This window comes from Erpetoichthys calabaricus, chromosome 2 (assembly GCF_900747795.2).
Source record: "Erpetoichthys calabaricus chromosome 2, fErpCal1.3, whole genome shotgun sequence".
Taxonomy (NCBI): domain Eukaryota; kingdom Metazoa; phylum Chordata; class Cladistia; order Polypteriformes; family Polypteridae; genus Erpetoichthys; species Erpetoichthys calabaricus.
The window spans coordinates 340509813-340581901 of NC_041395.2; the positions used below are offsets into that span (position 1 = coordinate 340509813).

General features: G+C 40.3%; 1 protein-coding gene across 1 annotated transcript; it reads right to left on the reverse strand.

Moving 5' to 3' along the window:
• Nucleotides 1–8396: 8396 nt before the first annotated feature.
• LOC114645649 (ZP domain-containing protein-like) lies at nucleotides 8397–44723 on the reverse strand. The gene is made up of 9 exons (XM_051923455.1): nucleotides 44509–44723; nucleotides 39335–39476; nucleotides 33047–33205; nucleotides 32893–32954; nucleotides 23709–23887; nucleotides 20883–21283; nucleotides 13998–14094; nucleotides 13716–13899; nucleotides 8397–8704 (listed from the first exon to the last, which is right to left on the reverse strand). The coding sequence occupies exons 1-9, from the start codon at nucleotides 44666–44668 to the stop codon at nucleotides 8565–8567; spliced, it is 1524 nt and encodes a 507-aa protein (XP_051779415.1). The 5' UTR covers nucleotides 44669–44723; the 3' UTR covers nucleotides 8397–8564.
• Nucleotides 44724–72089: the final 27366 nt, after the last annotated feature.

Here is a 72089-nt window from a genome sequence, read left to right on the forward strand (position 1 = left end):
AGTCAGACAATCAACCACAGGTACTGAAAGGTATATTAGAAAATAAACTGAATTCAAATGAACTGAAATTGAAATAATACATTTTTATGACTGGAGAGGGCCTCTTTGTATCACTTCATACCTGACGTAAGCTCAGGGCAAATCTCTGTGTTATCAAAATAGCACGTTCATAGAGTGTAGTTGCATTTCGCTCCATTTTAATCGTGAAACGTACTCATGTGGGACCTTCACAGTGTGAATGATGTGGCTAGTTTCTTATAAATTGCCATTTATAGCAAGGTCCCACATGATCTGCTCTTTTCTCGCAAAGTTTGGGTTTTAATTCACATTTTAAGATCTGATTTACACTTACTGTATCAAGCCACCGAGCACATCGCACCCTAATGCGTATGGGTGATAGGCAACCGAAACCTATTCAACTTGTTATGGCCCGTTTGATCGGCGTTTTGATATTCTCCTAGTCAATAAGTGTGTAGCGGTGATTTATTTATTTTTATAGAGGATCCCAGGGACGCTCCCAGCCTTGGCTCGACCCACACACACTCACAGAGACAAAATAAAGCACACTGGGAACTAACAAAGAATATAATGAAATTAAATAATACCACCCCAGTACCCCTCTGCGATATTACATTAATTACATTGCGCCTTCAACACCATCCAACCTCTGCTCCTTAGGGACAAGCTGACAAAGATGGGAGTATATTCATACCTGGTGGCATGGATCGTGGACTATCTTAAAGACAGACCTCAGTATGTGCGTCTTGGGAACTGCACGTCTGACATTGTGGTGAGCAACACAGGAGTGCCACAGGGGACTGTACTTTCTCCGGTCCTGTTCAGCCTGTATACATCGGACTTCCAATACAACTCGGAGTCCTGCCACGTGCAAAAGTTCACTGACGACACTGCTGTCATGGACTGCATCAGGAGTGGGCAGGAGGAGGAGTATAGGGACCTAATCAATGACTATGTTAAATGGTGTGACTCAAACCACCTACACCTGCACACCAGCAAAACCAAGGAGCTGGTGGTGGATTTTAGGAGGCCCAGACCCTTCATGGACCCCGTGATCATCAGAGGTGACTGTGTGCAGATGGTGCAGACCTATAAATACCTGAGAGTGCAGCTGGATGATAAATTGGACTGGACTGCCAATACTGATGCTCTGTGTAAGAAAGGACAGAGCTGGTTATACTTCCTTAGAAGGCTGGCGTCCTTCAACATCTGCAATAAGATGCTGCAGATGTTCTATCAGACGGTTGTGGCGAGCGCCCTCTTCTACGCGGTGGTGTGCTGGGGAGGCAGCATAAAGAAGAGGGACACCTCACACCTGGACAAAATGGTGAGGAAGGCAGGCTCTATTGTTGGCATGGAGCTGGACAGTTCAACGTCTGTGGCAGAGCGACGGGCGCTGAGCAGACTCCTGTCAATCATGGAGAATCCACTGCATCCACTAAACAGTGTCATCTCCAGACAGAGGAGCAGCTTCAGCAACAGACTACTGTCACCGTCCTGCTCCAAGACTGAGAAGATCGTTCCTCCCCCCAAACTATGCGACTCTTCAATTCCACCCGGGGGGGTAAATGTTAACATTATAAAAAGTTATTCTCTGTCTTTACCTGCATTATTATCAATCTTTAATTTAATATTGTTTTTTTTTTTATTGTATCAGTATGCTGCTGCTTGAGAATGTGAATTTCCCTTTGGGATTAATAAAGTATCTATCTATCTATCTAAACACAACTCCACACAGCAAAGTCCATGGAATACCACACCGGATGTAATGAGTGATGACGTGAGTAAGTCCAGAGATCTGTATGTTGTAAGGGAATGAAAAAACAGTCCTACCGGTAGACACTGTAAGGGCGAAAATGGATAGATGGTTCAGGAGCGCTCCTTTACTTGTGGGAAAACCGTGAATCCACAATCAGTCCTCAGCACACAGGTAGATAGATGATCTAGACCCCAACAACGAATACAATCCAGGACACAGCGACTACATATGGCTTAAATGACAGAAGGCAGTCCAACAGGTAAACGAAACACAAAATTCAACAACAAAAAAAAAACAAAAAAAAACACACTTTTTCTCCTTTTGGACACCTGCCCTCCTTTTAAACCCTCTGACCACCTTTGACCCCAATATCCCCTGCAGGGACTGCTGGGAGATGCAGTTTTAACTACTAGTAGCACTGCTACAAGTGAAAGTGTTGCAGAACAATATCACAGGAAATGTATGCGAGACTCTGCTTATGAAAGAAGTTGTGCCTGCTATTACTGGCTTTAAGAGGAAGAGAAGGAGAAGGTGAATCGCTAGTCATATTGACCAAAAGCAATGAATGAAGGTGTGAGTATAATATCCTCATTGTATGGGGACCTATGTGATGAGCTGATGCATTTCAGATATTTTTTCATGTCTTCCTTGTGTTATGATGACCTGTGGCCTCATATTCAGCCCTTCGTTCATCATTCAGCTCCCACGTGATCAGCCTCTCTCTGAAATTCACCATTTTAGAAACACAGTCGGCACATCGCGCTGCACTGCGTTGTGCTGCGTACCTAGAAAAATTTCCACACACGGCGCACAACGTAAAAAGTGCATGGCAGGCCACACGCGGAGGCGTGTCTTCCGATCTGATGTCAGTCCTCGCGCCCAGTGCGAACGCGGCAAGTGTAAACCAAACTTAGGCGCTCTAGAATGGAGGTGCGGCAATGGGGAGACTGATAATGGCAGCTGTTGGTGGGAAGGTTGCCTGCATGCATGCGTGATTATTGAAGAAAAGAATAGATGAAAGAATGAGGGTGCATGGAGAGAGGGAGCTCAGTCAAATGGATGATGTGAGGATTGCTTGGGAAGAGAACGATGATAGTAAATGTAGCAATTTTGAAGTTTTTTATGTTTTTGCTGAAGTGAGGCAATAGATTTGACATGGCCTCATTTATACAGTACAATTACAACAATGTGAACAATTTTCAGTTAAAAATCAAGTATAGATTATAATAATTACTAAATACAGAATTTGTAGACATAAAAATACAGATTAAAATACAAAGAAGAAGGTAGAAACTGACTAAACATAAACAGATGTATACAGTGGAGTCTGTGCTGGCCATCCAATCTGACGAGAGAATCCTCCATCTTATGAATCCAATGCTTCTTTATCCAAGATGACTTTTCCATATGCAGGAGATTAGCCTGGGAGTAGAGCAGTGGCTCAAAGTGGCACATCCAGGTACCGAGACATTCCACTCATTTATAGAATGAGTCCTGTGATTTGTGTTGCCCTAGTGGGAGGAGTTAGGATTCTGGTCATTCTTAGTTTTAACGGTATATTATGCATCCCACTATACTTTTTTTTCTGACTATATTTAATTATATATCATTAATTTATCACTGCACTTTGTGAACTTTAATGTTTGAAATAAAACATAACACTTTTTGCACCAAAAACCCTTATCTCCTTACTTGCCCTAGTGGATCTGTTACCGGACTCAGGCCTAGGGGAACCTGGGCCAGGTAGAAGCCACTGTTGCTACATGGTGTAGCCACAGCGATATGGTGAAAAAGCATAAAAGTAGCAGGTGACAGTCACGAGTCGCAGACGATACTTTCTGTTCTACTTTATTCTCATTTAACCACAAATATATAAATGCTTCAATGTCTGCATGGATCAACATGACGATCAGTTAAACAATGGCGCAAGCCAATTTCCTTAGCGGAACAATAGTGTAAACACATTTACTTTGGTTCAACAATAGTATTGTTGTCAGCTATCAAGAAATACCTGATTAGAAACCAAAGTCCCCAGAACTCGTTAATTTTCAAAGGAAACGGGCAGATCATTATATGGTAGGTGGATGAAATACTAATAAAAGTAGTCTGATTACTAAAAGCAGGTGACTCTTTTGTAAGACAGGTAAACATTTATGTCCTGTAGAGAGCCATGAATAACCTATTGCAGAATTTTCCAGGAAATCTTTAAAACACTGAATTCTAGCCCATTACATATCCTCAGTTCACTAACTGTGATGAAGCCCTAACAGAAGAGGGCTTCTTTGTATCACTTCAAATCTGATGTATCAAAATAGCTTGTTCAAAGAGAATATAAAAAGTGAAAATAGCGAAACGTGAATAATGAAAAGTACTAATGTGGGACCTTTCAAAACCTCACAGTGAAAATTTCAACTGTTGTTTTGCACAGTTTAATAACGTTGGTGAGTTTTGCCTAAGGAGAACTCCAGAAGGGTACTTGTGCATGTAAACTGAGGTTTTTAAGAAACCAGGATTCTGCATTAACCAGGTTACTTACCTTATCCTGGTTCTGTGTGTACATGTAAACTCACCAAGTGTGTTTCAGCATCTTGTCTTCTTATTCCTTCTCATTCCTCATCATTTAATTGCTACTGGCGATGTGCCTCATGCTCAGCAAATGCTGATAGATAGATAAGAAAGGCACTATATAATAAGTGGATAGATATGAAAGGCACTATATAATAATAGATAGATAGAACTTTATTTGTTCCTAGGGGAAATATGGCTTAATTTGATTTTATAGAAGCTCTTTATATAAATGAATACATAAATAAGTAGATAAATAAAAAATGAACACGCACATTCTGGTCTGAACACACACCAGAATGACTATAAATGACTCTGAGGATAGGGATCTGCACTGGCAATCGGAAGGTTGCCGGTTCGAATCCCGTAAATGCCAATAAGGACTCTGCTCTGTTGGGCCCTTAAGCAAGGCCCTTAACCTGCAATTGCTGAGCGCTTTGAGTAGTGAGAAAAGCGCTATATAAATGCAAAAAATTATTATTAAAATTATAAAGGAAGAAAATGAAAAGGGAAGAAAAGTTCTCACTTGGTAATCCCAGTCCCAGTGAGGTGCTATACAGCATATTGCTGTTGGTATAAAAGACCCCAAGTTGTGTTTCATGACACCTTTCTGCTGAAGAATTCATTGGCTGAAAGTCCTCAGTGTTGGTGTGTCACAGAGAGGATGCCGAGCATTGTTCATAATGGCACACAGTTTTGTTTTAATTCTCTCCCTTGCTACTCCCTCCAGGAGGTCCAGAGTGTGTCCCGTAGCTGAGTCTGCCCTTTTAATTAGCTTGTTCATTCGGTGGTCCTCTCTTAAAGTGATGTTACCAGCCCAGCACACTGGCCATCATAGAGTTATAGAAGATGTGAAGTATGTCACTTCCCACATTGAAGGAACTCAGTCACCTAAGGAAGAAAAGTCTGCTCTGCCCTTTTTTTCTAGTTTCCTTTGTGTTATGAAACCACTCCAAACTGTCAATAATGTGGACCCCCAAATACCTGAAGAATGGACCACCAATATATCCACTACCTGAATAGTGTCAGGACATAGAGGCGTGAAAGTCACTAACCAGTTCCTTGCTTTTGCTGATGTTAAGTTGCAGACGAATCTCAAAGTTCTTCCCCTGATTCCTCTCCTCTGTCTCATCCCCCTTTAACAATACATCACGTAAGTGCAGAATGAGCTGAGAATTTCTACAAGGGACCTGACCTGCTGTTCTATTTCTAGTCAAATGTGTACAGACAGAAGCAGGCAGGCCTGTTCCTTGTGGTGCTCCAGTTTGGCTTACAGTCCTTGAGTCTCACAGATGGTGGTCTGCCTGACAGAGAGTCTATCATCTAGGACACCACAGGCTCATCTACCTGCATATCTCTGAGCTGACCCCTTAATTTATTATCTAATTGATAACTCTGAATACCTCTGTGTGAGATGCTTTGAGTTGTGGTGAATATGTGTGCTCATCCACTGAATATAACAAAATCATACCAGTACAATAGGTAGGCACACATTGGCAAAGCAGTGGTGACATGGATGCCTTCTGAAAATGACCAAAGCTAGTCTGGCCCCATTTGTTTTATTGCTGAGACTCAAGAAGGGTAAGACATAAAAGGGTAAAAAAAAATAAAATGTAAAGGCACCAAAAAAGATGAGTTCAAATGGCCCTGGTCTCATTTCACCCATTGGTCTTTCAGGTACCCATCTGAGCTGAGACGCATAATTGTGATAGTAGGAAGGCACAAGCTCTTTCCATTGAGTAAGTGTAACTATATATCAAAAAAGTGTGATATTTGTAGTCAGAGGTGTGCACAGGGAAGAGAATAGCAGAAAGGCCTGTTCCTTATGGTGCGCCAGTGTTGCTCAGAGTCCTCAAGTCCCATAAACTGCCGTCTGCCTGTCACTGCTGTTCTTTTTCTTTCTGCCAATATTGTGGTTATCACTTGGTTTCTCAATCATTTTGCCGCTACCTAAAAATTTTCGAATTTCCAGGACATATCACGTCATAACCATTCGATCAAGGTTCTAGCCCCAGTAGTTCAAGAGTAATTGCATGACAGACACACAGTTTTTAGCATCTTATATTTTTTTTACATAAGTTAGGTGCTAGTTAATTACAAAATGCAATTTTTTAAAACACTAGCAACCGACACAATTAAAATTAGGCAAAAGTGTATTCCAGCAGCAGTAATTGGTTAACAGTTGAAAGTGTCTGAAACGAAAACCCGCAGTCTGATTTTTGGTCCCCCAGATCTCTTTTACAGAGCAGTACGGGTGGGAGAGTTGTGGAGAGGCATTTGTTTTAATTCTCTTGTTTGCTATACCTGATTTATATTGATTGTTATGAATGAGGACTTTTTAAAAAAATGTGATAAAAAATCTGATCACAGAGACAAGAAGGAAAATGAACAAACAATAAAATGTTGAACATGGATTGCGCTTTACCAAGTATGAGCCAGTGAGGATTTTTATTTTTTATTTTTTTTTTGCTTCTTTAATTGCTTCAAATGGGTTGTGAATATTTTTATGAGACCCCAAATAGAAGATAAGAGTCTTTGGGATTATTTCCTGTTAGTCTCTTCACATTCTGGGCCCCCTTTATTGTATTGCTGTTTCTCATATAATTGAGAGTAATGCAAAAAAGCAGAAGTGTTTAAATAGATGAAGTAGAACATGGAACACGCATCTCTACAACAACAGACATTTTTAAAACATATATTTAATCACATTTTAATTCAGAGCAGTAAACATTTTCTTAAGCTACATATTTTTTCAGAAAATGCAGATAGCCGAGATGCAGGATTAAGGTTGGACTGTCACAGTCAAAGCAACTGAAAAGTAAAAGTTCTCAAAGGGTCAGTTGGCTCCACATCTGTTAGCATTCTTTGCTCTTCTTCTGTCCCGACCACAACCTGCTCTTATTTTCTTTTAATGCCTTGAGACAATTTAAACACCAAACATTATAATGGGAGGAAAGAATCTTGACACTAGTGAGTTTACCGCTTCTTAAGTTACCAGTGTATTGATTATACATATTAAGTTTTGGAAGTGTCTAGAGAAGAGCGACGAGGCTGATTCCAGGGCTACAGGGGTTGAATTATGAGGAAAGATTAAAAGAGCTGAGCCTTTACAGTTTAAGACAAAAGAAGATTAAGAGGTGACATTGAAGTGTTTAAAACGATGAAGGGAATTAGTACAGTGGATTGAGACTGTTATTTTAAAACTAGACAAAGAGCCTGTTTCGACAATGTAAGATGACACGGGCAAGAGTTTGTATCAGCAGTGTATGAAGAAGAAATGATAAGTAATGAAGAAGTTGTTTTGTAATGATTGTAGTCCGCTGTACTCATTACTGTACAGGCTTGTACTGTTAGTTGATGAATTTTCCAGGCCTATAGTATAATATTGAATGATGAATGTTCCAGTACAATATGAAATAGTAATAAGTATAAGCACCACAAACCTGATATAGGTGTATTGAATGAATGCGTAATTGAATCAGAATGCGTAATTAGGCCTCAAGCTGTAGTGAAAATCGCCTTTCAGGCCTCTACAGCTTTAATTGAAGTCACCTTTCTCTTTGAATTTTTGCGGCCATAAATGCTTCGCCTGCCGCGATGTTGGGGTTGGATGTCGGTCTCGTAAGGTTTTTCGGGCAGCTGCGCAGAAGGCGACTGCACATTCGGCTTCGGACAGACGTGAGTGAGTGAGTGAGTGAGGTGGCAGGCGAATTATGTATTAAGATGAGTTCATCAAGAACATGGGGACACAGTTGGAAACTTAAGGGTAAATTTCACACAAACATTAGGAAGTTTTTCTTTACACAAAGAACGATAGACACTTTGAATAAGTGACCAAGTAGTGTGGTAGACAGTAAGACGCTGGGGACTTTCAAAACTCGACTTGATGTTTTTTTGGAAGAAATAAGTGGATAGGACTGGCGAGCTTTGTTGGGCTGAATGGCCTGTTCTCGTCTCGAGTGTTCAAATGTTCTAATGTTCTAAGTGATGCACTTGCTATCAATATTTTACTCTCTGTGAATGGGCACCTATAGTATTTAAAGCAAAAAAATAATCAAAAGTAATGTAACCATGGCTTTTCAAAGCCACCTCAATTTGAGTCTGATTCTCACCACCATATATCAGGTCAACATTTATTTTTTGGAAACGCGGTTATGGCCTCCCAGTAATTTCTCCTCTTTTCACCCAAATCCACCGAGGTGACAACTCATTCTAAAGATGCTCAGCACTCTGAAGGAGGAAGACGTTCGTATCGGACCACCTTTGACATTTTTATCTTATAAATCACAACACCGGCCATGGCGGCCACAGCTACAATGAAGCCCACCACAATGACAAGGCTGTTTGGATTCAGACTGAGCTCTGTAAAGACATAAAAGGAAAGAAAGAGAAGAATTAATTGCTGAAATGAAATAACTGTTACGGACATATTTAAATAAATAAAGGTGCAGTAGGCTACGGCAATGACAAGTGGTCATGGTGTTCAGATTCCATCTGTATATCAAAACTGTAGAGAAAGATAAAGGAAGAGAAAAGTAATGAAGACATATTTAAATAGATAAATGATATACGTCATTTTTAGGTCAAGTGGGGATGGTTTGGTTAAATACGCAGTTATATTTAAGGTGCCATATATTTGTTATGAAAAGAGATCTGTGATAGAGCCCAGTGTGTATGTACATGTAGGACTAATGTGTTTAAAATTGCTTTCTGAAAGTGTTCAGTATGAAATAGAAAAGGTAAACTGGCTGTTTTCTGAAGTACTAGTGTTCACACGCACAAATGACAGTGTATATTCTTAAACTTGCTTCATTGAGTTCAGAGTCATAATAATAATAATAATAACTTCATTTATACAGCACTTTTCAAGCCACGTGGCACAAAACACTTCCATGGAACATGGAAAACACAAAATAAAACAAGTAAAAACTCCAGCAAAGGAAATAAGTAGAAATAAAAACAAATGACAAAAGCTGGTAAAATGATTAAAAATAATAAAATCTAATCACAAATGGGTGGCACTGTGGCACAGTGGTAGAACTGCTTCCTCACAGTAGGAGGACGAAGGTTTACATTGCAGGTCATCCTGTGTGGAGTTTGCATGTTCTCCCCGTGTCTCCACAGTTTTCCTCTGAATGCTCTGGTATCACCCCACTGCCCAGAGACATGCAGATTAGGTGCGAGCAGATTACTAGGACAGCATTTTTTCACTTAAGAAATATAGTAAAAGTTAGACCTCTTATAACATTGCAAGATACTGAAAAGTTAGTTCATGCTTTTGTTTTCAGTTGACTAGATTACTGTAATGCACTCCTATCAGGATCACCCAAAAAAAGACATCAATCGATTGCCACGAGTGCAGAATGCAGCAGCTAGAATCTTAACTCCGAAAAGAAAATCCGAGCACATCCGCCCAGTTTTGACGTCACTACACTGGTTACCTGTGCCGTTTAGAATTGACTTTAAAATCCTGCTTATGGTTTACAAAGCCTTAAATAATCTCACTCCATCTTATATTTCGGAATGTCTTACACCTTACTTTCAAAATCATAACCTTAGATCTTCAAATGAGTGTCTGCTTAGAATTCCAAGAGCTAAACTTAAAAGAAGTGGTGAGGTGGCCTTCTGCTGTTATGCACTTAAAATCTGGAATAGCTGACCGATAGAAATTCGCCAGGCTAATACGGTGGAGCACTTTAAAAAACTGCTGAATACACATTACTTTAACATGGCTTTCTCATAGCTTCATCTTAGTTTAATCCTGATGCTCTGTGTATTCAATTAATTATCATTTTTATTTATGGTGACTCCACAATCCATACTAAACCCTGCTTTCTCTTCTGTTCTTGTTCCAGTTTTCTGTGGTGGTGATCTGCGCCACCACCACCTGATCAAAACACCATGATGGCCATACATTGATGGATTAAAGGCCAGAAGTCCTCATGACCATCATCATCAAGTTCTTCCATGAGAACCCTAAATACAATGAGGACTGATTGTGAGGTAATTTATGTCAGGTAGAATGCCTAAAGGGGGCTCAGTGGTCTCGTGGCCTGGAACCCCTGCAGATTTTTTTTTTTCTCCCGCCGTCTGGAGTTTTTTTTTTGTTTGTTTTTTTATCCTCCCTGGCCATTGGACCTTACTTTTATTCTATCCTAATTAGTGTTTCCTTATTTTAATTCTTATTATTTTGTCTTTTTTCTCTTCCTTCATCATATAAAGCACTTTGAGCTACATTGTTTGTATGAAAATGTGCTATATAAATAAATGTTGTTGTTGTTGCGGATATGTGTATGTTCACCTTGCGATGGAGTGGCACCCTGTCCAGGGTTTGCTCCTGCCTTGAGCCCTATGCTAGCTGGGAAAGGATCAACTGACAGTAAGCAGTTCCAAAGTCTAAGGGCCATCACAGAAAAAGCTTTGTCACCTTTAGTCTGCAGTTTAGATTTTGGAACAGTAAGTAGGCCTTAGTCTGACAACCGTAACATAATTGGGAGCAAAACGATGCAAAGCCTAAAAAGTAATCCATAAAATCCTCTTTAATAAAATCCCTGTGTGCGTCCATGTGTCCGTGTGTGTGTGTCTTCTGGTGAAGTGCGCCTGCGCGGGGCACTGTTTAATAAAACACATCATTGCTGGGGAGAGTGCTGACTGGGTACTCGCGGCCGTGCGAAATCCGTTGCTGGGAAGACGCCACACATACAATAATCAGCTGCACGCCAGCACAGATTAAAATACTTGCTGGGGAACTCCACAGTACTTGCTGGAGAGACGCCACAGCCACGATTATCAACTGCACGCCAGACATTACATCAGTTGCTTGGGAGAATCTGCCGATTGCTCACTGTTGTGACAGAAAGTTAAACGCATATTACGGACAAGGCGGAAGTACAGGGAAGGGCGGAATGAGTGGCAGAGTCACCAGCCTCTAGCAGATGCTTCAAAGGCCGCCTGACGCGTCACACAAGACAGAGAGGGCGGGACCTATATAATATCGTGCGGCCGATCCAATCGGATTTCGGTAAATGAGGTTACACCTAAAACATAAGGCACAAAAAATCCAATCGGATACTGAGACTCGGAGACCAGCTTCCTCAAAGAGGTGGGATTAGTGTTTGTTGTTGTGCGGGTGTTCACTCTGAGGATGTCAGATTTGCGATTAAGAAGCTTGGCCCGGTAAAGTGTAAAGTGTCAGTCGTTGAAGGGGTTTTCCTAAATATACGAATTTTCATGATATTACAATAGGATGACTTTTAAAAGTAGATTTATTTTTGCGCACATAAAATCCATTGCTGGGGAGACGCCACACATACAATAATCAGCTGCATGCCAGCACAGATTAAAATACTTGCTGGGGAACTGCACAGTACTTGCTGGAGAGATGCCACAGCAAGCTAAAATAAAGAGAGACAGGATAGGAGATCTTCAAACAGACACAACACATCAATCAGCAGCCACAGAGGAGAGGATAAATGTAATATTAATTATACTTACTGTATTGTCATATACATTTCTATTTTATTTTTATTTTACTTTAGGCTTCTTGCAAAAATATTTTTGACAAAAAAACATTAAGACAAGAAACAGAATGAGGTCACGGTCCCTTGCCATTTAATACAGATGTGCCTACTAATGTTTATGCACTACTGTTCAAGCGCCCGTTATTGTAACGGGCTTAATGTCTAGTTTTAAGATAATTCAGTATTTAATTGTAAGCCAGTGAAGTGATGCTAAAATTGGAGAAATATGAAGATGAGATTGGCACCTAGTGAGAAGTCCAGCTACAGCATACTGCACTGCTTTTGGAGTCGAGCAAGAGAAGAACAGCTCAACGTAGAAAACACAACATTACAATAATCAAGATGAGATGTGGTAAAAGCATGAATAATCCTTTCAGTGTTTTCAAATTATAATGAAACCCTGACCTTGGCAATATTTTTTAACTTGTAAAAACAGTACTGTACCATGTAAGGTTCAAAATTAAAATTAGAGACAAAGGGCACCACTACGCTCCTGGACATTGATTTAACTTTAGCTTCTAAACACCCAAAGGACTATTTCACATGAACTGCTTTATACAGTGGGCCAATTATTAAGATTGTCAGAGTCCAGTTGTAGAAAATTAGCACAAAGAAACCCTGAAGAGGACAGCAGAACATTGCAGAGCCAATGCATACTCTCAAAGAAGGTCAATCTACAATCAACCATTGTGATGACATGTGTCATGGCATTAGTGCTAAGGCACAGACATCAAGTACTGGAACAGATGACCAGTGGATTGGTAATAAGAGAGAGAGACTTAAGAAGATCACATGTAATTAGCAGATTTATTTGTGCAAAAAGACAACATAAATAAATGAATAAATCTTAAAAGAGGCATAAAACACTGGTGAGGCCTTATCTGGAGTCCTGGGTGCCGTTTTGGTCTCCAGGCTACAAAAAAGACATAGCAGCCCTAGAAAAAGTTCAGAGAAGGCGACTAGGCTGATTCAGGGCTACAGGGGATGAGTTATGAGGAAAGATTAAAAGAGCTGAGCCTTTACAGTTTAAGCAAAAGAAGATGAAGAGGAAACCTGACTGAAGTGTTTAAAAGTATGACGGGAATTAGTCCAGTGGATCACAACGGTGACTTTAAAATGAGTTCATTAAGAACACGGGGACACAGTTAGAAGCTTGTTAAGGGTAAATTTCGCCCAAACATTAGGAAGTTTGTCTTTACATAGAGAACCACAGACACATGGAATAAGTGACCAAATAGTGTGGTAGACAGAAGGACTTTAGGGTCCGTCAAAACTCAACCTGATATTATTTTGGAGGAGTTAAATGGATAGGACTGGTAAGCTTTGTTGGGCTGAATGGCCTGTTCTCGTCTCAATTGTTCTAATGTTTTAATGTTTCTGTTCAAAGAAAGAGCTGCAAGGTCTAACAGGGCCATGACAAGGTTTAAGAAACACCTCCAAAAAATTAAACATCAGTCTTCAATGTCTCTCTCCTCTAACCTTTCATAGAGATTTTCTTTCTGTCACCAACACCACTGTAGACGCCCCTTTGTTTTCACCTCAGCAGCCTAAGTCTCCTACTGCAGATACCTCTTATTTCTAAATGCTCTTCTCCTGTCCACGTGCTTCCATTTTAATTCCTCCAGGTGGCACCAAAACCCATGTCACTTGTGACTTTAGTGCTCAGGTTTGTTTTTTTGTTGTGTTTTGTGTGTGTTAACCGAGTTGCATGGCTTTAATTTGCACTTTGTGTTGATGTGATATGTTTTTCATTTTTAGCTAGTAATTAATTGATCATTTGCACGTGTTATCATAATTGCTTGCACTGTTTGGGTGGGAATTGGACTAGCAAGGATCAGGAAATTCAGACTCACCATTGTTGTACTGATTTTTTCTTCCAAGGTAGAGTGGTCCCTGAGAGATGAAGTGCTCCTGACTTTCTGAAGCTAATGATCTCCTGTACCTGGACGCAGTAGATGTGCTGTTAACACAGCCCTGAGAGCATCGGGATCCAGGACTTCCAGCAGTACACAGAATGACTGTACAGGTCATGTACACCTTAAAATGGAAGAACAATCCTATATATAATCAATTTGCAATGAGTATAAGTGGTCACGTTTCAACTGGATACTCAGTTGTGTCTGCTCATCACTAACCTGGCTGTAATCCCCGATAAAAGTGAAGGCCGCCATTCCAAATCTGAACTCTGTCTGGTTGCTGGGGAAGATGATTGTTGTGTCATCCTGAACACACCTGGAAGGTCAGAATTCAACATGAGAATCAGTTGCCCCATATTTGAAAAAGAAGCGAAAAAGTTTAGTATTTCAGATCTAACAGTATAGGACATAACCATAAATGAAGAAGAATACTCTTGTAACAATGTTGCTGGGATAATTACACCTATTAATGAATGAAATGGAGAGGAACTTGCTCAATTTTTTTTTTTTAATATTCAACTGTGAAAAATATTGAAATCTGATGCATCACATATTTGTTGTATATGAACTGAGTGATTTTCTGTTTACAAAAGCCAGTTGATTCTACAATGGCATCTTTATCGCAACATGAATCCAGTCAGTTTTGTCAACTAAATTATGAAAATCAATAATGACTACAAATTGCCTTTTGATCTCAGGCCTGCTCACCATGACCATAAGGAAACAATGTGTATTAGAGACGCATCATATTGATACAATCCTAAACAGATGGCATGACATGGCTCAGAGTTGACTGCAAAATTCCTGACCGGTTAACCAATTCATTCTAAAAAATACACCAAGTACCCTCCGATTATTTAAAACATGTAACCCAACCAGGGATCTTGTGATTTCTGCAAGATGGTCTCTGAAATGTAGACTCCAATCCAGCACACGGCTCCAAGAGGATGGTTCCAGGAAGTCTACATTGGCTTTTAAGCTAGTAACTAAAATGAGCCAAAAAAAAAATCATTGTGAGCCCTGAAAATTCGCTCCTTGTGTAGCCCGCGAATGGTGATACCCTCCAAAAGGGCTAACGCTTCCATTGTCTGTGTGATAGACGGCCAAGGACTTTGCCCGGCCAGGACGACCTTTTGAGGAGAAGACTGGGGGGGTGGACATATCACCAGCAGTGCCTCCCCCGGGACACGAGAGGGCAGCCCCGCTAGTTTACATTGGGGCCACGGGACTGGAGCTTAACAGCTCAACCCTGCCTGGACCCATGGCCACCACCAGGGGGCACATGGACAGTTCCGGAGCTGAGGTCTACAGTACTTCCGCCACATCCAGATGTGCTGCCAGAAGAGGAACCAGATTCCAATGCAGTACTTCCGCCACACCTGGAAGTGCTGCTGGAACTTGATTGAGGAGCACCTGGAGCACTTCCGGGTGTGATATAAAAGAGGCTGCCTCACTCCAGCAAGCGAGCTGGAGTCGGGAGGAAGGAGACAGAGTTTGTAAGGAGGGGAGTAGAAGAGAAACTGAAGGGAGAGAAATGAAAAGACTGAGTTGGGCTGACACAACATAGAGCATTGTGTCGTGTAAAGGGAAGAGAAGGCAATAAACGTGTGTGCGTTGGACATTTGGTGTCATGTCTGCTGTGTACGGGGGGCCGCATTTCCACACCTGTTATGTCATACAGTGCACAGCACACACTCTTTATACACAAAATAGATGGGGTACACCCTAAGGCCATTAAGATTAAGCACATGCATTAGGCGTAGTACCAGCATTGAAAACAGTCCTGTTGAGAGGACATGTCAATTTCCTTTGATATAATTAGTTCAATCATTAGTTCAAGAAAATTGGAATGTGAGTAACGCGTCATTAAAATGCACAATGAAACAAGATTTTCTGTTCACTACATTATCCTGCCGCCTGTAGTCACTAAAATGGCTACACTTATGGATGGTCAAAATTTGCCTTAACATTGAGCCAGTTTTTATGCCAAGTTCTTGTTTTATAAATCCATATTTTTCTTTAAGAAATGTCTTACGAACATTTACACGTGTAAGCAAATTTTACACATGAGGCCCTAGAAGTGGTAGAGGGGTTTAAAGGAACAGGAAAACTCAAATAATGTTCCTTGAATTTTCCAATACTTTAAACACCATTCTGCTTCACCAACTGGAGAAAATAGCTCAAGGCTTTGAATATTGATGCCTCCACAATCTCCACGATCATGGACTACCTGACCAATAGACAGCAAATTGTGAGGTTGAGAGAGTGTGTGTCCAAAATGGTGGTGTGTAATGGTGGACCACCACAGTGGAACTGTCCTGTCCCCTTTCCTGCTCACCCCTCAACACAACAGACTTCCAGTACAATACCAGCACTTGCCATCTACAGAAACTTTCAGAAGACTCCTCTACCATAGGCTGCATTAATAATGGAGATGAATCAGAGGACAGGACGTTTGTGGAGGTCTTTGTCTTGTGGTGCAGGGAGAACAACTTACAACTCAACATCAACAAGGTGGACTTTAGGTGTGCCAAGGAGCCTCTGAGACCGGTCACCATTCAGTGGGAGGACATGGAACTGGTGTAGAACTACAAGTACCTGGGGCTTCACATAAACAACAAACTGGACCGGTCAGACAACACAGTGGTGCTGGACAAGAACGGCCAGAGCAGAATGGACTTGCTAAGAGGACTGAGGTCTTTTGATGCTGGAAATGTTTTGCCTGTCCACAGTAGCCAGTGTGGTGTTCCACACTATGTGATCTCCTGAGGAATCAACCCGAGCACAAAAGAAACACAATGCCTGAACAAGCGTATCAGGAAAGCCTGCTCCATTACAGGGCAAACTCTCAACACACTGGAAGATGTTGTGGAAAAAGAGGATGGAAGCAAAATTGGATTCCATTATGAAAAATCTTGGAGCACTTTTAGCCACAGGCTCATTTTACCCCAGTGTGCTAAGAAGATGCCTCTGGGGATCTTTTCTGTTCACTGCTATCAGGCAATTAATTTCTTCCTCCTGATTTGCTTGCTAAGTTCATTGTGAAATATCTGTAAATTATAATTTTTTTATTGATTGATTGGCTGTATTATCTATTCTGTCAGTCTATATCTTTGTTTTTTTAAGCTTCTGTTGCTGTATACATCTGAATTTCCCCAATGGATTAATAAAGTTTACATAATCTAATCTAAATCAAACAAAGGGGCCAAAGCCAGAAAAAGCAAGCCATATAACTGAAACAAAAAAACTGATAGAGAGATTTGTAGTTGAAGATTCAGAGCTGGATTTCACCAACTGAACTTACAATGTTTTTAAATTTATTTGTTTAAATTTGAACCTCAAAGATAAGATGATTAGAATACCATAATGTACTCTTGAAGGAATACAGGACTTCTGACCTATGATTTAAGGGTAAGAGGCAGGTAATTAAATCAAGAAGATGATCCCAGGTGAAGGGACTTCCAGATTATGGACTACTATCATTTTCTCGAGGATTTTAGAATTTTAAAACAATCTAGACGAGAACAGGACATACAGCCCAACAAAGCTCACCAGTCCAATCCCGTTAACTCATTCAAAATAACATCAAGTCGAAGTTAGAAATCCCCTAAAGTCCCTTTGTCTACCACACTACTTGGTCACTTATTCCATGTTTCTGTGGTTCTTTGTGTAAAGAAAAACTTCCTAATGTTTGTGCAAAATTTACCCTGAACAAGTTTCCAATTGTGTCCTCGTGTTCTTGATGAACTCATTTTAAGATAACAGTCTCGATCCGCTGTACTAATTCCCTTCATAATTTTAAACACTTCAGTCAGTCATTTTTTCTTAAACTGTAAAGGCTCAGCTCTTTTAATCTTTCCTCATATCTCATCCCCTGTAGCCCTGAATCAGCCTAGTTGCTCTTCTCTGGACCTTTTCTAGTGCTGCTATGTCCTTTTTGTAGCCTGGAGACCAAAACTGCACCCAGTACTCCAGATGAGGCCTCACCAGTGCATTATAAAGCTTGAGTAGAACCTCCTGTGACTTGTGTGTAAATGACGTAGAAAAAAATATAATTTTTAGGTGGAGTATTCTTGTAAATAGCAGATGTGCAATGATATTACACATTGCATTAACATTTAAAATATATGGTGTAATAACCACAAAATGGCATGTACGTTCATAAAAGGTTCCGAAAATGGAGAGAGTATGATGTGATTGTCATAACATTACCCGTAAACAAGTTGTTGAAAAGGCAAAATAGTATTAATGTGTTGTTTCCCTTTAAATAAGTTGTCATCCACCGTTAATTTTTTAGTCATTGTGATTGGCCTGTGCAGAGTTGGAACTTGGCCAATCAGAGTGATTTACTTTGAATTTTATAGATTTGTTTTAGTGGCTTCTTAACAGTAGAGTAGGAGCTTCATTTGTTAAATGTGAAAGTTTGCGTAATTATTTATAAAGTACACTGTAAAAAATAAATCTCGCATGTGTAAAAAATAATAACACAAAATAGCTAACTATACGCAAAATAATCATTACTTGGGTTTTACCCATTTTATTGATTATTTAATTCTAATTCAATAAAAAAAAATTAAGAATAATGTTAACTTAATATTTTTCTTAAAATGTAAGCCTTTTTTATAACTTATTCTAAGTAAAAAAACTATACTGTGAACTGAACACATTTAAGTTAAATTTAATGTAAAGTCTTTACAAAAATGCATTCAGCTGTAACTTTTTTCCATAATAAGAGCTATTTTACTACGAATGTGTAAGTATAACTGCGGTGGGTTGGCACCCTGCCCAGGATTGGTTCCTTGCCCTGTGTTGGCTGGGATTGGCTCCAGCAGACCCCCGTGACCCTGTGTTCGGATTCAGCGGGTTGGGAAATGGATGGATGTGTAAGTATAAACCATATTAATTCCGTAATAAATAACTAGTATTTCATTTCGTTAGTTACAGACGTAAGCAGTTGTTGTTTTCACGAAACCTTTCCCTTCATGTGGGAAACATGGAGAGCAAGGTAGCGTCTTTTTAACAACTTACCTCGTTGGTTTGCTTTAAAAAGCAAGCACATTTCTCAGATAGTTACGTATGTTCATATATATTTTTTATCGTTTAAAACTACTATTTTACACAGAAAAAAAAAAATTACATTTTGAGGTAAGTTTGAGAACGATATGACGTTTGTTCTAAGCTACGGCTTGATAAACAACATAAAAAGACATTTGCCTAACCGTCACAGTATTATTTGACCTCTTATTTAATTCATGTTCTGCCTAGGTAATGTATTTTCTAGTTAATTTTTAACACTGTGATTTGTTTAGCGATGCAAAAAAAAAAAAATCACATACTGAACAGTAGTGGAAAAGGCGGCCATTCATTTAACCAGATATGCTGGCGTAAATGCAGTATGTGTCTGAAGAGCGGCATCTTCCACAGGATTTCACTCTTTCACACTCTCCGTTTCCTTCCCGTTTACCTCTCATTCTTGGGACATTACTTGATTGAGAGATACTTTTTGTGTAAGTTAAAAAAAAAAAAAAAAAGATAATTTGCATTGACATTTGAATGTCAGTAATTCAGTAAAAATTATCCTCAGACATTCGATTTAATTTTCGAATGTCTACCTTTGAAAATATAACTCTGTTGTTGTGACTATCTGGGTATGTTCAAATAAATAAAGATATATGGAATTTTAGCATTTATTTGTTATACAGTCACTATTCTTCAGCATTGCAGTATTACTCATTTTTTTTGAGTAATTCAAATGAAAATCGGAGTAAAATAAAAATATTTTTGCCACTACTTATATTTAAACTAATTTATTTTAGGTAAATTTGAGTAAATTAATAAATTAAGTTTACTCAATAGTACAGTATATTAAATCTACTCAAAAATATTGCTTGTAATTTGTTGCCAAATTTTTTTTTTTTTTTTTTTTTTTCTTTAAAGTATATTTTTATGTGTTTAAGTTCGTAATTTTGATATATATAAAATTTCAGTACAGTTTCTAAAATATACACGTTTTGAGGTGGCTAAAGCATAGCTGAACGGACGCTATTTGGAGTTTCACACATATTGTTTATTACAGAATTACAGTTTTCTCATGTATAATATTTGTATACTTTAATAATAATTTACTTATTTAAGTTGAGTAAATACTTTATAGTTTTAACTTTCTAGCAATTTCCTGATATTGATGTTATCTTGAGTGTAGTATGCCATCTAGTGGATAAATAAAGTACCCTGTTAATTACTATTGCTAACAGTTAACATTTAAGAGAAAGAAACTGTCATAGCTAATTTATGTTTATTATTTATTTAGACAGTAACTTCACATTTGTGTAACTTTGGAAGAAACTAATAAATAAATTTGGACATCTTCATCCATCGCTGACCAGATGTGTGAAGTGGTTGTAATTTAAACCTGAACCAACTTATATCTTCACTACATAAGTATTAAAAAGAGGAAATAACAACTAAAAATAATGCATAAAAAATATAACAGGCTTAAAATATAATAAGAATCCCAACACTTATTATTCTTTCTTTTAAGAACTGAATTGGGAAACAACCTAATGGCTCATTTAACTCTAATTCCACCCCCAACCGACGGTTGGTGCTGTCGCCTAATGTCTCTCCTCTTTTTTCATCCACAGATTCGATGATCGACAGTGAGACGAGTCATGATATCACTTCTGGTTTCCAGTTGCCCCCCTACTGACCTCTTAAGTGGTTCCAACACCATCTGCAAGCAGTCTATGCCTAGACTTGTGTCTGCAAAGTTGTCAATGCTAAACAAACGTTAATCATTTTGTTATTCAGATTCTCCAGTGACCCAAATCTTTATGCTCTGTCTGCCTTTTATTACTCCTGTTTTCCATGTCGATTTCAATTTCCTTTAATTTACTCTTACTCTTAAATGTGAACAAGTTTATTGAGTTTTATGATGCGTAATGGTTCAAAATTCTTAAAGCCAAAGTGAGAGATTAATCGTCAATGTCTGATAGACAATACACAAAGATTTGGTCATTTGCTCATCCTAAGGAGTATACATTTTTTTTATCTTATCACCAGTTTACTAACAAATTGAACAGATTTTAAAAAAGTGACATTTACCCGTCTGAAATGATGTCATAGTAGGTTGGGTCATTGGGGTCGTCATGAGGTGTGGCTCTACAGTTCTGAACAAACAGCACAATGTTATCAAGCTGCGACTCCACACTGATGCCCATGTACAACATCTGCCCAAGTTCCACCTCAATCGGGTACTCGCTGGGGTCGATGATGCTTGTGAAGTCGCTGCTTTCATAAAACTCAAACACAAAGGTGAAGGAGCCAAAGCCAGCTTCAGAGAACAGGTAGCTGGCTTTGTGAGGAGAGAAGGCAGCAGATGCTGTCCCTGTTTTATGGTAAGAACAACTGAAAGGAATCTCGACCTGGTTTTTTCTGCTTATGACTTGATTGGGTTGATCAAATGTTGTAATCTCATTTTGGAATATTATCTCTGTCTCATTTTCCTTAAAACAAAACAAAAAAAAGTTACAAGTTAAATATTTTCCAAGAGATCTTATGAAAGGCGAACACTTAAATAAAAGATAACAGTTCAGAATGACAAGTTTATCGTTACTTTTCAGCATTGTTTGAATGTGTTGCTAGTGGTTTGGGTGGACTTTCTGCTGGGATGCTGTGGTAACTTGTTGTGTCCCTTCACACAACCCTTAATATGTGGCCTGTGGTTTGATGATCCCAGGTGTTCCAATGTCTACAGCATTTGAGAAGTAATGTATTATTTTATGTATCTTATGTAGTACTAGGGTGTTGTACTGTGTTAGCCATTATGGATGTAGTGAGAAGTCAAGCAAAATGACACCTATTATTGGCTAACTAGAAAGATTACAAATGCACGCTTTAAAGACAACTCAGGCCCCTTCTTCATGCCATCTATCCATCTATCTAGGTCTGTGTCACAGGGGCAGCAGCCTGAGCAAAGATGCCCAGACATCCCCATTCTCCACCACCTCCTCCAGGGGGATACTGAAATACTCCCAGGCCAAATTAGTGGTATAATCTCTCCAGCGTATCCTGCTTCAGCCCCAAGATCTCCTCCTGGTTGAACATGCCTGAAACAGCTCCCCAAGGAGGACATCCCAGGAAACATCCAAATCAGATGCTCAGACCACCTCAGCTGGTTCCTTTCGATGTGGAGAAGCAGCAACTCATCCCGAATTTTCTGTGTCTCCTCTAAGGTAGAGCCCAGATACCCAGTAAAGAAAGTTAATTTCTGCTGCTTGTATCTGTGATCTAGTTCTTTCAGTCACTTCCAAAAGGTTATGAGCACAGATGAGGCCAGGGACATTGATTAATCAGTAAACCAAGAGCTATGCCTTTAAGCTCAGGTCCCTCTTTGCCATGACTGTGGATGCTGCACAAATCTGCCTGTCAATCTCCTGCTCCCTTCTTCCCTCACTCAAGAACAAGAACTGGAGATACTGACACTCCACCCGAGGTATTGCTTCATCCACAATCTGGAAATGGCACTCCAACCTTTTCTGGTTGAGAACTATGGCCTCAGACTTAGAGGCCTGGAAATCCCAACATGAAAAGTTATGACAACAAGAGAACAGAAGAACAGAAGAAATTTGACAAACAAAAGGAGACCATTCAGTCCATCAAGTCCTTTTGTTTAGCTAATAGCTAAGCTGTCCCAATATCTCATCCAGATTTTTCATAAAGGCTGTCAAGGCTTCTGCTTCATGTTAGTAGACTCATACGTGAAGCATAATTTTCTCTCTGTAACTTATTTCTAAATTATGTAGATAATACAGAAGAGTTAACTCTTGATGTCCATTATGTGCCCAACTTTTTCTAATAAAATAATTAACCCAATCATCACCTAAGTGTATAAAATGCCCAATCAGAAGCTAGACAATATTCATAAAGATTGTTTCATCGCAGTGTAAATTTCATCCTTGACCGCTCTATATAATACATATTGTGAGAGATCTTGTATCATATCTGGAAGACTGCCCCAAAGATACCTCCACAACACTCTGAAGAAATACAGCATGGGAACAACTGCCAGCATTGCACACCTCAAGAAATTATAGAAGCTCCTAAACTGTTGTTATGCAAATAAATTGTTTTATTTCGGAGAGCAGAGGGGGTTGGTGGGTTGGTGATATCTTTGTAGATCCAAAAGTGTGCTCATAACCAGGAACTAATAAAATATTTCAGAAAGTGGAGACGGGCTTACCTCATGGAGGTAGTGGGGCGAAGTGCTGGTATGCACCAGAATGCATACATTTAGTAACGATATAAATAAGGCAAGATCAGAGAAGTGGTGGTACGGCAGTCAAGCACTGATTGAATCTTCTAAATTTAAGAAAACAGAGTGATGTGTCTGAAGTATTCAAAAACATTTAGGGAATTAGTACAGCTGATCCCAGCTGTGACTTGAGGTCTACAACAAGAACAAAGGGACACAATTGGGAGCTTGTTAAGGGAAGATTCTTGACAATAGTTACAATGTCTTTTGTTACATTGAACCATTGACTGATATGAATACGTGACCACATGCTGTAGAAGACATTAGTCTTTTGGTGACCTTTGATGTAAGTTTGCAGAAAGTGTCAGGCCTGGTGGACTGAAGTGTCAGTTCTCATCAAATGTACTGAGGAGCCATGTTAACAACATCTTCAACAGATCTGTTGGCTTAGTGAGCAAACTGAAAAAGGTCAGGAAGAGAATTTGTGACTGACTTGAGATTCTAAAAAAATCAGATTTCAGTTATTACTAAAGTTAAGGATACTTGTTTCTTATTCTCTTTGTCTTTCATAAAATCCCACTTGTTTTGGTACTGTATATGTTGGACTTCATTTATAAATGAGATCTAACATTTTCTCTCTGAAAACATCCTCAGTAGACTGCTGCTCAGGGCCTTACCTGATAACGAGTGCCACAGGAGTTTAGAGATACACTTGCGATCAGATGTGTTGAGTTAGATGTCAGTGAGCAGCGGGGGTCATTAAGTCGCATGTATTGTTCATTAAGGCCCGGAACCGAAGACTTCAGCACAAACAGGGACATCGTTGTCTCAGTGCACACGACGCTGGCCTCAGCATCTGCAAGAGATATTCATATTCAACTTATGTGGTCATCTGTGTAAACTAGATTGGCTCAAAGGTTAAAAATTATGGTAGGTCTGCAGAATTATAAAATAACTAGCTGTGTAAGCCTGTGCTGTAAAAAGCACAGGATCCTAGAAACCTCTGAAATCGTCAGAAAAAAAACTGAAATGTAGAGATGTCAGGTACAGTAATCGAAAGGAACTACTCTGGGCATTTCTCTCCTAGGAGGTTTTGTTTTGCAGACATACTTTTCGTTTGTGCATTAGTGGTTAAGTGACTGTCTTTCTTCAGAGGTTTCATTTTCCCAGCGTGCTCACCTTGCTTGTGTATTAGCGGCAGGAGGAAAAGTAAAAGGGAAACCATTTTGTCGATGTGCTCACATCGCTTCTGTATTAGCGGCTAAGATTTGCTCTATCGTATTGGTATAACTGAAAAGTATGGCTCTAGTAGACTGTGCTCCATTGTTCCTCATTTATTCTAAAGATATGCAAATTAGGTTAGTTGACCCAAGAGACATGCACAGATTCTAGCTGATACCATCTGATTCTCTGGAAGGAATAACAGGGATAGCAGCACATCATCAGCATAGTACTAGATGGGACTAGATAAGTGGACCTAGTTGTGAAATGCATAGGGAGAAGAGGAGAGTGCCCAGCACTGGTCATTGAGTCACCCCCGTACTGGCCTGGGGGCTCGTGTATAAACGGTGCGTATGCACAGAAATGTTGCGTACGAACGTTTCCATGCTCAAATCGCGATGTATAAAACCAAAACTTGGAGTAAAGCCATGCACATTTCCACGGTACCTCATACCCTGGCGTACGCAAGTTCTCCACTCGGTTTTGCAGACTGGCGGTACCCAGCGTCAAAGCACTGCTACTGTTCCTGTGTGGTTACCCTTTCTTTCTTAGATCCACATTCCTGATGTGGCTTTATAAATACACTGAAACTAACTGCATATTGTTTATTAGTGTAATGCATCTGATTACAACTTAAGAAAAATAATCTTGACCCCTCTGCTCTTGAAAATTTTAGACCCATCTCTAACCTGCCTTTCTTAAGTAAAATTCTGGAGAAGGCAGTCATTATGCAGTTAAATGAGCACCTCAATAAACATGCTATTCTTGATAAATTTCAGTCAGGTTTTAGAACAAATCACAGCACAGAAACTGCACTCGTTAAAGTAGTAAATGACTTGCGGGTAAATACAGACAAAGGCCATTTATCTGTTCTCATCCTCTTAGATCTGAGTGCCGCATTTGACACCATTGATCATAATATTCTTAGAAATCGCCTTAGTCAATGGGTGGGCCTCTCTGGCAGTGTCTTAAATTGGTTTGAATCCTACCTGGCAGGGAGAAACTTCTTTGTTAGTTGTGGTAATTACAACTCAAAGACACATGATATCCTATATGGTGTTCCACAAGGCTCTATCCTGGGTCCACTGCTCTTCTCAATCTACATGCTTCTGTTAGGTCAGATTATCTCAGGACACAACGTGAGCTACCACAGCTATGCTGAAGACACACAGCTCTATTTATCAATAGCACATGATGACCCCGATTCTCTTGATTCACTAACACAATGTTTGACTTGTATTTCAGAATGGATGAATAGTAACTTTCTCAAGCTACATAAAGAGAAAAGTGAAATCTTAGTGATTGGCAATAATGGATAAAATGAGGCTATTAGAAATAAACTGGATACATTAGGATTAAAAGTCAAGACGGAGGTAAAAAGCTTAGGGGTAACTGTTGACTGTAATCTGAATTTTAAATCACATATTAATCAGATCACTAGGACAGCATTTTTTCACTTAAGAAACATAGCAAAAGTTAGACCTCTTATATCATTGAAAGATGCTGAGAAATTAGTTCACGCGTTTGTTTTCAGTCGGCTAGATTACTGTAACGCACTCCTCTCAGGACTACCCAAAAAAGACATAAATCGTTTGCAACTAGTGCAGAATGCAGCTGCTAGAATCCTTACCAGGAAAAGAAAATCCGAGCACATTTCTCCAGTTTTGATGTCACTACACTGGTTACCTGTGTCATTCAGAATTGACTTTAAAATTCTGCTTATGGTTTATAAAACCATAAATAATCTCGCCCCATCTTATATATCGGAATGTCTGACATCTTATATTCCAAATCGTAACCTCAGATCCTCAATGAGTGTCTCCTTAGAATTCCAAGAGCAAAACTTAAAAGAAGTGGTGAGGCGGCCTTCTGCTGTTATGCACCTAAAATCTGGAATAGCCTGCCAATAGGAATTCGCCAGGCTAATACAGTGGAGCACTTCAAAAAACTGCTGAAAACACATTAGTTTAACATGGCCTTCTCATAACTTCACTGTAATTTAATCCTGATACTCTGTATATCCAATTCATTATAATAACTATTCATGGTGGCTCTAAAATCTGTACTAACCCCTACTCTCTCTTCTGTTCCTTTTCCAGTGTCCTTTTGGTGGTGGCTTGTGCCACCACCATCTACTCAAAGCACCGTGATGTTCCAACAGTGATGGATTAAAAGCCAGAAGTCTGCATGACCATCATCATCAAGTCCTTCTGTGAGAACCCTAATTACAAAGAGGACTATTTCATTTATGTTAGGTAGAATGCCCAGAGGGGACTGGGTGGTCTCGTGGCCTGAAACCCCTGCAGATTTTATTTTTTTCTCCAGCCTTCTGGAGTTTTTGTTTTTTGTTTTTTCTGTCCCCCCTGGCCATCGGACCTTACTCTTTTTCTATGTTAACTAATGTTGTCTTATTTTAATTTCTTATTTTGTCTTTTATTTTTCTTTTCTTCATTATGTAAAGTACTTTGAGCTACTTTTTGTATGAAAATGTGCTATATAAATAAATGTTGTTGTTGTTGTTGTTGTTGTTGATTGTAATTAACCTGTAACATTATAATGGTCCAGGGAATAGCCATAGTATTCCAAATACCATAACTGCTTTAGCGTTGTTACTCTCACTGCACCTTCTTTTTCTTCTTTCAGCTGCTCCCGTCAAGGGTTGCCACAGCGGATCATCTTTTTCCATATTATTCTCACTGCACCACTCGGAGTACTTATATCACTGTATCTGAGTTTGGATTCACAGCAGCAGCTGATCGGAAAGAGAATTATCGGTATACAGCATCAAGCACATGCTGCCTCAGCCACGGCAAAACGCTTCAGAGCCTTTCCTGTACAGACCTCGTGGTTCAGAAACAGTTTCATCCAAAGAACTTTAAACGCACTCAATCAGTCCAAATGCTCCTTGTAGAACTGTTTGTACTTATAAGTGCAATTACCTCACTGTAAACTTGCACTACAGTTATAATATTGCACAACCTGCACCACTTTATAAATTTACATATGATGACGATGTCATTTTTATGATGAAATGCAGCAAAATATGTTGATTATATTATACAGATAAAACTTTAACTTCATTTAAATAATCTGTATTGTTAATAATTAAACATGTGTGGACATGGTCCTGCAGCGCTAGCTAGTTCACGGATTGTTCATACCTCGTGCTGTATTCTTGCTAGGCTGGCGCGACACTGGACGGATAGATGGATAGAATAATTAAACACGTACTATGAAGATATTTCAATGTTACTTAAACGTTTTGAAGAATCGTCTTTCTAAGCTTACAGATGGCTTAATGTCTATTGCAGAGCTGATTGTGTGGCGATTGGGTATTTGGAGAAAGAAAAGTAAGGACAGGAATTGGAGGTTAGTACGTTTGAAAGAGACAGTACTGCTGCAATAAATTATTTCATCGAAGGTCGCGCATGGCGCAGCAAGCATCTTGCGTGAGACATGAACAATCACTGCGCCACCGTGTTCCCATGTTTAATAACATGCTTTCATTCCTATCATCATGAAGAAGATATCACGTATACATCTCAGTATTTTAATTATTCAGAGAGCTTTGTCCTGTCGGAGGAAGACAAAGCCCGGAAGCACGTAGTGATTCACGCACATAGAGCACATAGAAGATCAAATACAAAACAAAGCATTTAACGTGCTACTTTAGTTACGATGGGATTTGAGAAACTACTAAATTAAACGATTTTAAGATGAAGTTTATGATGTTCTACTTTAATGACAAAATAAACTACGTGATTAAAGTGGAAATTCTGAGATTAAAGTTAACATTTCAAGATTTTTTTCCCACTGTGTGCCTATTTTCTTTTTCCTTTGATATGACACCCAGACGGTGGGCTACAACTCGCCTTTTCACGGCGACTTTGATATCTGACAACTTCTTTTTTATTTCAGGCACTGTGCAACTTTGTGAACTTGAGCTTTCGAGTTTCTCCGACACTATATGTCACTTGATCAACTTCCTTTTGTTGATTATATCACTGTCTAAACCAATGAATAGTAAGTTTTTCCTTGCCTCCACTTGGTATTCACTGAAATTCTTCTATTTTCCCCTGTGCTTTTCCCATTGTCTTTTCAGAGAACGCTGAGCTTAAGGGCTATTTATATTGATTTGCATATTCAAAGAGGTGTAATTCTGGGAGGGGTTGGGTGGGGCAGCAGGCGTGTGCACGTGCGTTACTTTTCACGCTGATAGGGATTTATGTAGCTGAAGTTGGCGAACGCACAGATTTATGCATCTGGATTTTTCTGTTCGTACACACATTCCTGCTTTTGTGCTTACGCCATGTTATAGTGTGAGTTCTATGCACGGCTTTTTACATGAGGCCCCTGGTGTGCCACTGACATATCTACACACCAGGTCACATGGTAGGATCTGCCCAAGAGCTAGGACTAAAACCACCTGAGGGCAGTCCCATTAATGCCAAGGAGGATATGGTGGTTGACCATGTCAAAAGCAGAGGAGCGATTTGGCAAGAGGAGCACAGATGACAGATTGCTAACTCTTCCGTGCTGTAACATATCAACAAGAATGAGTAGAGGTGGTCTCCCTGCATCTCACAATAATTTGTGGAGACGCTGTCTTAACAATATACAAAATGTGAAAAACAAGTGTAAGGGTATGAATAGTTTCTGAAGGTGCAGTAAGTAAAGCACTATTGAGGCCATCTGGAATCCTGTGTGTGGTTTTTGCCTCCATCTTACAAAACAGACAAAGCAGCACTACAGAAAGTCCTGAGGAGGGCAACTAGGCTGATTCCAGGACTGCTGGGGATGAGTTATGAGGAAAGATTAAAAGAGCTGAGCCTTTACAATTTAAGCAAAAGTAGAATAAGAGATGACATTATTATGAAGGGAATTAATCCAGAGGATCGAAATGGTGACTTTAAAATGAGTTCATCAAGAACACGGGGACACAGTTGCACACTTGTGAAAGGTAAATTTACACAAACATTAGGAAGTTTTTCTTTACACACAGAACCACAGACACATGGAATAAGAGACCAAGTAGTGTGGTAGACAGTAGGACTTTAGGGACTTTCAAAACTCGACTTGATGTTTTTTGGAAGAACTAAGTGGATAGAACTGGCGAGTTTTGTTGGGCTGAATATCCTGTTCTTGTCTAGATTGTTCGAGTGTTCTAATACCTGCTATATGCCATATTTACTCTTCCAGTGTTTCCAGTCACCTTTCCAGAGTGGCATACCGTATCTCTCTCTGTGATTCCCCTTTATCTTCTATAAGATTCTATTCATCAAACGCCCTGCGAAACTCTGCGTAACTTCTTAAATCTTCTCAGGTTTGTAAAGTGTAACAGGAATGCTCCAGTGGTTAATGGAATGCAGAGCTCAACATACCTTCCATAAGTTGGGTTCACTCTTTTAGTGTTTGCAGTCGTCTTCCCGAGATGCATGCCATGATCCCCTCTTATCTTCTTCAACTGCATCCCTGTGATCTTGTTGAACTCATTTTAAAGTCACAGTCCTGAACCACTGGACTAATTCCTTTCATTATTTTAAACACTTCAATCAAGTCCCTCTGTGATGATTTAATGGGCTCTCGATTATCTGCCAATCCATCTATCTTGGTATCATCTGCCAGTTTAACCAGCTTGTTATTTGTATTCTTACAAAAGTGGCCCCAGCACAGACCCCAGTTGTGCCCCCTGTTCTTAACATCAGCCAATTTTTCAGACTTCCCATTGTGCATGTCGAGTTCTGCATTCCACGAGCCACTGAAATATTCGTGTTACGCTTTACAAGTTTGTGAAGATCCAAGAAGGCATGCAGCGTTTTCCAGGGCATTATATAAATAAAGTCTCATAGAAGATAAGGGAGGATCATGGAGAGAATGAACATAACTTATAGCCATGGCTACTTTAAGTAACTGTTATTTTATGAGGTGCTTCCTGTGGCCATATCAGCGAGAAGGCAACTCTTCTGAAGGTAAGGCTGTGAATCTTTCATTGTTAAATAAGCAGAAGTGTTATTGGGTTTAACAGTTGTTTTGTGTTTGTCCATTCCAAAGCTTATTACAGTGTTGTTCTTGTTGTTGTTGTTGCTATCAAGTGGCAACAGTTACGTGCCTCTTAGCCTAATATCCTACCTCATTATATTTTCCTTCTTCTTCTTGAACTGCTTTGAATACTGTTATTATTTATATTATTATCACTTTTATCTTTGAGATGCAGCCTTAGCATTAGAATCAGAAGACTACAAAATGTTACCATGAGTACCATTTTGTGGTTTGGGGTGTCATAAAATTGTGACGTCATTCATTCTCAAACACAAAGTCATACTCCTAGCTGGGAGACGGTATAGGATACTTCATGGCTACTTCTTATGTCCTACTCTGAGGTAGAACAAATTCTCATCCTAGTCAGATTTTAAGTGAAATTCTGAGATGCTGGATAAATATGGACAGAGAGCTTTTTCCATATGCAGTGAGTACAAAGCAGGAACCAAGCCTGGACTGGATCCCAGCTGAATTGAATAGCTTTTTAAATTTATTGAGATTTTCTATTTGCATCTTTTCAAAATTGACATTCAGTCTTTAATAACATTTGTAATAACAAGAAAAAATAAGACAGGCAGGAGTGGGAATGATTTGTCTTAATGCAGGGATGTCCAACTCTGATCCTGGAGGGCTGCAGTGGCTGCAGGTTTTCATTCTAACCTTGTTCTTAATTAGTGACCAGTTTCTGCTGCTAGTTAACTTCTTTTGCCTTATTTGTAATTGACTTGCTATTTAAGATGCAGACCCCTTAATTGTTTCTTTTTTCTTTAATTAGCAGTCAAACAATAATGTGAGCCATCACATGACAAGCTAATCTGTGTCCATCATACAATATCTGAAAATAAAGAAAGGTGAAGGTCTCAGTAATGTTTAGGTCTATAAAACATTTTGATGGTTCTCTTAGAAAAATTAAAATCAACTATTTCTGAAATGTCTACTGTGGCAGAATGAGAGCACCAGCAAGCCATGGAGGTAAATAATGGGTTTAATTAACAACAAGAATCGTTGGTCATCTGTTGACTCACTTCATATCTTACTTTTGTTTAGCTGCCATTTAAGGAAAAACAAATCACTTCTAAAAGTCTTTTAAAACACAGCAGTTAAAATGTAGGGAAAAGAAGTTGATTAATACCAGAAATTGGTCCCTGATGAAGAAAGTGGCAGGAAGGAAAACCAGCAGCCGCAACGGCCCCCCAGGATCGGAGTTGGATACCCCCTGTCTTAATGCATCCTAATGTTTATTTTTGATGTGGCGTATCGATTGAATATTTGATTGAATTGTGTTTTACAGATTACTGTATAGAGGGTGTAGAAGCTCTACACCCTTAGCAGAGTCCTGGAGGGTGCATGGGAGTTCGCCCAACCAGTCTACATGTGTTTTGTGGACTTGGAAAAGGCGTTCGACCATGTTCCTCGGGGAATCCTGTGGGGGGTGCTCCGGGAGTATGGAGTACCGGACCCCCTGATAAGGGCGGTTCGGTCGCTGTACAACCGGTGTCAGAGCTTGGTCCGCATTGCCGGCAGTAAGTCGAACCCGTTTCCAGTGAGAGTTGGACTCCGCCAGGGCTGCCCTTTGTCACCGATTCTGTTCATAACTTTTATGGACAGATTTTCTAGGTGCAGCCAGGGTGTTGAGGGGGTCCGGTTTGGTGGACTCAGGATTGGGTCACTGCTTTTTGCAGATGATGTTGTCCTGTTTGCTTCATCAGGCCGTGATCTTCAGCTCTCTCTGGATCGGTTCGCAGCTGAGTGTGAAGCGGCTGGAATGGGAATCAGCACCTCCAAATCCGAGACCATGGTCCTCAGCCGGAAAACGGTGGAGTGCCCTCTCAGGGTTGGGAACGAGATCTTGCCTCAAGTGGAGGAGTTCAAGTATCTTGGGGTCTTGTTCACGAGTGAGGGAAGAATGGAGCGTGAGATCGACAGGCGGATCGGTGCGGCGTCCGCAGTGATGCGGGCTCTGCATCAGTCTGTCGTGGTGAAAAAGGAGCTGAGCCGTAAGGCAAAGCTCTCAATTTACCAATCGATCTATGCTCCTACCCTCACCTATGGTCATGAGCTATGGGTAGTGACCGAAAGAAACGAGATCGCGAATACAAGCGGCTGAAATGAGTTTCCTTCCGCAGGGTGTCTGGGCTTTCTCTTAAAGATAGGGTGAGAAGCTCAGTCATCCAGGAGGGGCTCAGAGTAGAGCCGCTGCTCCTCCGCATCGAGAGGAGTCAGATGAGGTGGCTTGGGCATCTGATTAGGATGCCTCCTGGACGCCTCCCTGGTGAGGTGTTCCGGGCATGCCCAACCGGGAGGAGGCCCCGGGGAAGACCCAGGACACGCTGGAGGGACTATGTCTCCCGGCTGACCTGGGAACGCCTCGGGATTCTCCCGGAAGAGCTAGACGAAGTGGCCGGGGAGAGGGAAGTCTGGGCATCTCTGCTCAAGCTGCTACCCCCGCGACCCGACCTCGGATAAGCGGAAGAGAATGGATGGATGGATGGAGATTACTGTATAGTGTGATCTTTACACTGAATAAACTTAAATTGCTATATTAAAACAAAAATCAAAAGTAATAACAATGATCTTCTTTTACTGTGCAGCTTTACTTACTCAGTGGGAGAAAGTCTTGTCTTCCTACTGTCACTACTACACATCTCAGCTCAGACTGGTACCTGAAAGACAAAAAACATAAAATGAGACCAGTGCCATTTGAATTCCTCTTTAAGACACCTTCATTTTTTTTAGTTTTTAACTCATATCTTACCCTTCGTGAGTCTCAGCAAAGAAACAAATGGGGACGGACTCGCCTTGGTCATTTTCAGAAGGTGTCCATGTCACCTGTGCTTCTCCAATGCGTGTCTGGTTATCATACTGGTATGATTTTGTTATATTCAGAGGGCCACTGATCATAATGTTCTCTATACTGGAATGAAGGAAAGCAAAGAAAATAGTTTGTATAACTGAATGGAAATTTTAGCAACCTGTCACACAAGCACACTCATTTTTCATTCATTCAGTTTTCAATCTTAGATTATTCCATAGCATTAAGGAAGCTGTAGCCTATGCTGACAGCAGAAGTCATAAGGATGGATGGTGTATTATCATGAAATTTTTTGAGACTTCCCAGGAACGTTTATTGCGTTTATCTACTCTAGCCCTTGAAGATTAACACATACACATCATGATCTTATCCAAAGTCTTGAGTGGTGACAATTGGCAGTTACTCCACAACATTCTACATAAGATTCTCACTGTCACAGGCTCTAACAAACGTGGGGGTGCTGTCACAACACACATAAAAGTGCAACTATTTTGGTTATGTGCTACTTTGACAAGAGCATTTGAACGTTACAACAATCTGAACAAGAACAGACCATTCAGCCCAGCAAAGTTCGCCAGTCCTATTCGCTTAATTATTCTAAAGTAACAACAAGTTGGGTTTTGAAGGTCCCTATAGTCCTATTGTCTATCACACTGCCTGCTCACTTATTCCATGTGCCTGTGGTTCTCTGTGTGAAGATAAAGTTCCTAATGTTGGTGCAAAATTTACCCTTAACATGTTTCTAGCTGTGTCCTTATGTTCTTATGAACTAATTGTAAAGACACCACTGGCATAATTCCCTTCATAATTTTAAACACTTCAGTCACATCTCCTCTTCATCTCTTATTGCTTACATTAAAAAGGCTAAGCTAGCCGCTCTTCTCTGGACTTTTTTTAGTGCTGCTATGTCCTGTTTGTAACCTGGAGACCAAAACTGCACACAGTACCCCAGATGAGGCCTCACCAATGTGTTCCTCCTTGGACTTATACTTTATACATTATGCAAGTTTTACCAGAAATTCAGTTGTAGCCTTCATTTACATAAAGTGATGGATAGCACCATTGAGCTGGCATCTCTTCTGGGATGGGTACTCATCCATAACATAAAGACAAGACAGAACAACGTCATCCCTTGTAGCCCTGGACTCAGCCTAGTTGCTCTTCTTTGGACTTTTTCTAGTGCTGCTATATCCTTTTTGTAACCTGGAGACTCTAACTGCACACAGGACTCCAGATGAGGCCTCACCAGTGTGTTATAAAGCTTGAGCAGAACCTCCTTGAACTTGCACTCCACACATTAAGGCGCTATATAACCTGACATTCTGTTATCCTTCTTAATGGCTTCTGAATACTGTCTGGCAGTTGATAGTGTTGAGTCCACTATGACTCCTCAATCCTTCTCATAAGGGATACTCTCAATTTTCAGACCTCCCATATTCAAACCTCACATTTTTACTTCCTACATGTAATACATTACATTTACTGGCATTAAATTTAATCTGCCCAAGCCTGTCTGATGTCCAAATCCCACTGTGATGACTCAACAGATTCTCGATTATCTGCCAATCCACCTGTCTTGGTACCTTCAGCAAACTTAACCAGCTTGTTACTTATATTCCTATCCAAATCATTTATGTACACTAAAAACAGCAGCGGCCCCAGCACTGACCCCTGCTGGACACCATTCTTAACATAACCCAAATCTGATAAGGTTTCTTGCACCATCACCCTCTGCTTCCTGTGTCTGAGCCAATTCTGCATACATCTACAAACAATTCCCTGAACTCCCACCACAGCACCCTGAACTCCAACTAGAACCAGAATTTATCGTCTTGTCACTGTCTTCATTATAACATGAGAAATCGCTTTCTTCTTCACATTTTATTTTCAGACAGCCCATATTCATCTCTCCAGCTGCAGAAAACACTGTCTCAACAGTCACCATCAGTCGCTACCTGCAGTTCACTAGTGTCAAGGAAACTCAAGAATGATGGTGTGTGTGCGACTAATGGTGAACAAGTTTTCAGATGACCAAGGCTACATAGACACTGCTACATTTTCATGTAAAAACACAGACGTTAGTCTCTGTTGGTAGCGGTGGCCATATAAGTGTTGTCTGTGGTGTTTTCTCTCCTTATTGTTTGTCTATTCATTTGATTGTACTGTGTTGCCCCAGAGTGGATGCAAGATCTGCACCTTGTGAGTGCTGCAGGAGATAGACGGGCATTTCAGAGGATGATTACTTGTCTCGGACAGGATGTCATGGGAAAAACAAATCGGAAGGACAAGCTCTCTGACTGGATGAGCACAAGAATCCTTACTTAGCAGAGAGACCACTATGATGGGAGGATCAAGAGAGACCTCAGCATCTGGGCACAATCTCACTATGTCCCCTGATGTAGTAGAGGGCAGCATCCTGGAGATTTGGGACCCCTTTGGATAGACAGAACATAAATTGAACATAGCCCTGTTGGGTTCTGTGGGTTCCTCCAGGGGGCACTGTGGTGGGATATGGTCTCTGCTTTGTTGATCTCCTGTCTGACTCAGTAGCGCTTATCTATGAACCATATCCTATTCTCAGTAGTACTGCCAGGTCAAAGATAAAAGGAGTCACAACAACTTTACTGGCAATGAGAGTTGGGAGGATTGGATAAGGCTTAATGGGACAAATGTGAAGAAAGAGGATTGTTTTCTGGGCTGTTTACTTTGGTTATTATTATTATTTTGTTCTGTGAAGACAATCTTTATTAATAATAAGGGATGATATTTGAATCCGTGACTGTTTTGGGTGTGATTCTGTTTGTGGTTTGGAGCTCAGTGGCACCCCCTGCTGGTTACAACCTATAAGTGAGAAGATATACTGAGGACTAGTTGAATGTTGGTTAAAAGAAATAGGAAGCGGGCAGAGGAGATATTTTGAAATGTAAGAGGAGGTCAACAATTAGTGGAAGAAAATACTAACTAATGAGATGGAAGCCTGCATTGCACCATCCAGAGGTGGATATCTGATCCGGTGTGGCAAATGTGGAAAAATTGGAAGAAATATTTTTTTTTCTTGTTTTGGGAAAGCTTCCCCATCTTCCACATGGCATTGAAGTGAATTTCATCTGTTTTCGGATTGAACTTGCAGATTGTCGGGATTCATATCTGTTGGACTGCTAACTATCATTTGTGTTGTTCATGTTGTTTCATGCTTATCTTGCATTTTTGAATTGTGCACGCATGTATCTTGTCGTATGTTGGGGCTTGGTTTAATTTCAATATAAGCACAACTTTCAAACACAGAGTATAAGTGTGGTGTCTTGTTATTGTTGGGGAAAAAGGGAAACAAGAGAAGCCGTTTGTAAGGCCCTATTAATGAATAGTCAACAGCGATCAGCTGCCTACCTCATCTAGCCGATTGCACAGGGACAGTTGGGGGGGATTGGTGCAGGTTTTATTTTTAACCCATGGAAATGGAGACTTTTGAAAACGCAGGCTCTAATCACACTTTGGTTTGTCTGAGCAGCCATACCATATGCAGTTCAGAAGAGGTCATCCACCTGAAACGAAGCTTGTTTAGGCCCAGCCAATACTTGGATGGGAGACTATATAGGAGAAGCTTGGGTTTCTGCTGGAAGAGGTGATGGCAAGGCAAACAGAGGGCACTGACCCTGTGGTCTGAATGTGGATCCCAATGCTGCCCCTCTGCTGTGACGGGGACACTGTGCTGTAAAAATGGCGCCTTCCTGAAGTCGTGATTCTCTGTGGTCATAAAAGATCCCTGAGCATCCTTCATAAAGAGTAGGGTGTATCATGATGTCCAGACTAAATTGCCTACCACAACCTAATCATTCTGCCCCTCTAATCATCCCCTGTCTCTAATTGGCTGTCTCTTTCTCACCCCTTCACGACATAACAGCTAATGTGTGGTGAGCGTACTGGTACAAAATGGTTATTGTCACATCATCCAGGGGGATGCTACACATTAGTGGTGGCTGAAGTGACTTACTATGTAAAGCACATTGAGTAGTGAGAAAAACTCTATATAAATGTAAAGAATTATTATTATTAATATTATTATTATTACATAGCCCTTCCCTGTTTGGATTCTGCTCATTACAGGGTCTCAGTCCCAGATCACTGTTCATGGAAGAAAAAAATATTCCTGCATAGCGGACATAGAAGAGTTGTTCTCCGTGGCACCATGGCATGGTTGTCTTGCTTACCTGTTATGCGTCTAAATCAGGGGTCTCCAACCTTTTTTCCCTTGAGAGCTACTTGTACAAAATGAAAATGGCTGAGAGCTACTCATGTTTTCTAACGTTTCTTCTCATAGCTTATTTCAACCCAAACAAACTGAATAAGCTTGTTTTGCCTGAACATTTACAAAATATTGGTGTCCACAACTCGCGACATTTTGCATTAAAACATCACAAAAAATATTTACTTCACCTGCAAGTGCATTTTGTATGTCTGTCTGTATGCATTTTCTAGTGTATCTCACACTATGGGATTAAAACATGAATGCTGTCAAAACAAAACAATGCAATTCCAAATCCACAAATATGACTTATTCATTTGTCATTTTGTTCCATGTCACTGTGTCACTTTATTCACAGGTCCAGTTGCATGTGTGATGTGTTTTTTAGATAGTCAGATGACTCAACAAGAGAGGCAGGTGTATGGTGGAGTGGAGCCACTTTGGTTCACTCTGATGGAGTCATTTAAATCTCCGTCTGTCAGTCTTGTTCTGATCTTTGATTTCATGACATTCATGTCAGACTCACAGAGGTATGGAGACCCAAACAAAGCAGACATTTTTAGAGCTGCTTAGTGAAGATTCTTCTCGTTATTTGGCTCTACTAAGCTCCAGAAATGCTGAGAATGCTGTTGAGACTTTAACTGCACATTATTTTGAAGGTTTACTAATATATAAAAAATATAATAATAATATAAAAAATTTTTGTCTGACCGCGTTTCACGAGAGAACTACTTAACAGATTTAGATTGGGTTTTTTTCTATAATTTGCTTGAACATTCCAGTTGATTTTGTGACTTCTCTCATTTCACTATGTATCAGAGTTCGCTTGCGTTACCGATTTATTTGCACAAATCTGAGATCCATGAGATCCAGCTTCAGGGCGTGTTCCTTAACTCTGCTTAGCTAGCGAACGAGAGAACAATTGAATTCAACTTTGTATGATATTTAAAATAAAGTGTTACTTAAGTCTGGATGAGTTTGAGTCCGGATATTCTCTTAAGTGTCTGCCACATTGAAAAGATAGATTGCAATTCAGATTGTGGATCGTGACTTTGTGTTAAAAGGATTGTGATATGATTATTTGGAAAGATCGGCCACCCCTAATTTAACTAATCAAGTTTTCAAATTTATGTAGTATTCATTAACCCTTTGGTGAGCTACTTGGAAAGGGATTGCGAGCTACTGGTAGCTCGCGAGCGACGTGTTGGAGACCCCTGAGCTAAATTGGGTTTTGTACCGTTTGAATGCTCAAACAGCTAGTAATTTACTGATTTGCTGCAGTTTTGTGATAAATCCCGTAGTTTGCGTTGTTTCTGTTCCTTCAAGGATTTTTCAGCCAATGCATGCAGGCCTAGTGTTGGCGAATGCATTTTTGGTTGTTTCTGTGAAGACAGAGAAACGTTCATGAACAAAGTGAAAATGCAAGTGTGGACAGAGTTCGTTTTTGTTTAGAAATGGCATTATTAAATGAGTGTGGACATAGCTTGTCTGTACAGGGGACTCAATTGGCCAGTCAAGAGTATTGTTTTTGAAAAACATGGATACCCAGATATTTTTCAATCATCTTGATCCAGTATTCCTTCGAATCCCAGGTTAGCCTGTACAGAATTCTAGCCATGATTGAGAGAGTGGGAAAACTTTACCTTGGCAATGAGCAGGTGCATAGTTTGAACCTGGGATGGTAGTTCCATAAGATAGCAGATTTAAGAATATTATGGAAGAATACTACCACTAGGGACAATGGGACAAACAGACTCAGTTGTTTGGTATAGCAATCTAGAAGGGAAGCCTAGCAGTTAAACAGCAAACAAATGCAGCAAAGAGAATATAAATAAATGTATTATTATTATTATTTCTGTAGATTGAATTTATTCTTAAAGGTGCTATAAAACATTTACAGTAGATAAACTGGTGTGGTAGTCCACTATGAAATATGCCTGTTTTTTTATTTTGAAGGTTACAGAAAAAGAAAACTTCAAATAACTTACACAGCATATGATGCTTGTGCTCTAATGGTGAACTGAAACTGACTATTGACAAACGCTTTTCGGATTTGTCTGTGGGAAGGCGTAGGGCTCAAATACAGAGGCCTGTAATCCCCAAAGTTGCAGCTGGGCACTGAAGAAATAACTGGAAAACACAAAAAAGAAGAAGAAAGCAAAATTAAAATTCAGTGGAGAGGCCCTGGATAGAAGACAAACCTAAAAATATAAAATGCAGATGCAAAGACTAAAAATGTTAAGTTTAACTTTGGCAGGGCAAATTTTGAGCAGATGTGGCAAAGTTTAAGGAGGATGGATTAGTATAAACTTTTAAGTATGGAGACAGTGGAGGAGCAGTGGAAATGGTTTAAAAACATTTCCCATTCTATATATTGCCGGACAGTTACATACCTAAATTTGTACCTAATAATTTGTATTTGAATTAGTAGGAATTCAAAAAAAAAAAAACTCTGAAGTGGGTTAATAAAGAGACAAGATGTATAAGATTAGTAACTCCAATATGAATCATAGGGTTTATGAGAACACGAGGGCATAATTAAACATGTATTATGAAGATTTTTTAGTGTTCCTTAAAAGTTTTGAAAAATCGGTGTTCTAAGCTTACGGCTGGTTTGACATTTATTGTAGAGCTTAGAATGTGGCGATTGGTTGCATGGAGAAAGAAAATGGAAGGAAAGGAATTGGTACGTTTGACAGACACAGTACTTCTGCAATAAATTATTTAATCGAGGGTTCCACACATCCCAGGAAGCATACAGAGGTAGGAACAGTCCTTGGATGGGGGAGGCAAGAACAATCCCTGGACAGGGCGCCAGCTCATCGCTACCACTATGCCACCATGTTTAATACATGCTTTAATGCATTTCATCCTGAAGATGATATCAAGTATACATCCTAGTATTCTAAAATGTTCAGAGAGCCATACTATTGTGACTGTAATGAATTCTGTGTGGCGATCACTGCCTGCACGCTCCTGTCTGCGAAACAGAAAGATCGTTTAAGAAGCACATAGTGCTTCACACACTTAGAATGCATAGAATACAAAGCATTTAATGTGCTACTCTAGTGGGATTTGAGACACTCTAGCAAATTAAACATTGATTCTAAGAAGTTAATGATGCTGTACTTTAATGACAAAATAAACTACAAGATTAAACTAGAAATGTCAAGATTAAAGTTGACATTTTGACCATTTTCTTCACTCTGTCCCTATTTTTTTTCTTTTTTCTGTGCCCTAATACGCTTCCATATGACACGCATATGGTGGGCTACGACTCTCATTTTCACGTCGACTTTGACATCTAACCACTTCTTTTTTATTTCAGGCACTGTGCGACTTTCTGAACTTGAACTTTTGAGTGTCATTCCATCAAGTTCCTTTTGATGCTTATACCACAACCTAAGCCACCAAAAGTATGTTTTTTATTTCCTTGCGTCCACTTCACTGAGTAGGACCTCCATTTTACATTCTGTGAAATTCTTCTTTTTTATATGTGCTTTTGCCATTGTCTTTTTTTTTTTTTTTTTTATATATATTTTTATTTTATTAATTTTCATTGTAATCATTCCATACAAATAGATCAATTTATAACCCAACAAAATTGAAGACAAATCAAACCCCACCCCTGAGAAGGAGAGCTTAGCTAAAGGAAAATTGCTTAAGGCTTTTTAATAAGGCAACATTAAACAAAAGAAAGGGAGAAGTAAATATCTATGTAAATAAGAGATGGAGAAGGGAGTTAAATGCGGTAATAGTTATTTCTCTTATTCTAAAATAATATTGATTAAATCCTGCCAAGTTTTGAAAAAATTTTGTACAGATCCTCTAACTGAGAATTTGATTTTTTCCAATTTCAAATAATATAAAACATCGGTTTCCCACTGACTTATAAGAGGAGAATTAGGATTCTTCCAATTTAACAAAATAAGTCTGCGTGCCAAAAGTGTAGTGAATGCAATCACCGTTTGCTTGTCCTTCTCCAATTCAAGTCCATCTGGAAGAACACCAAACACAGCTGTTAATGGGTTAGGAGGGATTGTGATACCAAGGCTGTCTGAAAGGCACTTAAAAATTTTTGTCCAAAATGATGTTAGTTTGGTGCAGGCCCAGAACATGTGACTGAGTGAGGCAGGAGCTTGGTTGCAGTGTTCGCAGGTTGGATCCTGCCCTGGAAACATTTTGGACAGTTTTAAGCGAGACAGATGAGCTCGATATATAATTTTTAGTTGAATAATTCTATGCTTTGCATATAGAACTCGAGTGAATTCTCTGCTTTGCTACCTTCCACTCCTTTTCTGATATATTGATTAAGAGATCTTCTTCCCAATGTCCTCTTGGATCTTTGAAAGGCAGGGACTCTAATAAGATTATATATATTGCGGAAATAGTGTTTATTTCCTCGAAATTGAGCAGTATTTTTTCCAGCATTGTGGAGGGTGCAAGGTGGGGGAAATCTGGTAATTTCTGTTTAACAAAATTTCTAATTTGAAGATAGTGAAAGAAATGTGTAGCTGGGAGGTTGAATTTTGAACGTAATTATTCAAATGATGTAAATATGTTGTCTATATAAAGGTCTCTGAGCATTTTAATCCCAAAACTTTTCCAGGTATTAAAAACTGGATATACTTGCCATTGTATTTTAACGAAACACTGAAGTGAAAGGATTATTTATATTGAGTTACATATTCAAATATGTGAAATTCTGGAAGGAGTTGGGGTGGGGCAGAAGGCACATGCATTTGCGTTACATTTCACGTTGACTGGTATTTATGGCGTGGAAGTTGGCTTATGTACGGTTTTGTGCATCTGAATTGTTTTGTCCATATGCCATGTTTTAGAGTAAATTCTATGTATGGTGTTATACATGTGGACCCAGGTGCTTCTGGACTTCAATCACAAAGTCTGAATTGTTTGATTTGTAATTTTAAACTGCTGAGCAAAGGGGAGGAAATCAAGGAAAAATGTGTCTTTGTCCCAAACAATATGGAGGCACTGTACAGTATATGCAGCACTGCAATGAGAGCAACTTAGTGCTAGACATGTAATGATAGAATAGATAGATAGAACTTTATTTTTGTCCAGGGGGATTCATGTAAAAGGTTGGATGCAAAAAAAACCAAAATGTGTAACGCCATCTTATATACGATAAACATGTTGACATCAGGCGCCGTGCAGCATCAGGTCATGTGAGTAGTAACCACAGTTGTCATTTAGGAACAGTGCGGCCATGTCACAAAATGACACCAAGGAGTGGACAAAATGGTTAATACAAAATGGGGCTGGAGCGATACAAAACAGATAACGATAAATTGAAATGTGACAAATAACTGACATTTAAATTATTTTGTCATTGTTTCATCATATATTTTTGACTTGTTTTGTTTTTGTTTTTATCTTATTTAACATCTTTTGTTTCCCAATCATTTTGTAATTTCTACTTTGACTTCCTTTTATGTTGATCCCATTCTTCGCGCTAGCGTCTTTGCGGTTCTGCCGCTCGCGTATGGGGATGCGGATTTACAATTTAAACAGATTTTGATTTTCATGTGAAGTGTTACATTTGTATCCACGCAATGTATAACTGCCCATGATTGAATTTCGTGTTTTTCTCTCTATTAAATAAAATGACTTTTTCGAATGTTTAGGTCTGAGATTTGTTAATTGTCTTTGCAAAAGCTATTCTAACGGGAAACTGTTAACATTTTAATACGAATGGCATATCAAGATCTCCTTTGTTGTCTAATATTATCCCCTGAAGATGTACTACATTACCTTTCTTGGATACATCCTTCTTTCTACAGTAATTTGTGCGGTAGAAGACTGGACAGTGTTAATGGTTGTAGATATTCATCGTGATATTGTAAGTCGTTGTTTTCATCTTCTGCATGATCACCATCAACTTTTTCAGAATAGTCTATTGATACGCATTTAGCCAATTTGCTGTGTAACCGATTGACATTTTTGGCATAAATTTGTTTGACTTGATTGTTTCTCTGTGCTAGGATTGCCTGTTTACTCATTTTTTCTATTGATAACCATTCGTGATGAAATTCTTCAATAAGATTTGGACATAATATGTCTTCTTTAATTGGGGACTTAAAGTGAGGAAAACATTAAAATTTATAAGAGGCGCAGGAAGTGTGTCTGACAAAAGCATTCATGTGTGACTTGAAAAAATCTCATGGAAATATTCTCATGTTACGGGACTAGAAAATATCTTTTTCAAAAAGTCTCATCTCGTAAAAAGTCCCGTTGTGTGGAAAGATTTTTTTATATAATAGAGAGATATGTTGAAGCAAAGGGGACGTGGCCCCCTGTTGAAGCAAGTCCAATACAAAGCCTGAAACCCTTAGCCTGGTGCTGAGGCATTGGCTACAGCTCTGGTTGTTTGGCTACCCATTTTGCATTCCTTCTTGAAAAAACTTACAAGTTTCCAGTTTTTTTTATTTTTTTTAGATTATGGGCTCTCTGCTCTTGTTTTGGTCTTTGAATTTTTCGTATTGTTCATTTTTGAGTTACCCCTTAGGTGGCAACATTTTGTGTTGTACCTTGTTTGATTTTTATTAATTTTTTTATTAATACATTTTATCCTAAAGATTATTCTTTCATCTCAATTGGGCCAGAGATTTACAGCACCCATCCTCCATTTCAGAATTTATAAACTTGGTCTTTTTGTGTGTGCAGGCCAAAGGCCTGATTTTTGAGTTTCATAACCACACCTACTTTTAGTTTTGAGGTCTGTTTTCATAAACCTACTTTGAGTTTCGGGACCTTTTAGTTTTAAATATATTACTTAGTCGGTCACAGTAGACTTGGATAAAGATGTCAACTAAATCCAAAATAATCATTACTGCCACCCCAATGTTACCCTCTGTTATGTCATGGAGCTGGGTGTCCCACGGTGTAATTGCACAGCACCTCCGAGCTTATTAGCTTTGATTTTGTGTCCATTTGCAGTTCACCATGACACTATATCTACATACTGAGTATGTGCTACATTCGTTCTTATTTTTGAATGTATAATGCTAAAAGAAAGCCATTATTTATACTAAATATTTTATCTCTTAGTTTGAATATATGCATTCCATTTCCAAGTTTAGAAAGACTACACAAGCAATTAAATAAAACTGAAACACAGTCAGTAGAAAAATTGACTGACCTTCCACAACAAACTGGATGGGTATTTTACTTAGTCGGTCGTAGTCTGTAGGTGGTGAGTATGTTGATGTTTGGGTGGTAGGCCTCCAACCACTTTGGCTAGTTGTATAAGGGGTTAGTGTTGTTGTATAAGAAACTGCTGTTGTTGTTTGTCCAGTCATTGTCCACCACCAGTTGCTTGATGTGGAAGGAGCTTCTGTTGTTGTTTCCACAGTTGTTGACCACCACCAATTGCTTGGGGTTGTAGTATAAGGAGCTGTTGTTGTGGATTGTCCATTCCACAACCACCACGGCCAGGTGCCTGGACTTGACATTAAAGGAGATGCTGATGTTGTTGTTTCCATAGTTGTTGTCCACCACCAGTTGCTTGGACTTGACGTGGAAGGAGATGCTGTTGTTGTTTCCATAATCGTTGACCACCACCAGTTGCTTGACGTTGTTGTATAAGGAACTGCTGTTGTTGTTAACATAGTTGTCAATGACTCAGAGTTGCTTGGGGTTGTTGTTGTTGTATAAGTAGCTGTTGTTGTGGAATGTTGATTCCACCACAACCAAAACCACTGGGGCCAGCTGCCTGGACTTGTCATTAAAGCAGCTGGTAATGTTGGTACGTAGTTCATTGTCAACTCCGAGTTGCTTGGGGTTGTTGTATAAGGAGCTGTTGTTGCTGTTGGTTCAGTTGTTGACCACCACCAATAGCTTGGAGTTGAAGTGGAAGGAGCTGCTGTTGTTGTTTCCGTAGTAGTTGACCACTCAGAGTTGCTTGGGGTTGTTGTATAAGGAACCACTGTTGTTGTTTCCATAGTTGTTAATGACTCAGAGTTGCTTGGGGTTGTTGTTGTTGTATAAGTAGCTGTTGTTGTGGAATGTTGATTCCACCACAACCAAAACCACTGGGGCCAGCTGCCTGGACTTGTCATTAAAGCAGCTGGTAATGTTGGTACGTAATCCATTGTCATCTCCGAGTTGCTTGGGGTTGTTGTATAAGGGGCTGTTGTTGCTGTTGGTTCAGTTGTTGACCACCACCAATAGCTTGGAGTTGAAGTGGAAGGAGCTGCTGTTGTTGTTTCCATAGTAGTTGACCACTCAGAGTTGCTTGGGGTTGTTGTATAAGGAGCTGTCGTTGTTGTTTCCACAGTTGTTGACCACCGTTTCCTGACTGAGTAAAAGGGGGATTTACTCACTGACGAGCCATCACTGTATTGTAACTGAATGTGCCACTGTGGAAAATCTTCCATAACAAGTTCAAATATGTTTTCCCCAGATTGTGAGCCATAGTAAGAAAGTTCACACAAAATCTGAAAAATAAAACAACAAAGAAGACAGTTCACCTCTAAAGCTTCATACAATGTGCGTTTGCAGAATGCTGTCAGATGGGCACTAAATTAATAACAATGCTGACCAAAACCTAGGGCAGGCGTGGTGGTGAGGACTAGTGAATTCTATTCTTCACTATCAGATGACCAGATTATGGATCCACTCTCACTTAGTAAACCCCTGTGAGCCCCAAACCCCAAACACAACAACACAAAAACAGTGCTGGGTTCAAATAATGGAATGTTTATAACCAAATACATTCAAAGTTGAAAAACACAAAGCACCAGTAATCTTTCTCTTCACAATAGCTCTCCTCTTTTTTTACCACCACACTACCCTCCTCCAGTCAAGTGTTGCTCCACGTCCACCCAGCTCTTTCCCTGGATAAAGGAATACTTCCGGGTCATATGGAAGTCCCATATTCTGGGGAATACATGTCCCTTCAGCTCCCCATTGTGACACCCATGGACACCAGCAGGACTGTGCTGCAGGACTTCAACTCCCAGCATTCCCTGATGGTTCCCGAATGGGCACCGATATATAGGTCTGCTGTCATCTAATGCCTGGGGGGATTGAACAACCCCCAGAGACAGTCCTTCCCTGTCCTCTTCTTTTCTCATGGCCAGGGAAATTATTAAGCCCATGTCCAGTCGGGACGCCTGTCCATTTATTTGGGGCTTCCCAAAACCATCAGTTCCATCCATTAGGGCTGCCGAGTCCAGGTGCGACTTCCTTCCCTCTCTTGGTCAGGATGCCTTCATGGTTCCTGGCCGGGATGCCCGCCTATCCATCCTGTGTGACGCCTGCATGCCCTAACTCAAGTTGCCCATTATAGTTGGTAATTTACTAATGAGTCAAATGGTGGACCTTTCATGATGTGATGTTACCAGCAAAACACACAACGGAATGGAAAATCATGCTGGCCATCCCAGAGTTGTAGAAGATGTGAAGGATGTAAGGATGTCCACTGTTCACTGGGAAAATTCCTAAGGACTGAATTTCAAAGGTAGTGAAGAGATCTAGCAGGATGTGGACAGATGACGTGTTGCTAGCTATAGCCTACTGTAATGAGTTGACAATGGTAAGTAGAGCCATCTCAGTGGAGGGCACTGCACTTCTTGCGACATGAAGTATATTTTGTAAGTTTAAATAAACACTTCGTTATTGTTGTAGTTATTATGCTATTTTGGCTTTGTGGTGGTAATGTAAGCAGAAATGCTTTTCTGGAGTGTATTTCCTAGCATTGAACCTCGTCTTTTCATGGAGCTATCACTCCCTGGTAGTCATATTTATGTATTTATTTCTTTCACTGTATATTTATTTATTTGCCTGATTACAGTTTCCATCAGCCTTCTTACCTCATTTAGTCCAAAGCCTGCTGGTTGAGCACAGATGGAGCACTCACTATTGTTTGACTTTCCATATCTACATCTCACATGGTCACCATCAGGGTCATAGGCCAGCAGTGAGTAGGTGGTGGGGCAGTTTTGTGGGACCCTTGATATGATTAGAAACACATGTTAAACATATTATAGATAATTTTACCATGAACATCCAAATAAAGAAGAGAATTGATACATGTACATTTTGTTTAATTTCAAACCTTAGCCTTGGAGGGAGTGTTGTGACTGGAGATCTGTTGGGAATTCCAGTGTCGGATCTGACGCCCAGGTCCACGTGAGTTGAAAGCATCCAGCTTGGGTATTCATTTAAATAGAAGACCCAACAGCAGCCGTTTTCACTGTTAAAAATGCAAACAAATAAATAGAAAGAAAGAAAGAAAGAAAGAAAGAAAGAAAGAAAGAAAGAAAGCATTGAAACTTGAATTTTGAATTGAACTTTATTAATCGATACTCAACAAATCATTTACAAAATCTTAAGTAAAGAACACAAAGAAAAACCCAACTCATCCCAAAAGGAAAACAATAATTCATGTGTCAAATAAGAAAAGTCAACTCATTATCTTCAAGTTTACAAATTGCCTCATAAACATTTGCAGCCATTCTATAGAATTTATATTCCAAAAACACTGTGACTTTTACAAGTCCATGAAATGTTCTTATCATGTCATGCTGTTCATTTAACTTCACTTGCTCTTTTCTGGATTTATAAATGGCCAGCTTGGCCCATCCATTGAGGAAATTACCAACCCGACATTCATCTTGATTATTCTTATTTCCATTAATGCCATAAATAAACATACAATCATTAAAAAGGTAAGTTAAGAACACTAAAAGCAGAGGTAAGGACAGTTAAAAGAGGCTGAAGTCTAGAACAGAAAGGACATTTGTCCGTGACTGGAAGGATCAAGTAGTGAGACACAGGAATTAACAGAGATGATGCAATGCAACACACGCCATTGCAAATCGCCAGTTCTGATGTTCAACGGTGGTCTATATAAGTTTCGCCAAGATGGCCCCGGTGTCTCTGCCCTTCCAAGTCTGCTCCTCCAGGGTGTTGCTGGTGTTGTACTTAGTGGTTTCTGGTGATGTGCCAGCACATAGAGTCTTCAGAGCTCTTTCCCCACAGCCCTGTCTAATGAAGTTAGTCTATGCTGTAGATGGTGTGCATACATGACTTCAGCATCCTCAAGTTCCAAACCAGCCGGTAACACAGTCACATCAGGAAAACCCTCACTGTGAATCTCTGGTAGTGAGGAAATTCCCAATAAGAAATTTTGCTTCAGCTGGGAGGGTGGCATGGATCCTTTGCAGCAGCTGGTTAGCCTGCCTCAGTGAGTGAAGTCTCAACACCTCCACCATCTTCCCAGTGCTGTGCCAGCATTGCCTTTCCATATCTATTAGGTGACGGACCTGGATTATTTCAGAGTTCATTAATAATGATTGGACTCTTACAGGTTGTGTGACTTTGAGGTCCAGGATTGGGTATTCTGGAGCCAAAAAGATACTGGCAGAGCTCCAGTCAACAAGATGCTCAAGAAAATTCCAAATTCTGAGTAGACTGCTATAGAAAGGCAGAAGGCCAGAAGTTGACAGCTGTCTATTGTTGCATTAAAAAAATTGTCAATATTTACGTTTCCATCTTGTCGTAACAAGACACAGGCAAGTGGCCTCCAGGACAGGTCTGTTGGATAATACAACACTTTTTGCAAAGCTTGCAGCCAGAAAGCCTTTCTTTGACTGCAAATACCAACAGGTCCTTGTCCTCCTTCAGAAACAGGTAAATAGAGCACACACTGAGTGGCTGAGGCTACTAAGTTACTAAAAATCAAAACCCTTCCTCTCTATGAGAGCTGTGGTTAAAGCCATTGCCAACCCATCAAGCGACTTTTCAAGTTGTGCAGCACCCCTCCCCAGTTCTTTTCCTGAACAGCCTCATCTCCCAGGTAAACACCAAGATATTTCAGGCCTCCTTTCATCCACTGGCAATTTAGGTGGGATCTCACTCCATTTCCCCATCAATAACTGCTGAGCTCTTCTTCCATTTTACCCTTGCCGATGAGTTACCCTTGCCATCAACATCTGGTTGGCTGTCAATGAGCAGCATGATGTAAGCTGCATATGCCACTGTCCAAAATGGCAAGAGACACCCCGGAACAGCAGTCCTCCCACTACTCTTCTTAATTCCCTTAACAAGGGTTCAATAGCCATGGAATATAACATCCCCAACAAAATACAGGCCTGTCTAATCCCCCGACCTACTCTAAATGATAAGCTAAGACCACCATTGATCTTCAGAACACTTTCAATGTCATTGTATAGCATCTTTACCATTAAAACAAACAGATTTAAACCCAAAGGCCTCAAGAACCTCCTACAGATAGTCATGATCCACCCTATCCAATGCTTTCTCCTGATCAAGAGAAATGAGGCCAGCAAACTTCAGATCAAGAAGACTTCATATATTCATAATATATCTTATGAGAAAGATATTGTCATGAATGGATCTGTTCGGTACACAAAAGGATGAGCCAGAGAGGCCATGAGTTCTCAGTCTAACTGCCAGAGATTTAGAGATGATTGTATAGTCTGTACAGAGCAGTGCCATGGGCCTCCAATTCTTTATGTCACTTAAGTCTCCAGACTTCGGCCAAAGAGTGACCATTAGTCTGCAACAACTTGTGGGAATCCGCCCCATGTCCATACTCTCCCCGAAATACAGCCAAGAGGCCAGGTCCCAAAACATCCTAGAGCATTTGATAAAATCCGACTGGAATTCTATCAATTCCTGGAGCCTTCCCTTTATTTGAACTCTTTATGGCAACCGTCAGCTCCTTAAGAGATATATCTTTGTTTAGTTTGGGTATAAGTTTTTCAGGAACTTTTGGCAAGTCTTCCAAAAAAATAAAAGAGAACTTTCTCTAGACTTGCCTGACAATTGTTTAAAGAAGAGTTTAGAATAAATGTTCACAGCCCTTGAACAAATTTCGCCTGTTTATCTCAGTTCTCGGCCTTCTTGTGAACTTAAACAGTGGATCATTCGGCTCTGACCCCAGTCCAAGAAAAAGTATCTACAAGGTGCATCTGATTCTGTTTCTGCCCGAAAGGTGGAATGGACCAGTGGTCCTTGGACTTTATAATCCAGCAGATCAGATAAAGCCACCTTCTTCCTCCTTAACTGATCCAGTCCATCTTCAGAAGAGGTAGATGCAATGTTTTGCTGGAGCTTTGCAATCTCTTGCCCCAAAAGAACCATTCATGTACTTATGTTCTGAGTAACATTCAAAGTGTACTGTTGACGGAACTGTCGAATTTACACTTTTCCTATGTCCCACCATTGCCCCAAAGATGAAAAATTCCTACTTGTCTCCTCCATTGTGCCCAGAAAAAGATAAAACTGTTTTTTTTTTAAATGCAGGTCATATAAAAGTAAGGTGTTAAAATGCCAATGGGAGCTTTTATGCTGTATATTAGGCAATAAAAACAGCACAAATAAATGATCAGAATGGGCCGTGGGTGTTAAAAAACAGGAACTAAAAAAACTAAAATGATGTTTAAAATAGAAAGAGAGAGAGAGATGTCCCTCACGTGTGCCCACGTACACTATTTGGTGCCCCCATTCATCGCCCTCCACATGTCCTGCAGCTTGAACTGTTCACACAGAAGATGCAGTACCTGAGCAGATGATGGGTGAGGCTCAAAATGATTCCTGTCTAATTCATCATTTAATGTACAGTTAAAATCCTCCCTAGAATCACATGATCATCACTAGTTAAATATGATCATTCACCTTTCAACAGGGTAAAGCATTTCAGCCTTTCTTTTCCCTCAGTTGGTGAATATACGGTTATAAAAACTAAATAACATTTTTCAGATTTCATTTTAACTACTAGCAGATGGCCCTTCGTCACCTCAGTTGTTGACACAGAGACAGGACTCAGATGTTCAGCCAGGAGGACCACCATCCCACCATACTGATTCATTAGGCTTGAAGGTTAAGACAGAGTTAAAGAATTTAGGGGTAATTACTGACTCTGACTTAAATTTTAAATCACAAATGAATCAGATCACTAGGACAGCATTTTTTCACTTAAGAAATATAGCAAAAATTACACCACTTATAACTTGGCAAAATGCTGAAAAATCAGTTCAGTTTTGTTTTTAGTCTACTAGATTACTGTAATGCACTCCTCTCAGGACCACCCAAAAAAGACATCAATCGATTGCAATGAGTGCAGAATGCAGCAGCCAGAATCTTAACTAGGAAAAGAAAATCCGAGCACATCACCCCAGTCTTAGCGTCACTACACTGGTTACCTGTGCCATTTAGAATTAACTTTAAAATCCTGCTTATGGTTTACAAAGCCTTAAATAATCTGTTCCATCCTATATTTCGGAATCCCTCTCACCTTACATTTCAAATTGTAACCTTAGATCTTCAAATGAGGGTCTGTTTATAATTCCACGAGCTAAACTTAAAGGAAGTGGTGAGGCAGCCTTCTGCTGTTATGCACCTAAAATCTGGAACAGCTTACTGATTGAAATTTGCCAGGCTAATATGGTGGAGCACTTTAAAAAACTGCTAAAATCCCATTACTTTAACATGGCTTCATCATAGCTTCATTTTAGTGTAACACTGATATTCTGCATATGCATTTAATTATCATTTTTCTCATGTCTCTGCAATCCGTACTAACCCCTACTTTCTCTGTTGTTCTCTTTCTGGTTTTCTGTGGTGGTAACCTGCGCCCCCACCACCTGATCAAAGCACCATGCAGACCCTTCATTGATGGATTGAAGGCCAGAGGTCCACATCACCATCATCGTCTAATTCTTCCATGTGAAGCAACTTTTTGCACCATTTGTTTATTTACTTGTTGTGTTCTACATATATGTCTGCACTAAAGGAGCTGCTTTTAATCTCTTTGTACATGTGTATAGTGACAATAAAAGGCATTCTATTCTATTCTGAAAACCATGAGGACTGATTGAAATCATTGATGTTAGGTAGAATGCCTAGTGGGGGCTCGGTGGTCTTGTGGCCTCGGAACCCCTGCACATTTTGTTTTTTTCTCCAGCCCTCTGGAGTTTGTTTTTTTTCTGTCCTCCCTGGCCATCGGACCTTACTTTATTCTTTGTTAATTAGTATTGCCTAATTTTTATATTTTTTTCTTTTTTCTTTCTTCATCTTGTAAAGCACTTTGAGCTACATCATTTGTATGAAAATGTGCTATACAAATAAATGTTGTTGATGTTGATTCGTGCCTTGGCTAAAATATATGTCCCTGCCCCAGGCCCTCATCCATTGACACTCTAAACTGTCATCGCTGTGTGTCTCCTAAAGAAAAGCCACTGCCAGGCGTTTCTCCCTTAGGAACCTTGGTTGCCTCATTCCTGATATTGAAGCCCAGTCCTAACAATTTCCATTTTAATTGGAGAAAAAGAAACACTCAGAAGACAGCAGACAACATATAATCGGAGAGAAAGAAAAGGGACTGCCAGCTCCATCATGCAATCTTATTAGCTAAAGAAGCCCTCCCTTTTGTGACCAGACCTTTAAGGTGATAGCCCTCTTGCTGTGTAAACTCATCCACTCCTGTGTGCCTTTTCTAAAGTGATTTTACTGAACTGAGGAAGAAGCCAGTATCAGGAAAAAAATCCTGGATTATAACCTTTGCTTATAAACTTTGCTTCTGCTAAAAAAGATATTCGTGAGAAGCCGTACCATACTCCATCTCCCATTTCCTGACTCCCCTCTAAATGAAGAGAGGAGTCAAAGAAAGCCCCTTCATCTTCACTGGTCTCTGGAGGAAAGAAGTCTTACAACTCCAGCACTATCTACAAAGGGGTCTTGATGAGCTGGGAGTTTTCTTTGCTACAGACTCTGGTTCTTCTTGTCTGACTCTGTTTGATGCATTAGGAACTTTAAACCTTTCACCTTGCTCTGTGGACGCCATGTCCACCTAACCCCCACACGCTCTCTATAGCCAACAGGCCCGCTTCCACACATTTCATTACTAGCTGGCACAACTTCTCCGGTAGCTTATCAGCTCCCCCCCCGGCTTTTCTTCCGATCCTCCCACTGTGTGCTCTCTTCGCCACTGTCTTCACCATTCTTATGTATGCCGGCTGAAGGTACCGCAATAGCTGCAGCCTTTTTCCCCATGTAGGGCATGGCACCGGATCATCCCATCCTAGGAAATTTCACTACCCTTTTCAGTATCTTCATCAGTACTCCCTGGACAGCTTTTTGCCTACAAGCCCTAAGGCTACCACACTTAACACATTTCATAGGCTCTGACGAAACAAAAATTATATATTCAAAACTGTGCACTCTACACCTTAGGGCTACATTAACACTAGTGTCAGAAAGTCCTTTGTCAGGTTGAATTGCGACCTCTAATGGCAGAATATTAAAAATGATTTGTGGAAGTTTTCCTACATATTTCCGGGTGAAAGTTCAGGCTTCGCACGTCTTTCGTTCCTTTGTTTGCTTGCTGCACGTTGTGGGAATAGTTTGTCCTTTTCTCTTATCACTTGAGCCATTAATGCTGTGTGTGAAAACATAAAAAGATGTAATTGAACAAAATGTATGTGTGTATAGAAAATAGGACAGAATGATGAAACTTGTTTGTGTTTTGCGTACGTGACAAAAAGCATGTATACTTTCTGGAAGTTTTCTTTTGATGATGTGTGTGACAAGAAAATATACCTTTAGGGTAATGACTTTACAAAATTGGAAAAGTACAATGAGTCAGGACGCTATTTTTTGCTTACGTGGTCAACGATCAGGAGATTAGAAAGGTATAAAAGAACAAGGACATCTGCGCTCGAGGCAGATGAAGCGCGGTGTCCTAGGACTGTGTTTCTCTGACATTTTACCCTTGCCTGGTATGTATTAATAAAAGGTTTTGACTAATTTTAATTTTCTTCTCTGTCTTCAGTCACAAAAAGTGTCCACAGTTTTTGGCGCCCGGACGTGGGGCAAGAGACGGCCGGTCGACTCCTCCAGCGAGACCATTTCAGTGATCCGTCTTACCAGCGGACTGCCGTCAATTTGGGACCATGGGTGGAAAAATGCCTTGAAAGAACAGACTGGTTACAAGTTACTCCGGGTATTTTTGATACTCCTGACCATTTAATAACTAAAGTAGTGTTTCAAAGGATAGCCCACTGTGAGCCTCTGGTGATCCACCCGAAATCCTCCTTCCGCCCGCACCGTGCCCAATATCCTTTGTCTCCCGAAGCAGAGGCTGGCATCTCCGCCGTACATCCCGATCTCGTCAAACGCGGTACCGCCGATGGACATGGACCGTCATGCCTCAGGGATACAGAGAAGCCCTTTGTGTTTCTGGTTAAGCTCTTGCCCAAAAAATTTAGAAGGCGTCTGGCCGGAAGTAGTAAATTTAAACGGCGTTTGGCCGGAAACAGTATGTAGATGGAAATGATATGTAGCGCGACGGAAGAAAATTGTACAATAGACACCCAGAAATTGTTGCTGTTTCTGTGGGAAAATGGCCATAAAGTTTCTAAGGTTAAGCTGCAGCTAAACAAAACAACAGGTTATGTCTGTTTTAGGTATTCTGGGCTACTGCAGACAGTGGGTTCTAAATTTTACTGAAAGAGCACAGCCGTTGCAACAACTGGCTGAGAAGGCTCTCTGTAACCTCAAAGCTACTCTTTTATCTGCGCCCGCGCTAGGTTTGCCTGATCATTCTCGTCCATTCACTTTGTTCATGGACGAAAAGCAGGGATTTATGAATGCAGTACTGACGCAACAACATGGAGATAAACAAAGACCGGTGGCTTATTTTTTCTAAAAAAAACTGGATCCAGTGGCCGCAGCACTTCCTCCGTGTCTTCGTGTTGTGGCTGCAACAACAGAAGCTGTATTAGCAAGCACGGATGTAGTTCTCATGAAATTTCTTCTGTCCTTTTCTTTTTTCTTGTGACGTGTGCATTGAGTTAATAGTCCATTTGTTTCTGTTTCCTTTGCTGCATTGTTTCCAAATATAGTGTAAATATAGAATAATACTGGGGTGAAGTGTGTTGAAAATGGTTTGGGTGATTTTGTGTGTTATAGAGTGTATTAAAGGGATCCCTATGAGTATCAGAATGTACTCTGTACTTTGTCAAATGTTACAATTGAAAAATGGAGCACCCTCAACCAGTTACGCAGTGGTCCAAGGGGACCGCCTGCTGGAAGCAAATCGAATTTCATCAAGCTAAGTGCACAAACAGCTGAACTCGTAGCACTCACTCAAGCATGTCAGCTGTCCGAAGGGAAGATCGTAACAATTTATACAGATTCCAGGTATGCTTTTGGAGTCTGTCATGATCATGGAGCACTATGGAAACTAAGGGGATTTAAGACCAGTACTGGAGAGCTCTAACTAAAAACTGAAAAAGATAATTATCGATTTGTGTAATTGGTTTAACGCAAATGAATGTCTCCATTTTCGTTTAAGGCTTGTAAATATACAAAATATTTTTCCTTTTAAACCCTGATCAAGTTTGAAGGAAAAATACTCTTTTGATATGAATGGAAGTTGTGTATTTTAGGTACTATAAAGGAAGAGCATGGTGACGCAGTGGTTAGCACACTTGATACGAATAAAAGGTTCAAGCACGTATGTTTTCCTTGTTAATTATAAGCATGAAGGAAAAGACGCGTTTAAGTATGTTGCATAGATAACCTTTAAGCACAACCTCGCGTGAGAGATTTCTGTGAATAAAGTACAATTGAAAGAAAACTTTATTCTATGAATGAAATGCAATTGTAAAAGAGATGTTGAAAAACATTGGGAAGCTGTAGGTTTCTTTACATATGCAGAGCAATTTTGCAGATGCTGTGCAATGTGTCAAAAGTTTAATGTGGGAAAAGGTACCCAGGTAAGTCCCGCCGTTACCCCTAATCCAATGGGTCCGTAATTGAACTAACCCCGTCTAAAGGGTTCCGATATTGTCTTGTGATTGTCGATGTGTTCTCCCGATGAATAGAGGCTTTCCCTTCAAAACACAGCGATGCCAAAACAGTAGCTAAAGCACTAATTAAAGAGATTATTCCAAGATGGGGTATCCCTCAAAAGTTACAAACAGATAATGGCACTCATTTTGTGAACTCCATTATAAATGATTAACCACCTGGCTATTGTGAATACCATCCCCAAAGCGGAGGCATCGTAGAACGATGCAATGGCACTTTAAAAGCTAAACTCGCAAAAAATTTGTGAACAAACTAATTTATCATGGCCGGATGCACTACCCTTAGCTTTAATGGGACTAAGGGGACGGACACACCGACAACTGGGACTATCGCCGTTTGAGTTTCTGACCGGACGTCCCATGCCCGTTGGCATGGTTGTAATGTGAATTTGCATACTGTGGACAATGATCTTCTCTCTAGTCTTGCAGGTTTGCGAACCTCGTTGAAGGAAAAATCCACCAGCAGGTTAATCAAGCCTGGAGGACCAGCCCCCTTTCCAAGGATTTACCAATTCCTTTGGGCACCTGGATCCTGGTTCGAGATACTCGGAGGAAACACTGGCATCAGCCTAGGTGGAGAGGACCATTCCAAATTCTTCTATCCACACCACACGCCGTGAAAGTTGAGGGACTGCCTGCCTGGATTCACGCCTCACATTGCAAGAGATGGCACCCTTGATTGCTGTGCTACTATGTTTTTCTTTTCCCTTGTCTACTGCCCTGGTCACCTTGACTTTCCCGTTGGGAATTACCACATCAGTGCAGTTTGATTTCTGCTCTATTATCAACTGTGGGACTGGTCGACAAGCCCAGTGGACCGGATCTGACAAATACGTGTGTATGAGGGGAAGTGACTGCGACAACTGGCAATGGGTTTTTGCTAACACTGGAACTGAGGACTGGGGTTATCAACCTTTTGAGGCCCAAAAATACGGTTTGAAAAATCGGTTTTCTATCATAAAAGGACATGCCTCTCATGAATGTGCTAACAACCATTGTAACCCCTTGATCATTACTTTGAAGAACCCCTCTTTACATGACTCAGGTATTTATGTATTAGGGGCATATGTATCTGGAACAGACCCTTTAGGGAGATTTCTAATTAAGATTGACAATCCTGTTACTAACACCCCTCATTCTCTGGCACACACGCCCATCTCCCCAACTTTTGGTTCAGATTTTTCTCCTGTTAAGATTATGAATATTTCCACCCTTTCATCCACTTTTTCAGTAGAAACTGGTTATGGAGATCAGAATAGATGGTTGCAGTGGGTTCTCTATTCAGCTAAGCAAGTTAATCGTTCTCATTGTTATGCGTGTGCTGCAGCCCGTCCTCATTTAGCTACAGTCCCTTTCCCATTATCTAACATTTCTGACCCCGTGGGGTTGCCCTGCCTTCTGTACTTATTCACTATTTCCAAGAAACCCCTCTCTGGTTCAAAGTGTTCTAATCTATCTATTCTTTTTCCCCCCACCCGTCACATGGATACCCCTATGTTTCAAACTCACGAAGGCAATAATCCAATTAGTTATGCCTTTTAGATCCTTACCTCCCTCTCACTTCCCATATTATTCCACACCTCCTTTTTATTTCCGACATACCCGCTCTCTTTTCCATTTGCCTACTAATATCTCCTTACATGGCCCTGGAGTATACATAGATGCTATTGGAGTCCCTAGGGGTGTCCCAGACAGATTTAAAGCTAGGGATCAAGTCGCAGCCGGTTTTGAATCTATCATACCCCAAATTACTATTAATAAGAATGTAGACTGGATTAATTACCTTTATTATAACCAACAACGTTTCCTTAACTTCACCAAAGACGCTATTGAAGGTATACATGAACAGCTTGATCGTACTTCTCTGATGACTTGGCAAAATCGTCTAGCCCTGGACATGTTACTTGCAGAAAAGGGAGGTGTCTGTGCTATGTTTGGTGATGCTTGTTGTACATATATTCCAAATAATACCGCGCCAGATGGATCAATAACTCGTGCATTGGCAGGCCTCACTGCTCTCTCTAAAGAACTTTCCACTAATTCTGGCATTACAAATCCTTGGGATCAGTGGTTTGCATCCTCCTTCGGATCCTGGGGACAATGGATAAGATCTGTTTTCATTTCTTTGGTTGTGACATTTTGCCTCCTCCTCCTGGTTGGTTGTTGTATTATCCCTTTGTTTCGCTATATAATATCTAAGTACTTTACCGCCTCTATGGAAAGGGCATATATGCTACATGATGAGCGCATGTCTCGTATAGCTTCTTCCATTTTCTCTCCCCCTTCCCCTTCATCAACCATTTCAAGATAGAATTATATTGCCCACATCATTTTGTTCAAAAAGGGAGGAGTGTGAAAACATAAAAAGATGTAATTGAACAAAATGTATGTGTGTATAGAAAATAGGACAGAATGATGAAACTTGTTTGTGTTTTGCGTACGTGACAAAAAGCATGTATACTTTCTGGAAGTTTTCTTTTGATGATGTGTGTGACAAGAAAATATACCTTTAGGGTAATGACTTTACAAAATTGGAAAAGTACAATGAGTCAGGACGCTATTTTTTGCTTACGTGGTCAACGATCAGGAGATTAGAAAGGTATAAAAGAACAAGGACATCTGCGCTCGAGGCAGATGAAGCGCGGTGTCCTAGGACTGTGTTTCTCTGACATTTTACCCTTGCCTGGTATGTATTAATAAAAGGTTTTGACTAATTTTAATTTTCTTCTCTGTCTTCAGTCACAAAAAGTGTCCACATGTGCGTCCTTGCGGAAAAGTAAGTTTATCATAGATAATTTGATATAAAGAGGTTCAAATGTTTGTTAAACTTACTCGTTCAGAGTGTTAAAATGTGTATTTGTACATAACATTGTAACTTAGTGTATGTATTTAATCTGTTTACAGACCACAGCAACAGGAATTAAAGTACTTTCAGAGTTCAGATTGTGCTTGAAATTAATCTTTATCTCGATATTGGAAAGGGGAGTTTACAAACAAAGTTGTACCACCGTGGAGTTAATAGCGGTACCTCCCGTGACCAGACATCTGATCGTGTCTACGGTCGTTTGGACTTTATCTCACCCGCATCTATTACACTAGCCTGTCGTACCGAGACCAGCTCTCAATTTTAACTAGAATTGAGCCAATGAAAAAAATCATAATTCCGGCCCACCTTAAATCCCTTCGCACCTCTCCATTCAGCCTCTTTTGTCTTCTAAATGTGACGATAAGCCCAAGCAGCAAGCAGCATGCTATACCACTCCCTCACCCTGACCCGCCCCACCTCAAACGGGCAAGAAGTTCTCCCAGTTCCTGCCTTGATTGATTATCTGGGAGTGAGCTACCCAGAATTGTAAGGGGAGATAATTTGATGTGTGTTTTGTGTCTACAACAATCTATGTAAACACATCATTAAAATAGAAACGTTTTTCATGTTTTAGTAATAAATAACAAAATATAGACATGAACTGTATAATGTGTGAAGGCTGATGGCCAAGTATCAAATAAACACTTTCACAAAAGGTGCAAGTACAATACCCCAGCCTCCATGGTGTAGCGTTAAGATCCGCTGATTTATAATCCAGAAGTCGTGAGTTTGAAACCGGCTCCACGGAAAATTTACCGTTTTGAGTAGTGAGCTGCTCTTATTGGTAATATTATACAAAAATAACATGAATTTGATTTGTGTATATGCCCAGATCTGACGCGGTTACTTTTTATCTGAAATTGGGAATAACTGTAGATGTGAGTGGTGTTTTGAGACAATGGAACTGGAAATTCTCTGAATGAAGGCATAAAAGCTGACACACAAACGCTGGTGAATCTTCCTTCTTCGTATCTCACCGTCACTTTAATTTTTTTTTATTCAGTTTTATTGAGTGTTCCTGCTCACGCTGAATTAGTACGCACCTTATGGTCCACGATGTCAAAGCTGCACTGACAAAAAACAGAGACATATGTATATACAGTATGATATTGTGGAATAACTCATTTTATGACTTGTATAGTACATTTTGGAAAACATTGTGGCACTGATGCAACATTATTCATATTATTCATATTCATTGGCATAACGTCTTGCGCTTGTAATCAGTGACCGCGTTCTTTTTTTCAATCTTGCCAGTGTCCACTTTTGGGTGTTTCTTTTGTACTCCAGGACATACAGAGGAAAGAATAGTACAGAGAGGTCAGTTCCGTGCTATAGGCAATCATCATATTCAAATGTTAACAGTTCACACAAACCCCAAGTACCGTCCTTTCTATGTTTACGACATGTGTACCTGTTGCAATGCACACACTTCTCTCTGTGCTGTGGTTACTATTACACTGAAGGGGCTGGGGAAGCTGCAGTCTTGAAACAAAAGCTTGTCGATGTTGCATCCTCTCTTGCTTTATCCATCGCCTTTTCTAGTAAGAAGCAACGACTAAGCTCCTCTGCAAGGTGAGCCATGAACACTCTTCTTTTCTCAGTGGCCCCCGTACATGCCTAGCACAGTACATGTGCGCTAATCGCCGCCAAGTCAAGCTTGTAATAGCACAAGCAACCGGCCACCTGCGTACTCCTGCAGCACCAAATAAGCTCACGCCTCCTGGTGCACGATGTCAATGCAGCACAGGGCAAAAAAGAAAGACAAATATATGGGACATTTTGAAGAAATCATTTTATGACCTGAATAGTACCAATCAGAAAACATCATCGCACTAATGCAATATTATTTGAAAATGAACAGCATCAGATCAGCTGTGAATGTATGGCATTTCTAAAAGTTAGCTTTTTTTCAGTCTTTGTTGGCATGTAGACTAAATGTCCTTGCGATGTCAAGAAAACTATTAGCAGTGTACGCTTGGGTAATATACTGATGTTGGAAGAATAACAACACTCTCTGAAGCTTCTTGACCAGGGTAAAAAACACTGGTCATGCAGTCTCCTTTTTATTATAAAAAATATATATATATTTTACATGCACATGCGCACCACAGTGCATCAAAATCACTTAACAAAGGGAACACATCTTTCAATTGAGAGCATTTTAGATTTGTATGTTAACAGTCTTATTCTCTCAGTCACGTTCACACTCTCCCTCGACCCCAGACCCCCGATCTGACAACAGCGCCAGTATAAATTCACACCCGATCTGATGCTGTTCGTTTTCAAATAATATTGCATTAGTGTGACAATGTTTTCTAATTGGTACTATTCAGGTAATAAAATGATTTCTTCAAAATGTCAAATATATTTGTCTCATTCTTTTTTTTTTCCGGTGCAGCGCTGACAGCATGCACCAGAAGGCAGGAGCTTATTCAGTGCGGCAGGAGCACGCAGGAGGCCAGTTACACACACACATACACACAGGTTTAGCAATGCCAATCCAGCTAACCTGTTAATCTTTGGTCTGTGGGAGGAAAACAAAGCACATGGAGATAGATAGATAGATAGATAGATAGATAGATAGATAGATAGATAGATAGATAGATAGATAGATAGATAGATAGATAGATAGATAGATAGATAGATAGATAGATAGATAGATAGATAGATAGATAGAGTGCATCCGGAAAGTATTCACAGCACATCTCTTTCTCCACATTTTGTTATGTTACAGCCTTATTCCAAAATGGATTAAATTCATTTTTTCCTCAGAATTCTACACACAACACCCCATAATGACAATGTGAAAAAAGTTTACTTGAGATTTTTGCAAATTTATTAAAAATAAAAAAAATTGAGAAAGCACATGTACATAAGTATTCACAGCCTTTGCCATGAAGCTCGAAATTGAGCTCAGGTGCCTCCTGTTTCCCCTGATCATCCTTGAGATGTTTCTGCAGCTTCATTGGAGTCCACCTGTGGTAAATTCAGTTGGTTGGACGTGATTTGGAAAGGCACACACCTGTCTATAGAAGGTCCCACAGTTGACAGTTCATGTCAGAGCACAAACCAAGCATGAAGTCAAAGGAATTGTCTGTAGACCTCCGAGACAGGATTGTCTCGGGGGAAGGTTACAGAAAAATTTCTGCTGCTTTGAAGGTCCCAATGAGCACAGTGGCCTCCATCATCCGTAAGTGGAAGAAGTTCAAAACCACCAGGACTCTTCCTAGAGCTAAACTGAGCGATCGGGGGAGAAGGGCCTTAGTCAGGGAGGTGACCAAGAACCGATAGTCACTCTGTCAGAGGTCCTCTGTGGAGAGAGGAGAACCTTCCAGAAGGACAACCATCTTTGCAGCAATCCACCAATCAGGCCTGTATGATAGAGTGGCCAGACGGAAGCCACTTCTTAGTAAAAGGCACATGGCAGCCCGCCTGGAGTTTGCCAAAAGGCACCTGAAGGACTCTCAAAACATGAGAAAGAAAATTCTGTGGTCTGATGAGACAAATATTGAACTCTTTGGTGTGAATGCCAGACGTCATGTTTGGAGGAAACCAGGCACCAGGCCAATACCATCCCTAAAGTGAAGCATGGTGGTGGCAGCATCATGCTGTGGGGCTGGATAGGCCAAGGATAGGTGTGCCAAGCTTGTGGCATCATATTCAAAAAGACTTGAGGCTGAAATTGCTGCCAAAGGTGCATCGACAAAGTATTGAGCAAAGGCTGTGAATACTTATGGACATGGGATTCCTCAGTTGTTTTTATTTTAAATAAATTTGCAAAAACCTCAAGTAAACTTTTTTCATGTTGTCATTATGGGGTGTTGTGCGTAGAATTCTGAGGAAAAAAATGAATTTAATCCATTTTGGAATAAGGCTGTAACATAACAAAATGTGGAAAAAGTGATGCGCTGGGAATACTTTCTGGATGCACTGTAGATAGATAGATAGATAGATAGATAGATAGATAGATAGATAGATAGATAGATAGATAGATAGATAGATAGATAGATAGATAGATAGTGAAAAGCATTATATATAATAGCTAGATAGATAGATAGATAGATAGATAGATAGATAGATAGATAGATAGATAGATAGATAGATAGATAGATAGATAGATAGATAGATAGATAGATAGATAGATAGATAGATAGATAGAGTGAAAGGCACTATATAATAGATAGATAGATAGATAGATAGATAGATAGATAGATAGATAGATAGATAGATAGATAGATAGATAGATAGATAGATAGATAGATAGATAGATAGATAGTGAAAGGCATTATATATAATAGATAGATAGATAGATAGATAGATAGATAGATAGATAGATAGATAGATAGATAGATAGATAGATAGATAGATAGATAGATAGATAGATAGATAGAGTGAAAGGCACTATATAATAGATAGATAGATAGATAGATAGATAGATAGATAGATAGATAGATAGATAGATTGTCACTGTGCTGCCCATATCATACTACCATAGATTGCAACTGACGATGAGGTATGTGAAAGTGTGCAGCTCATATTTCTCTGATAACTGACCTATCACAAACATGATAAAAAAAATCTAAAATTTGAACAAGGGCATATCTTCGAATGGTAGATTCATTGCTGACATAGATTTAGAAAGAGAGCCTTATGCCTTACCAACAGAAGCTGGTGGCTGAATGTGCTTCTTCAGCATTAACTGGAGCAGAGTCAGCTTGGACAGCACCAAAAACTCTACTACAGTGCCGTCCATAATGTCTGGGACATTTGTCCCTGATTTGCCCCTTTGCTCCACAATTTAAAATTACAGTGCAGCAACCTGATGACAGTTTCCTCGCTCGGCTGGACTATTTTTGATTGTCTTCTGTGGGGAAAAAATGTTTTTTTTTTGGGTTGCATTTTTTTCTGCTACTTTTTAAAAAATTATGTTTTATTTTGGGCTCTTTGAAAATATGCTATAAATAAATGCTGTTGTTGCATCTGGCATCCCTTCCACTGCAGTTTGCACTTGCATATGATAGATAGATAGATAGATAGATAGATAGATAGATAGATAGATAGATAGATAGATAGATAGATAGATAGATAGATAGATAGATAGATAGATAGATAGATAGATAGATAGATAGATAGATAGATAGATAGATAGATACTTTATTAATCCCAATGGGAAATTCACATGTAAAAATTCATATGTTCTTCACTGTTGAAAAATCTCCATCCCTGTCACTTTAAAATATCTCTGAATGGACATCCAAAGGACTCTGATGGCTTGTACCTGACCCTCTCTGTCTGACACAGCCCCCTGCTTTCTGTTGTGTCGTTTTGTCAAGGTCAGGTATTGGGCTGTTTTTTGGGGGCAGATTTGCTATTTTTAATTTGTCCTTAGGCTTTATATTTTTAAGGACCTGGCAAACCTGAGCAGTTCTCAAAACTAAACATTTACCTAAGCATGACGATACGATTGTATACAAGTCATACAACTGAAAAGCCATGAGCATTTTGTTTTAAAAGTAACACCCAAAAGAAAGACTTTCAATGTCTACTTTAAAGGTAAATTAGCATTTGCTGTTGTATTATTACCCGCCATAAGATCCTTTCTAACTTTATATAAATAAAGATATATTTTTGTATCAAAAGTAGTATTGTATAGTAATGGCTGGAAACTGAGAGTTTATTAAAGAAGAAATTTGACATAAATAGGCAAAAGTTTTCCATCCTTCCAGAAGGAATGCCTTTGCTTGTGTAATAAGCTTCTCTTCATACTTACAGTGAAGTGGTGATGTGTCATGATGACCCACGACTCAAAAATGGTTTGTGAAGCCGTCATGGGAGAAGAGAAAGTCTTAGAGTTTGCACTACAAACAGTACAAATTCACATTTGTGAATTTCCCCTTGGGATTAATAAAGTATCTATCTATCTATCTATCTATCTATCTATCTATCTATCTATCTATCTATCTATCTATCTATCTATCTATCTATCTATCTATCTATCTATCTATCTATCCACATTCTGTCTCAGATTCATTACAGTGATGACCACCAGGGGGCGTGGCAGCAGCCCAAACCCCAGATACAACTGCATCAACACGGGTCCCAGTTTAAATACAAGGTTTAATCTCAAATACATACTTTATACAAAGGCTTCAAGAGGGAACAAACCAAAAACAATGCAACTCTTTTTCTTTCTCTCCTTCCACTCCTCCAGGCAAGCTTCGACCACTTCCACCCAACTCTGGTTCCCTGTACGGAAGTGGGCTGCTTCTTTTATACAAAACCCAGGAGTACTGCCGGAGTCACGAGATTGTCCCTTGGAAGCACTTCTGTGTATGGCTGAAGTCCCACAAAGTAGGGACCATTAATCCCCTCTTTGCCCCCTGGCGGCTCCCATGGAACCCAACAGAGCTGTTCCACGGAACTATAATTTCATACATGCCCTGTGGGTATCTTTAGAGGTACTGTAACCCCGGGGCGCTGCCACTTAGTGTTTTGGCGGAAGAACATAACCTGAATATGTTATCTTCTGACATCCTTCCATTATACTGGCCTCCAGGCTGGGTAAAGATCCTTGTTTAGTCTTGCCTGGGATGCCAGTCTCTGCTTGCCATCCACTATTTCAAAATCAGGAAGATTTATTTTTAGGATTGTCTATACATTTACATTTATGTTTTGTTATTTCTGCAGCAACCAGTCTCGCTAGCACTAGTATTGCAAGATAAATGTACAGAACCTAAAGGACGCTCGGATCTGCGATGATGCTGCCTCTGCCTTGTGACTGCGCACCACTAGGGGTACAGAAGACTGCGGCTGGCACGACCCCTTGAAACTGTAAAAAGACTTTGAGCGTCCATGTCATCTTATCCTAAAAGATTTGTATGACATGCCAATGAAAACCCGAACAATTTTAATGTTTATGAAAGTCCACCTGGACGCTTATTTTACTAGCAAAAAAAGGAGGACCTATGTGGGGAAATGGACAACGTATGGTAACCCTCCCTGTCTTTAACATTTATTTTTGGTTATATAAATTATTTTCGACAATGATTTAAAATTAAAGAAGTGCAGCGGCTTTTCTTTTCCAAGTCCATAATGTATTAAGATTATTAGACAGGAGAATGTGCATTATATCCTGATAGGCATTAATGAGTAAAGACACGACATATAATACGTACTGTATATAGTAATAGTAATACGTAAAACACCGAACCGCAAAGTGAAAGAATTTCTGAAGGGCCGGCGTGAAGAATTGCATGGCTTGAATGATTATTCATGTTCCACGGTTTATTCAATTCCTATTAAGGAAACTGTCTATTAATAAAATTAATAACGTCCTATTGTCAGGGGCGGAATGGCCATTAGGGCATTTGGGCAATGCCCGGTGGGCCGCGAACTCTGGTCTGGTCACGGGCCGGCTGGTTCATGAAATAAATTTTATGTACTGGTTACTGTTTGACATTAAAATAAATTTTCTAAACTACTAAACATTATCTGTCCGGTACTGCGATTTATATAGTTCTATACTGTATTACGTCATCAAGTTGTTTTAGTTGTCAGTACAGAACGTTGCAGCGAAACATTTAGTCAAAACTGCGCTTTTGCCGATTTCTGTTTTGATACTGCTACATTTTGGTTAGCATATAAATTATTGCAATTTATTTCATTTCATCTCTAGTATTTAAATTCTTCGGTACTAATAATTAGTTTAGATTATGTATTTTGCATTTTATTGTTCTCTGATCGTCGGTGTGAGCGAAAATTAGTGTTTTTCAGCTGCGATTATTAGTATGGTGAAATAAAGTTAAAATGCACTGGACAGAAATTTTTCATATTAGGACAGAACATTTAGTTTATCGTTAAGATTTGACATGTACTCTAATAACGTATAAGCCATGTTACTAAATTTTTATTTTTCATTAAATGTTATTTCTAAGCATGTCATCAAATTTTAAGTTCTGTCTAAACAACAGTGCACAGATTAAAGTTTAGATAGAGTTCATGTCATAAGCTCAGCAAGTAGCGATCCGCGTACTCATCACAAATTTTAAGAAAATTACAGTGAATAATGGGGCGAGTGGGTCGACCTCATCACCTCACTCGCTGAAGGATGCCCGGGCCGGTTTTGAGCCCCAGTCCGCTCCTGTCTATTGTATTTTTAGCAGCAGAAACAGTGCACGAAATACGAAATCAATACGAAATCCTATTATAGCTAATGCCAAAGTAACAAAAATGGCCAGGACAACATTATCCATCCATCCATTTTCCAACCCGCTGAATCCGAACACAGGGTCACGGGGGTCTGCTGGAGCCAATCCCAGCCAACACAGGGCGCGAACCAATCCTGGGCAGGGTGCCAACCCACCGCAGGACACACACAAATGGGCCAATTTAGGATCGCCAATCCACCTAACCCGCATGTCTTTGGACTGTGGGAGGAAACCCACGCAGACATGGGGAGAACATGCAAACTCCACGCAGGGAGGACCCGAGAAGCGAACCCAGGTTCCCAGGTCTCCCAACTGCGAGGCAGCAGCGCTACCCACTGCGCCACCGTGCCGCCCGGACAACATTATGTTTTGGTGAAATGTAAATTTCAGTATAACAATCGTTTTTGCGACCAAAAATGGCCACAGAAGATAATAAAGTGGTACAAAAAATGCTCAATACCCTGCTTATCATTTTACCGAGTCTCGGGAAATCCAAGCGGTATTTCAAGCCGCATTTCCATTCATTTATGCACAATTTGAAATTGCGAAAAAAAAAGTAATGGAAACGTGAATTTCTACAAAAACTCGCAAAATTCGCAAAAAAAATGTACACACTCGATTGAGGTGTTTTTTCAGGCGATTCAACAAAGCAATAATTCTGCAATGGAAACAGTTTTTACGTATTTACGTCGCATGACATTACAGCAGTATCCCTTGGTGACCCAACACAAATGTCCCTGATCATTAAACTGTCATCAACAACCGCCTGCAAAACAATAGATGTCCAGCCTTTCTTGTTAATATAATCCCGATTCCTGTCACTTGGTGCATGAATATGGATATGTTAGCCGTCGATTGTCACCATTCACCTGAGGTATTTGGTGTGACTTTTAATTACGCTGCGAAAAATGCCGTGCCTCTTCCACATCAGGTAAAGTGATAGATAGATAGATAGATAGATAGATAGATAGATAGATAGATAGATAGATAGATAGATAGATAGATAGATAGATAGATAGATAGATAGATAGATAGATAGATAGATAGATAGATACTTTATTAATCCCAAGGGGAAATTCACATACTCCAGCAGCACCTTACTGATACAAAAAACAATATTAAATTAAAGATTGATAGTAATGCTGGTAAAAACAGACAATAACTTTATACAGTATAATGTTAACATTTACCCCCCCGGGTGGAATTGAAGAGTCACATAGTGTGGTGGAGGAACGATCTTCTCAGTCTGTCAGTGGAGCAGGACGGTGACAGCAGTCTGTCGCTGAAGCTGCTCCTCTGTCTAGAGATGACACTGTTTAGTGGATGCAGTGGATTTTCCATAATTGACAGGAGCCTGCTGAGCGCCCATCGCTCTGCCACAGACGTTAAACTGTCCAACTCCATGCCAACAATAGAGCCTGCCTTCCTCACCAGTTTGTCCAGGCGTGAGGTGTCTTTCCTCTTTATGCTGCATCCCCAGCACACCACCGCGTAGAAGAGGGCGCTCGCCACAACCGTCTGATAGAACATCTGAAGCATCTTATTGCAGATGTTGAAGGACTTCAGCCTTCTAAGGAAGTATAACCGGCTCTGTCCTTTCTTACACAGAGCATCAGTATTGCCAGTCCAGTCTAATTTATCATCCAGCTGCACTCCCAGGTATTTATAGGTCTGTACCATCTGCACACAGTCACCACTGATGATCATGGGGTCCATGAGGGGTCTGGGTCTCCTAAAATCCACCACCAGCTCCTTGGTTTTGCTGGTGTTCAGGTGTAGGTGGTTTGAGTCGCACCATTTAACAAAGTCATTGATTAGGTTCCTATACACCTCCTCCTGCCCACTCCTGATGCAGCCCACGATAGCAGTGTCATCAGCGAACTTTTGCATGTGGCAGGACTCCGAGTTGTGTTGGAAGTCTGATGTATATAGGCTGAACAGGATCGGAGAAAGTACAGTCCCTTGTGGCACTCCTGTGTTGCTGACCACAATGTCAGACGTGCAGTTCCCAAGACGCACATACTGAGGTCTGTCTTTAATTCAGTCCACGCTCCATGCCACCAGGTATGAATCTACTCCCATCTCTGTCAGCTTGTCCCTAAGGAGCAGAGATTGGATTGTGTTGAAGGCGCTAGAGACGTCCAGAAACATAATTCTTACAGCACCACTGCCTCTGTCCAAGTGGGAGAGGGATCGATGTAGCATATAGATGATGGCATCCTCCGCTCCCACCTTCTCCTGATATGCAAACTGCAGAGGGTCGAGGGCGTGGCAGACCTGTGGCCTCACGTGGTGAAGCAGCAGCCTCTCCATGGTCTTCATCACATGTGATACATGTGATGTAATGCCTCGTAAGTTTAGAATATACTGTATGGCCTGACACCAGTGTCGTGCAAGTTCACACGTCATATGAACTCGATCAAAGTTCAGTTCACAGATTAAAATGAATACATTCACGTTCATAGTTCACCATTTCAATTGTGAACTACAGTCAATGACCCATAAGTTTACTTTTTTCAATTTTGCATGCCTTATATTAGGCTATTACGGTGTTCTTGAATAAAATACAATAATTATGAAGACTTTTTGTTTATTTAAATACACTTTATTGAGTTACACCCAGCAACAAACACGTATAACCATATATGCTAATATCCAGGCCCGGTCTTAGGTATTATGGGGCCCTAGGTGAAAGGGGGGTCCAGGGGCCCCCTGAGGGGGGCGGAGCCCCCCCTGGAAGCTCTGTGAAATGCGTGAAAATTAGACCAAGGAGTCGATCCGGGGCCCCCCGGACGCCGGGGGCCTAGGCAGTCGCCTACTTCGCCTATGCCTAAGGTCGGGCCTGACTGGGACAAATAATGCTGTAGTATATTTAAGTATATATGACAATTGCTCACTCGGACAATTTGTTTTGGGGGCCTCCAAGAAGGTGGGGGCCCTAAGCTATAGCTTGTGTAGCTTATACATAAATCCTGCACTGCTAATATCCTCCCGGTCAAAAAAGAAATTAAAGAGATGCAAGTATACATATAAATTTCCAACCGTGTGACACAGATGTTAACTGTGGAGCCAGCATGTAGGTGAACTAACCGATTACACTGCCGGTCAAAATTCGCGTCACATATTGCCTGTCCAACGGGGAAAAATATAAAATGGCCTTGTGAAGTCCAACGTTTTTCTAAAAGCGAAAGCGGAGTACTCGTGTCAGCGGGGGTGCAGCTTAAGCACAAGCAGGCAGACCAGTGCAGGATTTACGTATAAGCCACACAAGCTATAGCTTAGGGCCCCCGCCTTCTTGGGGGCCCCCAAAACAAATTGTCCGAGTGAGCAATTGTCATATATACTTAAATATACTACAGCATTATTTGTCCCAATCAGGCCCGACCTTAGGCATAGGCGAAGTAGGCGACTGCCTAGGGCCCCGGCGTCCGGGGGGCCCCGGATCGACTCCTTGGTCTAATTTTCACGCATTTCACAGAGCTTCCAGGGGGGCTCCGCCCCCCTCAGGGGGCCCCTGGACCCCCCTTTCGCCCAGGGCCCCATAATACCTAAGACTGGGCCTGAGGCAGACACAGACAGTGCCTATTGGATTTGGCGTTATTTTTTCCGAATACAAATAAATGGAAAAAAAAAAAGCGTACGAAATAAATACTCGTAAAAATCCACTATTTGTGTTTACCTGAATACCGTATTCGGATTCGGCTCCACCCCTACATTACAGGATAAGGCAAAACGTTTAATCGGGACCTAAACCCGATCCAGAATTTCACCTAAAACTGAACGAGCTCACGTTCAAGTTCTTCACTTGCAAATACGTTATGTTAAATTCACCTTGGGGCGCACGGTGGCGCAGTGGGTAGCGCTGTTGCCTCGCAGTTAGGAGACCCGGGTCCTCCCTGCGGTTTTCTCCCACAGTCAAAGACATGCAGGTTAGGCGCATTGGCGATTCTAAATTGTTCCTAGTGTGCGCATGGTGTGTGTGTGTGTGTGTGTGCCCTGCCCGGGGTTTGTTTTCTGCCATGCTTTGTTAACAATTGGCTGGGATTGGCTCCAACATTGACCCTGTAGTTAGGATATAGCGGGTTGGATAATGGATGGATAAATTCACCGTTCTTAGAAAAATGAGCTTGTTCGATGAACGCCCTCTTTTGAACTCGTTCATGCACAACATTGCCCGACACACACCACGTACACCGGTGAACGGTGCGTTTGTTTACCCCCAATTCTCGGCAACTACCCTGTACCCTGCACAGGTAGCCAGATTAGAAAAAGCGATGGTTGTGATTGTAAAAGACAATACAGTAATCCCTCGCTATATCGCGCTTCGCCTTTCGCGGCTTCACTCCATCGTGGATTTTATATGTAAGCATATTTAAATATATATCGCGGATTTTTCGCTGCTTCGCGGGTTTCTGCGGACAATGGGTCTTTTAATTTCTGGTACAAGCTTCCTCAGTTGGTTTGCCCAGTTGATTTCATACAAGGGACGCTATTGGCAGATGGCTGAGAAGCTACCCAGCTTACTTTTCTCTTTCTCTTGCGCGGACTTCCTCTGATCCTGACGTAGGGGGATTGAGCAGGGGGGCTGTTCGCACACCTAGACGATACGGACGCTCGTCTAAAAATGCTGAAAGATTATCTTCACATTGCTATCTTTTGTGCAGCTGCTTCCTGAAATGACATGCTGCACGGTGCTTCGCATACTTAAAAGCTCGAAGGGCACGTATTGATTTTTGCTTGAAAAACAAACTCTGTCTCTCTCTATCTCTAACTTTGTCTGCTCCTGACGGAGGGGGTGTGAGCT

Bases quoted from the DNA above. Each gene is read 5' to 3' on its own strand.
- LOC114645649 (XM_051923455.1), bottom strand. From the start codon at position 44,668: ATGACTGGACAAACAACAACAGCAGTTTCTTATACAACAACACTAACC. The intron at 32,955-33,046 runs GTAAGATATGAG...TTTGTCTTTCAG, and splicing joins TTTGCTGAGACTCACGAAGG to GTACCAGTCTGAGCTGAGAT. The intron at 8,705-13,715 runs GTGAGTCTGAAT...ATGTCTTTACAG, and splicing joins AAAAAATCAGTACAACAATG to AGCTCAGTCTGAATCCAAAC.